The 69367-nt window shown below is 47.1% G+C and overlaps 7 protein-coding genes across 15 annotated transcripts in view; 3 read left to right on the forward strand and 4 right to left on the reverse strand.

Moving 5' to 3' along the window:
- Positions 1-452, reverse strand: part of LOC147244467 (palmitoyltransferase ZDHHC21-like) — a 2084-nt gene extending 1632 nt beyond the window's left edge. Inside the window, exons 1-2 of the mRNA XM_086187214.1 lie at positions 201-452; positions 21-119 (exon numbers count right to left, since the gene is read on the reverse strand). Of these exons, the coding sequence (XP_086043340.1) occupies positions 21-119; positions 201-348 (247 nt within the window). The 5' untranslated portion in view covers positions 349-452. The remainder of the gene's footprint in view (positions 1-20; positions 120-200) is intronic.
- A 6530-nt stretch (positions 453-6982) lies between these two features.
- LOC147244468 (palmitoyltransferase ZDHHC21-like) lies at positions 6983-9301 on the forward strand. The gene is made up of 7 exons (XM_086187117.1): positions 6983-7423; positions 7505-7603; positions 7904-8015; positions 8200-8338; positions 8474-8590; positions 8752-8795; positions 9113-9301. The coding sequence occupies exons 1-7, from the start codon at positions 7276-7278 to the stop codon at positions 9243-9245; spliced, it is 792 nt and encodes a 263-aa protein (XP_086043243.1). The 5' UTR covers positions 6983-7275; the 3' UTR covers positions 9246-9301.
- A 1900-nt stretch (positions 9302-11201) lies between these two features.
- LOC147244469 (uncharacterized) lies at positions 11202-16374 on the reverse strand. The gene is made up of 2 exons (XM_086188054.1): positions 15515-16374; positions 11202-15354 (listed from the first exon to the last, which is right to left on the reverse strand). Exons 1-2 carry the CDS (start codon positions 16073-16075, stop codon positions 15157-15159), a joined length of 759 nt encoding a protein of 252 aa, XP_086044180.1. The 5' UTR covers positions 16076-16374; the 3' UTR covers positions 11202-15156.
- A 917-nt stretch (positions 16375-17291) lies between these two features.
- wdr91 (WD repeat domain 91) lies at positions 17292-41172 on the reverse strand. Of its 2 annotated transcripts, none has more exons than XM_086188045.1 (18): positions 40942-41172; positions 39631-39774; positions 39330-39509; positions 39045-39252; positions 38769-38905; positions 37008-37117; positions 33446-33617; positions 31755-31940; positions 30667-30860; positions 30158-30212; positions 29960-30055; positions 28739-28833; positions 27895-28048; positions 22119-22227; positions 21859-21971; positions 21517-21624; positions 17731-17820; positions 17292-17626 (listed from the first exon to the last, which is right to left on the reverse strand). In XM_086188045.1, exons 2-18 carry the CDS (start codon positions 39751-39753, stop codon positions 17462-17464), a joined length of 2295 nt encoding a protein of 764 aa, XP_086044171.1. In that variant the 5' UTR covers positions 39754-39774; positions 40942-41172; the 3' UTR covers positions 17292-17461. The 2 variants fall into 2 exon arrangements, with proteins under 2 accessions (XP_086044171.1, XP_086044173.1); XM_086188047.1 differs by having other exon boundaries at positions 38823-38905; positions 40942-41171.
- Positions 41173-41493: 321 nt separating this feature from the next.
- c19h18orf54 (chromosome 19 C18orf54 homolog) lies at positions 41494-57645 on the reverse strand. Of its 6 annotated transcripts, XM_086188050.1 has the most exons (16): positions 57475-57644; positions 57147-57237; positions 56752-56887; positions 55397-55553; positions 52779-52946; positions 52412-52538; positions 52266-52329; positions 51990-52191; positions 51528-51592; positions 49438-49567; positions 48456-48548; positions 47908-47981; positions 47336-47515; positions 46340-46395; positions 45265-45386; positions 41494-45158 (listed from the first exon to the last, which is right to left on the reverse strand). In XM_086188050.1, exons 3-16 carry the CDS (start codon positions 56884-56886, stop codon positions 45025-45027), a joined length of 1707 nt encoding a protein of 568 aa, XP_086044176.1. In that variant the 5' UTR covers position 56887; positions 57147-57237; positions 57475-57644; the 3' UTR covers positions 41494-45024. The 6 variants fall into 6 exon arrangements, 5 of the variants coding, with proteins under 5 accessions (XP_086044176.1, XP_086044174.1, XP_086044175.1 ...); XM_086188048.1 differs by lacking the exon at positions 57147-57237 and having other exon boundaries at positions 57475-57645; XM_086188049.1 differs by lacking the exon at positions 57147-57237 and having other exon boundaries at positions 41495-45158; positions 49438-49543; positions 57475-57643.
- Positions 41834-42744, forward strand: LOC147244472 (sperm-associated antigen 16 protein-like). The gene has a single exon (XM_086188053.1). The coding sequence runs from the start codon at positions 41869-41871 to the stop codon at positions 42634-42636; it is 768 nt and encodes a 255-aa protein (XP_086044179.1). The 5' UTR covers positions 41834-41868; the 3' UTR covers positions 42637-42744.
- A 6968-nt stretch (positions 57646-64613) lies between the features above and the next one.
- The window catches only part of mbd2 (methyl-CpG binding domain protein 2), a 43749-nt gene continuing 38995 nt past the window's right edge, over positions 64614-69367 (forward strand). For all 3 annotated transcript variants that reach the window (XM_086187203.1, XM_086187202.1, XM_086187205.1), the window contains exon 1: positions 64614-65078. In XM_086187203.1, coding sequence (XP_086043329.1) covers positions 64966-65078 — 113 coding nt within the window. In that variant the 5' untranslated portion in view covers positions 64614-64965. The remainder of the gene's footprint in view (positions 65079-69367) is intronic.

A 69367-nucleotide genomic window follows, 5' to 3' on the forward strand; every position in this document is an offset into this window, starting at 1 on the left:
CATCTTGTCTGCGTCCTCACCAGAGGGAGGGATGTGAGGGTCCACAGGTGGATGGCCAGGATCTGCCGTGGATGCTCGTAGCAGGGCTGCCACACAGAGGGCCGATGCAATGAAATAAGCTGCAGAAGAACAAACAACGTGTCATTCTGAGGTTTCTGATGTGACGACAAAGTGGAACGCTAGGAGTCAGAGACACTCACCAACAAGGACCGCCCCTGGAAGGTGTGCTTCGTTATAGTGAGGAAGGAGCACCAGCTTGGGGATGACCATGGAGTTATACAGCCAGATTCCAACCAGCACACTGAAGCACAGCCAGCCGGCGGGGTCCTTGACAAAGTGGGGCTTCATGAGGGTGGACTGATGGCTCTAAGTGCTGCTCCAACACAGGCTTGGGGTTTCTCCTCTGGAGCACACACACAGGGCTGAGATGCGTTTTCTAGCCCAGCCTAGAAGGCTCTCATATACTCGCCAGAATTCAGTTTCTTTAATGTGTCGTGAGATCAAAGACAGAATTCTATGTGCAAATACACTGTGAAAGCCCCCTGATGACATCATCAGGAATCTGTCTTTGATCTCGTCCTCACGTGAGCCGGTTTTGTTGCAGCTCCTGGTTTTTGCGACTCGCTCGTGGACACGTTCAAAGATTTTGCAAATTTCCACAGCGACTGACCTTCAGTTCTTCGAGGACTGACGGATGGTGGTTCCTCTCCACTCAGCTGATGGTTCCTGCCATGACATGAATTCTACCAGTTGTTAAACGGAGCTGTCAGCTGTGTAGCAACCTGACTTCTGCTCAACTCAACTGATGCTCCCAACCCAGGAAGAAGGTAGGAAGTTCCACCAAGGAACCTGACAAGGCGAACCTGAGAGGGGGAACCATTTCAGGTGATGACATCATGAAGCTCCCTGAGAGAAGGACGAGGGTTTGCAGCGCTGGCAACAAAGCAAAGGGAGGCAACTTTGAGGAAGCTAGGATATAAAACATGTTTACTTATTTAACAATTCTTTTCTCTACGACATAATTCCATATATCTGGATTGATATATTTGATGTCTTCAGTATGAATCTACAATGTAGAAAGTAGTACAAATAAAGAAAAACACTGAAGAAGAAGGTGTCCAAACTTTTGTGGCTGCTATTCCTATATTCTGTTTTTAAAATATTATTTATTTAGTGGTTTTTGAGCCATACAAAAATAAAAAAAAACAGCATACCATTTTTTAAAGTGTCAGTACAATAAAAGTGAAAGAACTGAATGAAAAAAGAGAGAAATCAGAGAAAGAGGAAACAAAATTCATCACTTCTAGGCTGGACCACTGCAACTCTCTCCTGTCAGGATGTCCCAACAACTCTCTAAAGAGTCTCCAGCTGGTCCAGAACGCTGCAGCCAGGGTTCTGACAGGAGTTTAGAAGAGAGAACACATCTCTCCACTTTAGCTTCTCTCCTTCCTGTAGGATCTAGAATCCACTTCAAAATCCTTCTGCTAACTCATCAGGCTTTCAATGATGAAGCTCCATCCTATTTGAAAGAACTCATTAGTCCCTCCTGTCCCACCAGAGCACTCCGCTCCCAGAATGCAGGTCTGTTAGTGATTCCCAGTATCTCTAAAAACAGACTGGGAGGTGGAGCCTTCAGGTACCGGTTCCTCTACTGTGGAACCAGAGAGGCAGACACTTTAACAACGTTTAAGTCCAGGCTTAAGACCTTCCTCTATGACAGAGCCTTCAGTTAGGACTGGTTCAGGTAGCTCTGAACCATTGATAGCTATGCTGCTACAGGCTGAGACTGCTGGGGGACACATCAGGTTACATGGAGCCCTCCTCTCCTCTCCTCTCCCCCTCTCTCGTTGCACTTTGTAGTTTGGCCTTGGTGTCTGTCAGTCTCTCTGTGTTTCCACAGATCCACCAGAGCTCCAACCGCCGCCTGCATTGCCACCCCCCTTTTATTCCCTACTATTACACCGGCTTGCGCTCCCCTCCCCTGAACCAGTCTACCATCCAGTCCCCCATCAAGCTGGCTTGCTCTCCCTGCCTCCCCTCCCATGAACCAGTCTACCATCCAGTCCCCCATCAAGCTGGCTTGCTCTCCCTGCCTCCCCTCCCATGAACCAGTCTACCATCCAGTCCCCCATCAAGCTGGCTTGCTCTCCCTGCCTCCCCTCCCATGAACCAGTCTACCATCCAGTCCCCCATCAAGCTGGCTTGCTCTCCCTGCCTCCCCTCCCATGAACCAGTCTACCATCCAGTCCCCCATCAAGCTGGCTTGCTCTCCCTGCCTCCCCTTCCATGAACCAGTCCACCATCCAGTCCCCCATCAAGCTGGCTTGCTCTCCCTGCCTCCCCTCCGATGAACCAGTCTGCCATCCAGTCCCCCATCAAGCTGGCTTGCTCTCCCTGCCTCCCCTCCCATGAACCAGTCTACCATCCAGTCCCCCATCAAGCTGGCTTGCTCTCCCTGCCTCCCCTCCCATGAACCAGTCTACCATCCAGTCCCCCATCAAGCTGGCTTGCTCTCCCTGCCTCCCCTTCCAGAAGCTTCCTTCTTCAGCTGTTATTAACATTTCCATGTTTCCCACATTTTGTATCATAAACTGTTTTCTTGTCTGTAACAACATCTACTGCACGTCTGTCCGTCCTGGGTGAGGGATCCTTCTCTGTTGCTCACCCTGAGGTTTCTCAGGTTTTTTCCTCAGTTGCTGTGAGGGTCTAAGGGCAGAGGATGTTGTTAAGATGCCACATGAAGCCCTTTGAGACAAACCAGTGGTGAAAATGGGCTCTACAAATAAAATTGCCTTGCCTTGCCTTCTTCCTCTGTCTCTACTGTGCCCTCAGTGACATTGGGTCCGTTAGCACTGTGTTATTTTTCCCGGCCTCTGGTCCCTCTTGTCTTACCCGCTGCCGTGGTGCAAGGTCGCTGTTGGCCTTTCTGCCGACACCCTGTCTTCCCCTGGTGGATTCGCAGTCCCCTGTATGTGGTCACCTTCTCCCATCCGCATGCACCCTTTCGGAGGATCTTCTCCTCGATGACTGGAGTTCTGATGTTCTCATTATCCGTTTCCGTTTCCATTGTCATTGCCGTGTCATCCATCCTGTTAGGATCTACATCATTAATGCAGTATTTGCGCATTTCAGTTTGAAGGTCAAATGTTTCGTGGTGCACAGTGTTGTACAACTCCATAAACATTTTCTGCTCGTCGACACTCATTTTAACAAAGCCATCGACAGACGGGTCGGGGTATTTACCCATGTAGTATTCTGTGGCCCCGGTGTTAAACTGGTGTGGGAAGTACCCCTTTTCTAAGTCTTTAAATCCTAGAGCGTTGGGGGGGGGGGGGTTGCCAATCACATAGGAAGAAAAGAGAAAGAGTCGATCCATCTCTGATCATATGCTTTATCATACATGTGGATCACCCTACTGTCGCGCATTGTGATGGCTGGTGCAATTCCCCGCTTGACGATATGCTCTAATAGGATGTAGTTGTCAAAACCTGAAGCATTGTGGGCTATAAACATGAATCTGCGAAACTTGGGCTTTCTGTAATGATTAACAAATGCCGAGACGCACCGCAAAGTGTTGAACCAGAATTTGTTTCTGTCTATGTCCATTGCACATACAAAACATGCCTCATGCTTCCCCTCATGGTAACGAGTCTCAAAATCATACAGGATGTATTTTCTCTTGGGGTCTTTTATTACAATAGGCTGGATATAGCACACATGCTCAGAGCTACCGTTGATAATGTAACCAACCAGTAGATAAGTCAGAGTCTTGACAGCAATGTACCATCAAGTCCAGTTTATTCACACTGAACCGGAGTGCACTTTCTCAAAACAAAAACCCTTCAGTGTCTGAGAAGGATAAAAAAAAATTAAATAAATGGCAAAGTTCCATCTCCTCTCACTGTAATATCCTCTTATTTTCAGTCTTTCAAGAATCAAGCAAACAAAAGAAAATCTCCCATAAAAAAAATATGGGGTTGTTCTGGAATCTTTTGGAACAAAAACAACAACAATAAAAATCACTGCTGGCCAGCAAAACAATACACACAAAAAAAAAATGGTTCAGGAAAAACTGTCTTCTTGCATGTGCGTGACAACTATTTAGACGCGCTCGCGCTCTCTTGTCCTCTGGACCGACGAAGGGGGCACCAGGGCAGCCGAGGAATCTCCTCCTCCAAGCAGCGTGGTCCTCACAGGCTTATGAAAGAAGGAAACAAATTGTTCATGGGCAAGTGTTGTGCAAGCACTTATGGCGGCCTCCGCATGGCGCTGTGCCCGTGATATTTTAACATGCCACAAATCACCGTGGTGTCGCAAAAACAAAAACACCAGAAGGTCGTTTAAAGGACATTACGCACAAAATTGAACCAAACAATCACAAAAATACTCAAAAGAAATAATCTACAGTTCAACAACATGAAATACTAAGACAAAACAAAATACACAGAATAAACGGAATATAACAAAACATTTAGAATAAATAAAATACAGTACCACAATAAAATGTGTTACAATGAAATACCCAAACAACATTAAATGAAGTGAAACAATCAAATAATTTGAATACAAAAAAAATACATCAAAATAAAATACTTGGACAACATAAAATAAAATACAGCTGGGTTACAATAACACATTCATGACAGTGTCCACATTGTGATTGCAGGCATGTTTTTTTTTTACCAACTTTGTAAAATTTACCGCACCTACTGCAAAATTTTAGGTTGTGGCAGGGAATCAGGTTGTGTGTTTTTTCAGGCTCTTTCTGTGCTTTGTAACAAAACTCTGATTTACAGATGCGGCAACAGTCCTTGCATTTTTAAAATGGTTGACGCTCGTTCTTTGCAATATGTAAAGCACACATTTGCAGTTGTGCGTTAGAGGAGCATCATAAGTGCTGTAGCAGTAATTACAGACATAAGCAGCTCCGAAAAAGACTTTTACGTAGGTGATTAAGTAGTAATGATTATCGTGTAAATAAAACCAGATTGTGTTTGATTTTGGGGTGGTGTTAGTTTGGAAACATTGTAGGTGTTTACGATCCTCTGCATGGTGGTAAATCACTATTTTAGCATTTACTACAGGTTCAAATCTGGACACGTGTGAATAAAACCGGTTGTGAGGGGTTGAGACCTACTGACGCATGCAGACACTCAGCCTGCGCCAGTTTGTCTGGATCAGATTTTGAGGCATTGATGGCATGGGCAATGCATAGAGAAAAGCAAAGGCTGTTATCCTCTATACGGTTGTTGGGGTTAAAGAGGGAATTTGCCTTTTTAGAAAGAATCTCGTCATAGAACACGTTCTCCAATTTCAGACGCACAGCCCCGGAGTGGTTTTGTGCAACTGTAACAATAAGCTCCAATTCATCGTCAGTCATGGATGTGTCATTACTCTGTATAGCCTGAGCGACCGCTTCTATAAATATATCTTGGCTGTATTTGTTGTCGGATCGTAACACAGCTTGCACGTCGCTAGCCAGGGACGGCCCTCTCAAAACAACATTTAAAACACTGCCAGGTTGTGACATTTCTAACGCCTGGCCAATCACCCTGGATCGTTTATCTCTAACAATGGATGGCACATGGTTGCGGCTGTTGTCAACTACATTCCCGAAATCAACTTTTTGACGCGGGGCTGCACGGTGGTGCAGTGGTCAGCACTGTGGCCTCACAGCCAGAAGGTTCTGGGTTCGAGTCTTCGAGTCGGGTGGGGATCTTCCTGTGTGGGTCTCCATGTTCTCCCTGTTCCTGCTGGGTTCTCTCTGGTACTCCAGCTTCCTCCACAGTCCAAAGACATCAAGAGGGGACTAGGCTGATTGATTCTCTAAATTGACCGTAGGTATGAATGTGAGTGTGAATGGTTGTTCGTCTCTGTATGTTGGCCCTGCGATGGACTGGCGACCTGTCCAGGGTGAACCTTTACCACTTTGTCTGGCAACGCTTGTAGAGGGAATGTTTGGGGTGTTAATACTGCTACTAGCGATGAGTTCAGACCCCTGTGTAATGACAGCCTGTTCAGTATGTTGTGGTTGTTGTGATACCTACCATTTAAAAGTTCTTGATCTCTCGTAGCTTGTGATGGTTCAAAATCCTGAGTGAAAATCTCTTCAAGATTTTTCAAATCCTCATCTGTGGGCCGAGGTTGAAGTACAGTCTCCAGCGCTGTCAAACCCATTAGCGTAGCAGTAGATTCTGTAATCCTTTGCCCTCTATCCTCTAATTGATGTTGGATGTGGGAGCAGGGTGTCCTTCAAGCATATCATCCTCCAGCTGCAGATGAGACGATCCTGGTGTTGGATCTACAAAGAGAAAAAAAATGGTTTTGTTAAGGAAGCATGCACCATATTGGCTGCATATAAAATAATTTTAGAAGAACACACACACACACACACACACACCACACACACACACACACACACACACACACACACACACACGTTACCTAACAGCATAGCCTTTACCCAGGGCGTTTCTCATAGTCACACTACCGGTCAAAAGTTTGGACACCTTCTTCTTCAGTGTTTTTCTTTATTTGTACCACTTTCTACATTGTAGATTCATACTGAAGACATCAAATATATCAATCCAGATATATGGAATTATGTCGTAGAGAAAAGAATTGTTAAATAAGTAAACATGTTTTATATCCTAGCTTCCTCAAAGTCGCCTCCCTTTGCTTTGTTGCCAGCGCTGCAAACCCTCGACCTTCTCTCAAGGAGCTTCATGATGTCATCACCTGAAATGGTTCCCCCTCTCAGGTTCTCCTTGTCAGGTTCCTTGGTGGAACTTCCTACCTTCTTCCTGGGTTGGGAGCATCAGTTGAGTTGAGCAGAAGTCAGGTTGCTACACAGCTGACAGCTCCGTTTAACAACTGGTAGAATTCATGTCATGGCAGGAACCATCAGCTGAGTGGAGAGGAACCACCGTCCGTCAGTCCTCGAAGAACTGAAGGTCAGTCGCTGTGGAAATTTGCAAAATCTTTGAACGTGTCCACGAGCGAGTCGCAAAAACCAGGAGCTGCAACAAAACCGGCTCACGTGAGGACGAGATCAAAGTCAGATTCCTGATGATGTCATCAGGGGGCTTTCACAGTGTATTTGCACATAGAATTCTGTCTTTGATCTCACGACACATTAAAGAAACTGAATTCTGGCGAGTATATGAGAGCCTTCTAGGCTGGGCTAGAAAACGCATCTCAGCCCTGTGTGTGTGCTCCAGAGGAGAAACCCCAAGCCTGTGTTGGAGCAGCACTTAGAGCCATCAGTCCACCCTCATGAAGCCCCACTTTGTCAAGGACCCCGCCGGCTGGCTGTGCTTCAGTGTGCTGGTTGGAATCTGGCTGTTTAACTCCATGGTCATCCCCAAGCTGGTGCTCCTTCCTCACTATAACGAAGCACACCTTCCAGGGGCGGTCCTTGTTGGTGAGTGTCTCTGACTCCTAGCGTTCCACTTTGTCGTCACATCAGAAACCTCAGAATGACACGTTGTTTGTTCTTCTGCAGCTTATTTCATTGCATCGGCCCTCTGTGTGGCAGCCCTGCTACGAGCATCCACGGCAGATCCTGGCCATCCACCTGTGGACCCTCACATCCCTCCCTCTGGTGAGGACGCAGACAAGATGGCCTCTTAATTCCTCTCCTCCATGTGTTGTTACGTGCATAGATTTCATTGTTTTATTCCTAAGTCTTTCTTTTCAAGGTTCATATGCTTGTGGTTCAGTTCACCAAATGGCACCATTAGGTTTCTCTATTACTGCGTTATTGGAAATGTGGTAAAATGAAGCCTCCTGGACTGGTCAGCAGACCAAAGTCCTCCTTGAATGCTCCATGAGTGTGTGACCACGTCAGCTGGAGCCAGAACCACCACAACGCCGCTGATCGCTCTCTCTCTTTGTGCCACAGAGCAACAGCACTGGACGCTGTGCAGGAAATGTGAGGCAATGAGGCCTAAGAGGTCCCACCACTGCAGGCGTTGTGGCCATTGTGTACGAAGGATGGACCACCACTGTCCCTGGTGAGGACACACACACACACACACACACACACACACACACACACACACACACACACACACACACACACACAGGAAAACAGTGTTAAAAAACACAAACATATCAAAAGCTTCAAATTCAGCAGGTTGGGTCCTGTCAGCACAACAAAGGTGGATGATGTCATCTAAAGTGTTGATTGTCCTCCAGGATCAACAACTGTGTAGGAGAGGACAACCACTGGCTCTTCCTGCAGCTCTGCCTCTACGCTCTGGTCCTCAGTCTCCTCACGCTGCTGCTGGTCTTCTGCCACAGCTTCTATTTCCAGCCACTAGCCACACCAGACCAGGTACATGCAGCAGGAAAGACCTCAGGTCAACAGGTTCTGCTGACCAGATGTGTTCAGAAGCTACCGGTGAGGTTTGAGACGTGAAATGTGCACGTCAGGGTTGGTCTTCCTGACGTTTTGTGTTTTCCAAACCAGGAGACGTTCACAGGGCGGCATGAAGTGGGTCTGCTGAGAGCCTCGGGAGTCATGAGTGTCTTCATGTTGGCTGGCATCAGCGTCCTGTCCTGCATCCAGATGTCAGGCATCCTCTCTGTGAGTACTGCCTACTGACCTGTAGACTTCTTTTCCTGCTTCAGTTGAACGTTGCTGCTGCAGTTTGTGTTGTGCGTTTTCCTCCTAAAGAAACAACTTTGTGGTGGAGTTTATTTTGTAAGATGACGTCTCATCTTCCCCTGTCCTTTACCCCCCGGCAGGACACCACCATGATTGAGAGAGCGGCTCAACTCCCAAGTGACGGGTGAGTGTGTTGACCTCTTGAGACTTTTTGGACTGAAGAATTGGTTTAAAGCAGTTTACAACGCAGAGCGACAGGGTTCCACTGTGGAACGTTTCTTTTTGACCTCTTATTGGGAGATAAACTGGAGAAACACACCGTGGAATCCATTTAAACAGGAGTAACAGAGAGTGAGGCCTGTCACTTCTGTTTTTGATATGCTAAGCTAAGCTACCTAGCTGCTAGCTACAGATGACACAGCCTGATAACAAAGCATCTCATTGTCTACAATTCTCTTGTCACACGTTCTTAAGTGAGTATTTGAAATGTTTTCTTTCCAGCTCTGTCACGCAGAGGTCCTGGCAGTTTGCTCTCTCCGAAGTTTGTGGAACTCGCTGGAAAGTCTTGTGGCTCGTCCCTCTGAGACGGAGACAGACGCTCCAAGCCAGACACAACTACTTCCCCATCGTATAGGAGGCATTAAAATATGAAAATAAACATTTCCCAGTGTTTCATTTCATTATTTTCTTTATTTGAATACAAAATGTCATCAGGTGCTCTCATTTATTTTGCAGAAAACTCTTGTATACGACTCTACAATTTGATATTCTGGGATTTTCTGTTTTTGTGTTGCCTGATCATCAAATCTCATCAGTGTTTTTATCACTGCTCCTATGGACGGGAGATTGCTCATCAAGTCATCAACAAAGGCCCCAGGAGAGGAAGACCAAGAGTCTCCTCTGCTGCTGAGGAGGAGTTCACCTGAGTCCCCAGCCTCAGGAATCACAAGCTAGCAGCTCCTCAGACTAGAGCCCAGATAAAAGCCTCCCAGAGTTCTAGTAGCAGACACGTCTCTACGTCAGCCGCTCAGAGGAGACGGCGCCAATCAGGCCTTTGGAGTCAAACAGCTGCTAAGAAACCACTGCTAAGGAACAGCAGCAGGCAGGAGATTTGTTTGGACCAAGATTCTCAAGGAGTGGACATCAGACCAGAGGACATCTGGGCTTTGGTCTGATGAGTCCACATTGGAGATCTTTGGTTCCACCGCCGTGTCTTTGTGCGATGCTGAAAAGGTGAACGTATGGTCTCTACATGCATGGTTCCCACTGTGAAGCATGGAGGAGGGGGTGTGGTGTGTGTGTGTGTGTGGGGGGGGGGGGGGGGGGGCTTTGCTGGTGACACCGTTGGGGATTTATTCAAAGCTGAAGGCACACTGAACCAACATGGGTACCACAGAGTCCAGGAGAAATCTAAGAGCAGAAGTTTGAGCGTGAGCAGGAGCAGCTCTAGGGCAGGACATCTGTGCAAGCAGCAACATTTCTGAGTGCAGGTATACAGTTGGAGAGCAAACACCTGCATGAAGCAGAGGCCATTTGAGTGCAAGGGAAAGGTTTTCAGGGAAAATATTGCAAAATCAGAACCTGAAATCAAGCAATCATCTTCTGAAACTGTTCCACCAGGCACTGGGATGAAAACAGGAGCGTAGCTGCGACTCCTCTTGATTGTAAAAGTGACATTCAGAGTCACGCTGCCTTCTCTTCTCTGGATTCATGCTCACTCTGATTCTGTTGTCTCAACCCTTCACTCAAGAGAGCAAGAATCAATGGAGGCCTTGAAGAAGCTTTAGACGTAGACAGCGCCATCTGTTGGAATCAGGTTTAATAGTAGTAGTGACTCATTGTGGTGACTCTTGGGGAAATTCATTCAGCTGCATTTTATTGTTTGTTTTTTCATCCTTCAGGAGGTTCTGGGGCAGGCTGAGGTGTTTGATGCTCATGTGGGCGCCATTGCCAGGGTCTGGTCAAACGTTCCTCTGGTCCACAACACCAGAAACTGATGCTCTCGTTTTTCATAAATGTCACATTCTTGAAATAACTGCTCAGGTCATTTTCTGACTGTTTTTGTTTAAATGAACTCCTTATGATGTTTTGACTGCAGTTTTGTATGTTTTGTGAAAAAACTTGAAAAAATGATTTGGGCGATTATTTCAAGAAGTTGATGAAAAAAAGAGACTGCATATTATTATTATTATTATATTATATCACCATTATTATTATTATTGCTATAATAATAACAATTAATATTATAATTATTATTATTCCTGTTACTATGCACATATACCAAATCACATTCACGTACACACAGGCACACGCACATGTATGTATATATATCTATAGATATCTATATTTATATCTATCTATATAGATATCTATCTATATATCTATAGATAGATATCTATATAGATATAAATATAGATATATGGCCCGCCACAGTTTTTGATCTTCACACGTTCCCCTGGAGTCCAGGCACACTGTCTTCTTTCATGCACGTCAAACAGCGCCTTGTAGTCATGACAGTACGTCTCAGGGAAATCTTCTAGAAATCAAATTATCATTTGAAAAAGTTGAGACTTCCAACACAGTTTTTTGTCGTCAAACAGAAACTTTATTACCAATGAATGCAGAGCAAAAAAAGACCAGAAATGAGTGCTATGCCAGAGAGACGTGTGTCTTCATGACTGCGGGACGTCCAGTCCAGTCCACAGAGCGCTTTGAACATTGGCCGCTCAGGATGAGCAGCCGCCGACTGAAACCTGCAGAGCGTCCAACTGGAGAGAAGACAACATTCTCACGGCCATCAGTTTGTCACCATTCGCTATGTTGTGGTTGTAAAAGCTCACAAACAAACTGTTGTCTTCCAATCTGCATAAATACATGAGGGAACAAACAAAGTTTTATTGGAGACAATATTTGTCCAAAAAATGCATCAGCACATGAATGCAACACTTTTACAGAAAAGTACAAAATAATTGCAATGTATGAAAATGTTGTTTTTGTTTTGTTGTGGGGTTGAGACACCCAATTTAAAATGACACACAAGAAACACAGCTCCATCTTTTGGGACCTTTCCAAGTTAATGTTTCCAGAAGTTCTTGAACAAATCCAACAGAAGTCCCCCACAGACTGTTTTCTACAATTTCATTCAGGACAAAACTGAGCCTGGGCAAGGCTGCCATTCAGCAGTCTTCATCTTGCAGGCTCATGTCTGAGCCGAACATTGAGGTCAACTTTAAAAGAGAGGCGCTTTGCGTTCAGATCTTTTTCAGTTTTGAGAGGTGACCGAGGCCTGAGTTCTGTCCAGCATCATCCCTTAGATTTTCCAAGAATATTTTTTTATGCTGTAAAGAATTTGCAAAGAATTACAATGTCCATGTCAGCTCCAAGAAGATTTGATCAGATGGCAAGTTCAGCGGCCATGAACACAACAATGTCCAGTTTTAATAACCAAACACCAGGATGCATCAACATGAATACAGGCTGTGTCACATTGAAGCCTAAATCAGAAACCATAGACAAACTTTTCCTGATACAGCAAAACATGTCTAGACGCGGAGTTTGGATCGGAGCTGGAAGAATCTCGAAGTGCTTTCAGTTGGGTTTGTTCTGTGAGCCTCATGCATGAGATGTTCTCATGCATGGTCCTATCCTGACACACCACCATGTTTTTAGCCCTCAGTTTAGTCTTCCGGGTGAACGGCCCTGTTGACAGTTAGCGTGCACCAACATGCCAGAGGAAGGCAGAGTGGAAGGATGCTCCTCAGCAGTCGCGCTGTCTTCTGCTTCTGCACTCTGGCCAACAAAAACTCAACATTTCTTCAGTCCTCTCAGCGGGAAAGTCTTTCTGACACAGAATTACTGCTGTGAAAGCAGATTCACAGGTGCCTACACCATGAAATTCCAGATGTTCAAAAATTGTTCCAATATCTAAAATGTTGACAGAATTCCTCTCCACCCTCAGCGAACCCTTCAACAAACGCTCTCCTTCACTGCTCTGATCAGGATCGCTCCCCTGACCTTTGACTTGCATTTCAGGAGCTCTACTGACGGAGCTGCTCCGTCCACCAGCTCCTTTCACCGCCGCCAGTGATCCACAGGCACGGTAGCACGGGAAGCTAACGGATGAGTCTGAGTTTATTCGCTCAGTCTTTTTGATAAAATAAAAGATATAGTAGTTGTCCAAAAGAGGAAGGAAGTCCTCACCCTCATTTCAACAAGTAATCATAAACATGCTGAGTCATAAAAAGATCAAATAGACAAAAGGAGCAAACCACAGGGCCAAAAGAAACTAAAAATTAGGACAACAGATCAGATGTCAAGAACCTCAATGTCAAACATTTTCTTCAAGACAATTGTTTTTAAATGTGTCTTTGAACAGTGATGACAAAGATGACAACTGGTGAGATTCTTTGATTCCAGTGGACCTGAATATTCAACCGTTCAGGTGACACGCGACAAAACCACAGTTCCAGCCGCAGGCAGCAGGTGAGAGCTCCCTGTTCGACCCCTGCTAACTCCCTACGCTGCAGACGTCCAGCCCTGTTCAGAGCGCCGGCCCAAAGAGGATTTCGATGGTCAGAAAGAAACACAGAATCTGGCTCTGATTTTCAGAAATCAGATTTCACTGAGCCTTTGGCTGTCCAGACGGTCTGAAGTTCCGATCGGGGCTGCAGTCTGAACAAGACCAACATCCTCTGACTTCTTAAAGGTGGAGAGGTTTTCTGGCAAATGCCTTTAGGCTGAATTCTCCTATGGCAAAAAACACAGAAGATACGAAGACAAAAGCTCTCTGGGATTTCAAGTTTACTTCTGTCTTGTCATTAATCTTGTAATTACTACAAACAGATACTTTTTAAGTATTAATCAGCTCAGAATCTCCTTGTTTGCACTGATGAAGCGTTTAGCAGCCTCATGTCCACATTCACACTGCAGCCAAATGCGACCCAAATCTGATTTGCTATCCCAGATCTGGTTTTTCAGGCCATCGTTCTCATGAAATCAGACCAGGTGGACTTCTAAAATGGCTAAAGATCAGACTTTGGCAATCTGACATCAGTCTGGGCAGTTAAATCAGAATTTATGCCACTTTGATGTCACTCAACCATAAAATTTGTCAAAATTCAGCATACATGAGTCATTCTGTGAAAACAAGCTGGAAGACGGCTAGGAAGGCGAGGTTCGGTCGGGGCGCACCGAAGCGTTAAGACTCACTTTAGGCTTCCAGCCCACACTTCCTTCCAACGACATCTTCCAGCCTCGTGCAGTAAGAATTCGCCGTCCTCATCTTTTCGGGCTTTACTGTGGTTGCAGCTTGCATGTGCAGCAACGCCGGCGGGGACAGGACAGCGTGCCGCTCAGCGCCCTGCTACCGTTGCTCCTGTGGTCGGTTCATGAACGTCAACACTGACGTAGGCCACATTTCAAAATGAAACTTAAGGCAGCCAAACCAAAAAATAAAATTTGAGTAAAAATAAGAACTGAGCATTAGAGCTTGCAGTGTGAATGCAGTTAATGAGCCAGACGCAGCTCTCGTGACCTCTCCATGACCCAGCGGTCTCAGTGTGGAGCTCCTGAAGCGGCGCTGAGCTCAGACACTCAGGGGAGGACGCAGTAACCCCCTGTCGCCTGATTTCCACTTATCGTGCCCCTACAAGCTCTGACGAAAGGTTCCACCTGCTGCCGGAGCACAGGCTTCCCTTCTCCGCTGAGACCATCGTGGCAGATCAGGAGAAACTCAAACCAACGGAGGCAGAATTCTGCGTTATTCATTTCTTTTGTGCCATTTTGAAAGCACTTCTTGTAGTTTGGTATTTCATGTCTTCATCCATCATCTATTTGTCGGCTGCGTGAGTAGATCTCAGAGATGCCTGGGCCATGATTCTTCTAACTCCAAACCAAATTTGAGCTCTAAATCTTGGAGGACACCATTCGGCATGGATCCACTTTTTGAACAGCTTAACTTTTGGTGGATGTGTCGTTCGTAGAAAATACAAATTAGGATGAGAAGGTGAGGTCAGCTGCAGGGTTAGACATTCCTGGGCGCGTGCACGATGCTGACGGCTGCATGTCTTCATCTCCCTACCCTCAGACTCACCTCCTGACTCCACACCTGCAGCACCAGGCCCTCCCAGCGCTGCACTCAGTCCGGTTTGTTTTGACCCCCAAGACAATGAATTTGTCTCTTTTGTGTGGATTGGTGTTGTACTGGGGAGTTCTGAGTCTGAGTAGGGTTCATATTTCCAAGAAACACTACACCAGAAGGGGCACGTCCATCCAGCCATCATTCTGAAACTCTCCCAAAGCAGGTTCCACATCCATGTGTCAGGACGGCTCAGTGACGCCACACTAAACCTTAGTGCATCTTTGTGTTGCATGTCCCCGCAATCTGTTGCTATAGTAACAAGATATGCCTGTGAAAACCTCCCAACTCCAGTTCATATTGGTTTGTTTTCCGCTTTAAGTGCTGCAGGAGAAACAAAACACTGTACAAGAGTTCAGTTCCTTTTCAGACTGTTAAGACTTCCCATCCAACTCTTCACTACCTGAAACTATTCCTTCCCCTCCTCTTCCTCCTTCTCCACCTCCTCTTCCTTTCCTCCATCATCATCATCATCATCGTCATCGTCGTCATCGTCTTCATCATCATCATCATCATCATCACCACCTGCAGGCTCTTTTTTGCTGCCGTTTTCATCTCCTTGAGCCCCACCATCAGCTTCTTTAGACTCTCCTTCATCACCAATATCCTAAAACACAGTTAGACTAGCATGTAATCAAAGCCGGGATGAGCTGATGTTTGTCATATAAACGACTCACAAGCTTTGATGTTTGCCATTCTTTACACGTGAAATTACCACGAGATAAAAGTAAGGATGTGTGTGAGAGAGATTGGGTCCAGACGGGTACCTGCTTCAGGCGGCTTCTCCTCCGGCTCGGGATACGGGCCTTCATCCTCCTGGACAGAGCCAGCAGCTTGTTGTGTCTCTGCCTCCTCTTCGCCTTCTCCGCCTCGTCCCTCCGCTTCTCATCCGCATGCTCCGAGTCAGAGTCGTCCTGACGCTGAACCCTACACCGCTTCTTAGGCTGCACCATCCTCTTCGATTGACTTCTCTCCTTCTTATGTCCCCCCTGACCATCATCCTCTTCCTCCTCCTCCTCCTCCTCCTCCCCAGTGCTGGAGGTAGAGGAGCTGTCGTCGCCTCCCAGGAATGAGCGCTTCCTGCGAGCCACGGAGCGGCTGTCGTCGCTGGATGTCGCCTCACTCCGGTCGCGGTGCTCCTGGTCGCTGTCTTCCTCTGAGGAACTCTGGAAGTCGGACTGGGATCCGGACGAGGATGATGATGAGAAGGAGCCTTCGTCACTGTCGTCCAGGATGGAAGCGGGCAGGCCGATTTGCCGCTTCTTGGACGCGGCCGCTTTGGTTTTTCGCATTGAAGCGAACATTTTTCGCTTGTACAGGCTCTCCATGTCTGCACGCGGTACCGGACGCCACGGACATTAAACAGAAGCCCGTCTGGAGTCTCGCTGCGCGTAAACTAGCTGAAACAAGCTAGCACCTGTGCGTCACAACAACAAAAGCTTCTGTTGGCGTTAAAAGTCCACACAGCAGCCGAGGAAGCCTGCCTGCTGACGTCATACAACGCCTGTTAACGTTAAAGGGCGGTCTCTACATGCTCTAGCGGGCTTGGCGTCCTAAAAACGACACATTTGGAGGATTGTGTTGCCAATGTTGCTAGCTGTGTTATTGTTATTGCTCACATCTCTTCTTCGCTGGAGTGAAGTGCAGCAGCGTGTTAGGGCGCCCCCCTGCGTGACACACGCACACTGAAATCAAAAACCTCATCAAAAGTGCTGCTTTGGAAAAAATGTAAAGGCCCATAGTTTCTTGAATGAGCAAGGGCTGACTCTAGTCATTGATGAGTTGTAACATGGCCAGTGTTCACTGATGTATTGAATTCCATGTAAAGTGGGTCATTTCAAGACCCGGGACTGTCCTCCCACCCACTGGGTCGCCCATGCCAGCCATGATGGACGCATGGGGAAGATGCTTCCTCGTGCCTTCACTCACTGGACTGAGAAAGAGCGGCCACTCCTTCTGTTGTTGAAGCTTAACTACAAGTTCCTATTCTACACTGTTTAATTTCAGTGAGTTATAGTGAGCACAGCTGAGGCAATCACATGAATGAAAACTGTGTTCCATTAGTTTAAGTTATCAAAATAACCCATCCATCCATCCATCCATTTCAATACTGCATATCTGTTGAGGGTCGTGGGGGGGTGGGGCCTATCCCAGCTGTCATTGGGGGAGAGGCGTGGTTCACCCTGGACGGGTCACCAGTCCATCTCAGGGCCATCAGGAGCAGTTAGGGGTTCGGTGTCTTGCTCAAGGATCAAACCAGTGACCCTTCTGTTGCTAGACGGCCTCTGTACCTCTGAGCCCCGCCGCCCCCATTATCAATATAACGTGACGTATTATTAGACTGCCTAAGTGGTACACAGCAGGTTGTATTTTCAGTTCTTTTAAAATTTTAAGTGAGTGTGAGTGACCATTCTCATAATGTGTACTGTCTCATACAATACAATGTTAAAGAGTGAGACTGTCACCCACATGTTGTGACACACAAACACCCTGAGTTCAGCCTCAGTGGCCTACACAGCAACGACTGGAGCTCCAAGAAAGACAACTGTCTTCACTTTGATTCCCACTGGGATTTTAATGCTGATAAGAATTTACAACACGTTTGTATAACATCATTTCAATTTTTCTGGAGTAAAGTTCAGTAACTGAGTATTAATTTTTAACTGATTTCTCATGGTGTCTGAGCCCTTAGGTGTCTCTTCCAAGGTCACCCATCAGGACTTCTGCGCCAGGAGCGTGCTCAGTTTGATCTTCCCGTCCATTGAGGCTGTCAGGCAGGTACCACAGTCCACTGCTGAGCACCAATCAACAGTCACCACAGGTGCTTTGTGTCCGCCCAGCGACAGCACGCTCTCCAAACCTGGGTCCCCATTGGTCAGCTGGAGGAGTAGGGGGCAAGTTAGAGAATCAAAGTATCCAGTTAATAATTAAACTAAAATATTTGAGGTGAAGGGTTGCCGGATGAGTATGAAGATGGCCTTACTCTGTATATGAGTCCTCCAGAGCTGGAGCAGGTCAGGACGTGGTGTCCCTCGGAGTCGAAGGCGAAGAGTCGACCTCGTGGAACCTGAACCTGAACAAAAGTTCATTCAGAAAAGTGAACCCCAGTGCGTTAAATGCTGGGCAGTTTTAACTCATTTTGTTTACTGATTCAAAATCTATATTCTTAAACATTTTATTCAATTTATTTGTTCACTTTTTCTCTATCTTAATTTTTCTTTTTGCCATTGTGGTCATTTCCTTTGAGGATGTAGGTTGGGAAGTTACACTGTTGAACCAAAGCGCAGAAGATGCCCTCTGTAAAGCCTTTCTATTCCTGCACAGCCCACGACCTCACAGGAAGCAGCCAACGATGTATGGAGCAGGTCAGCCTGCAGACACTGCAGTACTTCTTATAAAACTTCTTCAGTGTACTAAAAAGGTTTCTAAGAAATAAAAGCAACTTCCAGTCCCAAGGACGTGCAGAGATTTGATCCTGAGCCGATGGTGACACAACAGAACGTATCACGTGAGGTCATAAGAAAGGACTGATGTGCATGACAGCAGCAGCTGGGGAACAAATTAAGGATTTTGTTTCACACCAGAAAACTCCACTTATTACCATTTTTGAAAAAAGCTTTAATTTGGACTTAAAAAGAGGAAATATAACTATTACATTTTCTTCTTTCTAATATTTGATGCATTTGGTGGGAAATCCACCTCATGCCACAGCCTCTCTGACTGATTATTCAGGGCCGTCCTCCTGGTCCTGACTCTGGATTCTGATCTGAATTCTCAGAGTTTCTATCAGTTTAGTTCTAAATCAGATCAAGTCCTGATTGGAGGAGACTTCAGTATTCATGAGGATGTTGATAACCACAGTCTGGTACTGCATTTCTCTCTCTTCTAGACTCAACTGGTGTCCATCAGTCCGTCCATGAACCCCCTCACTGACACAACCACACCTCCACCTCCTCCTAACATGTGGAACTGAAGCTGAACATCTGGTTGTGTTTCCACAGAACGCTTTTATCAGACCACCAATCAATCACTTTGGAATTTGGACTGATCAACTACACTCCACTCAGGAAAACTGTGGTTTCCAGATGTTTGTCTGATCAGGCCACACCTGGATTTAAGGAAGTGGTTCCAGTGGCGCTTAATTCAGTGTCATGTCCCACTGTAACAGAGGGCGCTGTTGTCCACCTTAGTCCCTCCCAAACTGATCCTTTTATCAACAGTGCAGCAGGCACCTTAGCAACAGCCTACGACTCAGCATGAACAGAGAAACACAAGAACAACCCAGGTTCCTCTTCAGTGCTGGAGCCAGACTGACAAAGAGCCACAGCTCTACTGAACCAAGCATTCCTGTTTCCCTGGGCAGCAAAGAGTTCATGGACTTCTTGAATGACAAAATTGTCCTTATTAGAGAGAAAATTCATCTCCTCCTGCCATCAGCTGACAACATGGCACCTAGAAACCAGAACCATAGAGGCAGCCGGAGAACCAGACACACAGTTGGATAGTTTTTCTCCCATCAGCCTTCATGAGCTCAGTTCAATAATGTCCTCCTCTAAACCTCCACCTGTCTCCTAGACCCCATCCCAACTAAGCTGCTCCAAGACTCTGTCCCCTTGTTAGCACCTCCCTCTTAGATCTGATCAATGTGGTGCTGGTAGTTCTCTTTGACCAGGATCCTTTCACTCCCACATTCAACAAATCTCCAGGACGCCTTCTTCCATCTACGTAACATCACTAAGATCAGACACATCCTGGCTCGTGAAGATGCAGAAAAACTAGTCCCTGCTTTTGTCTCTTCCAGGCTGGATTACTGCACCTCCCTCCTACCAGGCTGGACTAACAAGTCCCTAAAGACTCTCCAGCTGGTCCAGAACCCTGCTGCCGCGTGTTGACTAGAACTGGTAGAAGATACCAAGTCTCTCCTGGACTGCTTCTCTGCATGGCTCCCTGTCAGATTCAGAACAGAATTTAAAATTCTTCTTCTACCATCAAAGTCCTCAACAGTCAGGCTCCTTCATCCCTGACAGAGCTCCTAGTCCCCTATGATCCAGCTAGAACCCTTCACTCCCAGGATGCAGGGTTCCTGCTGGTTCCTAGAGTTCTAACAGTAGAATGGAGCCAGAGCCTTCAGCTATCAGGCTCCTTCATCCCTGACAGAGCTCCTAGTCCCCTATTATCCAGCTAGAACCCTTCACTCCCAGGATGCAGGGTTCCTGCTGGTTCCTAGAGTTCTAACAGTAGAATGGAGCCAGAGCCTTCAGCTATCAGGCTCCTTCATCCCTGACAGAGCTCCTAGTCCCCTATGATCCAGCTAGAACCCTTCACTCCCAGGATGCAGGGTTCCTGCTGGTTCCTAGAGTTCTAACAGTAGAATGGAGCCAGAGCCTTCAGCTATCAGGCTCCTTCATCCCTGACAGAGCTCCTAGTCCCCTATGATCCAGCTAGAACCCTTCACTCCCAGGATGCAGGGTTCCTGCTGGTTCCTAGAGTTCTAACAGTAGAATGGAGCCAGAGCCTTCAGCTATCAGGCTCCTTCATCCCTGACAGAGCTCCTAGTCCCCTATTATCCTGCTAGAACCCTTCACTCCCAGGATGCAGGGTTCCTGCTGGTTCCTAGAGTTCTAACAGTAGAATGGAGCCAGAGCCTTCAGCTATCAGGCTCCTTCATCCCTGACAGAGCTCCTAGTCCCCTATGATCCAGCTAGAACCCTTCACTCCCAGGATGCAGGGTTCCTGCTGGTTCCTAGAGTTCTAACAGTAGAATGGAGCCAGAGCCTTCAGCTATCAGGCTCCTTCATCCCTGACAGAGCTCCTAGTCCCCTATTATCCTGCTAGAACCCTTCACTCCCAGGATGCAGGGTTCCTGCTGGTTCCTAGAGTTCTAACAGTAGAATGGAGCCAGAGCCTTCAGCTATCAGGCTCCTTCATCCCTGCCAGAGCTCCTAGTCCCCAATGATCCAGCTAGAACCCTTCACTCCCAGGATGCAGGGTTCCTGCTGGTTCCTAGAGTTCTAACAGTAGAATGGAGCCAGAGCCTTCAGCTATCAGGCTCCTTCATCCCTGACAGAGCTCCTAGTCCCCTATGATCCAGCTAGAACCCTTCACTCCCAGGATGCAGGGTTCTGCTGGTTCCTAGAGTTCTAACAGTAGAATGGAGCCAGAGCCTTCAGCTATCAGGCCCCCCTCCTGTGGTGTTACTAACTGCTCTTCTTCTCCCCTCATCCCAGATCCTGGTGCTGCTGGAGGAGGCTCCAGACCTGAAGAGGCTCCAGCTGCCACCCGTAGCTCCACCTGCTCACGTCCCCGTCTGTCCATCAGTCTCTCCTCCTTTCTCTCTCTCTTTATCTCTGTCCCTCTCTTTCCTTCTGTCTCTCTGTCTTCCTCCATTCTCTGTCTTTGTCTCTGTCCATCAGTCTCCCCTCCTGTCTCTCTCTCTTTATCTCTGTCCCTCTCTTTCCTTCTGTCTCTCTGTCTTCCTCCATTCTTTGTCTCTGTCCATCAGTCTCTCCTCCTTTCTCTCTCTTTATCCCTGTCCCTCTCTGTCCTTCTGTCTCTCTGTCTTCCTCCATTCTCTGTCTTTGTCTCTGTCCTGCTCTCCTGCTCTCTCTCCACTGATCCTGGATCTGCTCCACCTTCCTGCTGGTAAAGGAAGGTTCTGGTGGCTGCTGTTGCAGGATGTGCTTGCTGATGGAGAATTGTTGGGTGGAGGTTCATTGAGGGAGGGAGGTGCTGGACCTGCTCTACTTGGAGAGAGTCAGGAGAGAACTACCTGTTTGTATCCACTGTAACCGGACAGGACAAAAGGTCCAGTGGCGTCCTGTGGTAAAACCTGCTCCGACTGCTTTACCCCACACCGATGGATGTTCCACTGTATGAACTGAAGACATACAAGAAATTCATGTTGATGCTTCAAAAGTACAACTTCATTCTACAACTTTTAATCAAATTATAAATCCAAGATTTGAAGGTCCAGCTTTATGTGACCATGATTTTTTTCCCCCCATAAACTGAAAACACACACACACACACACACACACACACACACACACACACACACACACACACACACACACACACACACACACACACACACACACACACACACACACACCTTGCCATCTTCTCCGATGCTGAAGACTGTGTTTTCATCATAGCTGAACTCCACACTGTAAACTTCCCCATCATGAGCTCTCCAGCTCATGGCGCTCTCATACTGCTGCATGTCTACCAAGACAATTCCAAGGAACAGTTACACAATTTCCAACACACAGAATTGATTCAGAAAGAGATTTGAGTGTTTGGCATTGATTAAATAAACCCTTTTGAAAGTTATGTAGTCTTTTAGGGATTTTTAAGTGATTCAACACTGACCAAATAATCGAATGACTCCATCTGCAGCACCAGTCACCAGTAGGTTCCCGTTGTGGTTGAAGGCAGTGCAGTTAATGGCTACTGGTTCAGGTTCTAAGGAAAATTGGAGCTGAGAGAGAAGCACAAACCTGATTATGCCACTGCCACAGAGAACTCCTTCCTTAGTTAATACTAATCATGTTCACAGCACAACAATATAATTGCATTGAGACAGTAATTAAATCAGTACATGCATTAATAGTGTATTGGAATGGACGGTTTATTACATCAGCATGAAAATGTGTAATGTTAGAATTGTTTATTTGTAAATGCTAAATATCACGATCCCAACAGAGGAGCTGGTTGGTATCCTAACCCTAACCCTAACCCTAACCCAACAGAGGAGCTGGTTGGTATCCTAACCCTAACCCTAACCCAACAGAGGAGCTGGTTGGTATCCTAACCCTAACCCTAACCCAAAAGAGGAGCTGGTTGGTATCCTAACCCTAACCCTAACCCAACAGAGGAGCTGGTTGGTATCCTAACCCCAACCCTAACCCAACAGAGGAGCTGGTTGGTATCCTAACCCTAACCCTAACCCTAACCCAACAGAGGAGCTGGTTGGTATCCTAACCCCAACCCTAACCCTAACCCAACAGAGGAGCTGGTTGGTATCCTAACCCTAATCCTAACCCAACAGAGGAGCTGGTTGGTATCCTAGCCCTAACCCTAACCCAACAGAGGAGCTGGTTGGTATCCTAACCCCAACCCTAACCCAACAGAGGAGCTGGTTGGTATCCTAACCCTAACCCTAACCCAACAGAGGAGCTGGTTGGTATCCTAACCCTAACCCAACAGAGGAGCTGGTTGGTATCCTAACCCTAACCCTAACCCAACAGAGGAGCTGGTTGGTATCCTAACCCTAACCCTAACCCAACAGAGGAGCTGGTTGGTATCCTAACCCTAACCCTAACCCTAACCCAACAGAGGAGCTGGTTGGTATCCTAACCCCAACCCTAACCCTAACCCAACAGAGGAGCTGGTTGGTATCCTAACCCTAACCCTAACCCAAAAGAGGAGCTGGTTGGTATCCTAACCCTAACCCTAACCCAACAGAGGAGCTGGTTGGTATCCTAACCCTAACCCTAACCCAAAAGAGGAGCTGGTTGGTATCCTAACCCTAACCCTAACCCAACAGAGGAGCTGGTTGGTATCCTAACCCTAACCCTAACCCTAACCCAACAGAGGAGCTGGTTGGTATCCTAACCCCAACCCTAACCCAACAGAGGAGCTGGTTGGTATCCTAACCCTAATCCTAACCCAACAGAGGAGCTGGTTGGTATCCTAACCCTAACCCTAACCCAACAGAGGAGCTGGTTGGTATCCTAACCCCAACCCTAACCCTACAGAGGAGCTGGTTGGTATCCTAACCCTAACCCAACAGAGGAGCTGGTTGGTATCCTAACCCTAACCCTAACCCTAACCCAACAGAGGAGCTGGTTGGTATCCTAACCCCAACCCTAACCCTAACCCAACAGAGGAGCTGGTTGGTATCCTAACCCTAATCCTAACCCAACAGAGGAGCTGGTTGGTATCCTAACCCTAACCCTAACCCAACAGAGGAGCTGGTTGGTATCCTAACCCCAACCCTAACCCAACAGAGGAGCTGGTTGGTATCCTAACCCTAACCCTAACCCAACAGAGGAGCTGGTTGGTATCCTAACCCCAACCCTAACCCAACAGAGGAGCTGGTTGGTATCCTAACCCTAATCCTAACCCAACAGAGGAGCTGGTTGGTATCCTAACCCTAATCCTAACCCAACAGAGGAGCTGGTTGGTATCCTAACCCTAACCCTAACCCAACAGAGGAGCTGGTTGGTATCCTAACCCCAACCCTAACCCTAACCACAGACGTGTCTGCTTATTCTCAAGGCTCTTTGGTTCAAACTGAAGCTGAAACTAAGGATATTGATGTCTTGTATCAACACTCTGTTTAGTATAGTTCTTCTGTTATTCAAGTTTGTAGACTAAGTTATATTTATCACAAACAGTTGACCGACCAGCCCATCTCCCCTGTTGGACAGAGAGATTTTGGATCAACATGTCAGACTGTTCTACTCACAACCCCTGTCAAACACCGAATGAGGGAATCTTTTAGGAAGAATGGTTGAAGTGATCTATCAGCAGACCTCAGAGACCGTACTGGAATATATGGGTGCAGGAGGTCAGAGAGGTAGGAGGGAGCCAGTCCATTCAATGCTTTTGAATTATAAAATGAATTGGGAGCCAATGGAGGGATGCCAGAACAGGTGAACTGTGCTCTCGCCTGCTTGGTCCAGTTAGAAGATAAGCAGCAGCATTCAGGACCAGTTGCAGCCGAGAGAGGGAAGCCTGGCGAACATCAACATAGAGGGCATTACAGTCTTCAGGTCAGGTTGGGACAAAGGCATGTAAAACCCTCTCAAAATACTAAAAGACAGGAAAGGCTTGACCTTTGATAAAATCCTCATCTGGATGCTGAATTTTACAACAGAATTGATCTGTTGATCCATTTTAAAAATCACTGTTGATTTTTACCCCCAAATTAGTTACAGTGCGTTTGATAGAAGGGACAAGAGAACCCAAGTTGAGAGGGGCATAAGGGGCACCGCTGATGCCCACACAAGGCTCTAGGTGAGAGATGAGGAGATGGTTCACTGTGTCAAAAGCAGCTGTAAGGTCTAAAAGAATAAGAATAGCGTAACCTCCAGAGGGAGCGTCCAGGAGGCGTCCTCACCAGATGCCCGAACCACCTCCACTGACTCCTCTACATGGAGGAGCAGCAGCTCTACTCTGAATCCCTCCTGAAGGACTGAGCTTCTCACCCTGTCTCTAAGGGAGAACCCAGGCTCCCTGAGGAGGAAACTCATTTCAGTCCGTTGTATTCAGGATCTTGTTCTTTCAGTCATTACCCAGAGCTCATGACCACAGGTGAGGGTTGGAACGTAGATTGACAGGTAAATGGAGAGCCTCGCCTTTTGGCTAAGCTCCCTCTTCACTTTAATGGACTGGTTTAGCACCCGCATCACTGATGATGCCACCCCAATCCGCCTGTCAATCTCCCGCTCGATCCTACCCTCACTCGTGAACAAACAAGACCCCGAAATACTACCCCCCCCCCCCCCCGGACCTGAATTGGGCAAACCACCCTTTTCCAGCTGAGGACCATGGCCTCAGACTTGGAGGTGCTGATTCTCATCCCAGCCGCTTCACATTTGGCTGCGAACTGTCCCAGCAAGAGCTGGAGGTCATGGCCTGATGGATCTAAGAGGACCACATCATCCACAAAAAGCAGAGACGACATCCTCCTGCCACCAAACTCGACCCTCTCCACCACCCAGCTGCACCTAGAAATTCTGTCCATAAAGGTTATGAACAGAACCGGTAACAAAGGGCAGTCTTGGCAGAGTCCAACCCTCACCGGGAACAAGTCTGACTTACTGCTGGCAACACGGACCAGACTCTCACTCCTCCGATAGAGAGACTGAATGTCCCTTTTTTAGGGCCATCCACCCCATACTCCCGGAAACCCCCCACAGGGTGCTCCTGGGAACCTGGTCATAAGCTTTCTCCAGATCCACAAAACACATGTGGACTGGTTGGGCAAACTCCCATGCCCCCTCCAGCACCCTAGCGAGGGTGAAGAGCTGATCCACGGTTCCACGGCCGGGACGAAAACCACACTGCTCCTCCTCAATCTGAGGTTCAACTATCACCCTGACCCTCCTCTCCAGTACCCTGGCGTAGACCTTTCCAGGGAGGCTGTCTCCAGCGTTTTTTGCTCTTTCGTGTTTTTTGCGTTACGTTTCTCCTGCCTTGTTTTGACCTTGTCTCCCTGTGCTTAGATTCCCTGCACCTACCAGCAAGCTGCCCCTCTGGACCCGCACCCCCACAAGGACCTTCCCCATCTCCTCGCCCCTGGTCTCCCTACTTCCCACTGCCTCCTTGCCCCTGCCTTGTTCAATAAACCTCTGTTTAATGTCAGCCTCTGCCTTTTGGATCTGATCTTTGGCGCCCCACAACATGGAAGGCATTGAGTAAAATGCTGTTTTCAATGGGAATTCATGTGTTGTTTTTAGAAAATGAATAAAATTGAAGTTGGAAACAATATATGAATATATGAAGGTGTGTTTGATTAGTGCTACATAGCAGAATAGCTCTGCATTGGTCTGGGCTGCCTGGGTCCAATAACTTGGAAGCTATTTAGTAAAAAGCTGTTGCCATAATAGGGTTCTTTAAGAAAAACAATGAAAACAGTTTGAAATAGTAGAACCAAATATCATTTCATATTGAGGTGTGTCTGAGTACTAGCACATAGCACCTTGCTAGGGGTGTGCGGGTCCCAATAAATGGTAATCTTAATGAAGTGCAAAATATTAATTTCTAGTGAGGTGTATGTTGTTAGGACCATTTAGCAGGAGAGATCTGCTTTGGTCTGGGGTGTCTGGGTTCCATGACTTGGAAGCTACTGAGCAAAAACTGTTTTCCAGAGAACAAAATTAATTGACGGAGTATCCGTTGAATATCCGAATATCCATCAAACTAACTTCACCATGGCTGTTGTACTTAGGAGGACGGCACATTGTCCATCAGCACCAAACAGGCTTTCAGCTTCAGTGGCTGGCCGCCGCATTTACCCTGGCGTCCGTGACGCTTGCTCTGGGAAGGTGGAGCTGGCGCACAATACAAGTGAGCAGGGTTTACCAAAGGGAGCGGGGGACAGAAAGTTTTCTGTCTACCATGATCAAACTTAACAATATTTTAGCATAAAATCTGAGATCCAGGAGTGTCACCAGTAGGGAGGTCACATTTTCAGACCCAAGTGACAGAAACTAACAAAGCTGGCAGCGGCAGACTCACACCGGTGCCATCACCCCCGCCCAAAGTGGACCATCATTCAGGTCTCGCTTCAAAACCATGCAGTCTCCTTGACCTTCTCGGACCCTGAATGAGAGTTGGCAGTTTGTGGTTTTTATTTCATGGTTTTATTGCCTTTTGTAACAGTGTTTTTATGTCCTGCCCATGTTTTATGTGATTTATGCTATATTTGACGTATTTAATGATGCACAGCGCTTTGTTCAACCCTGTTGTTTTTAAATGTGCTCTATCAACTGTATTGGTTTGGATTAGATTGGGTGGCCAAACACTCACTGAGGTGACCTTACCTTTAATTTGTCAGCTGTTTGGAAGTCTCATGTAGGTTCATACAGAACACACTGGCTGGCTTAGGTCAGAATCACCAGTGTTCCAGAGGTAAATGAAGTACTGCATGCCTGTACTTCAGTGAAAGTATATTTTCCTAGTCACAGAGCAACTTCAGTAACTCATCACGAACTTAGTGGTATAGTTGGAACTCTCAAATGTAGTTATGGACACAAAGCACAAGTAAAATTTGCTTGAAAGTTAGAAACCACAAGACCATCTGATACGGGGCTTTACACTGAAGTAACAGGTGAATAACACCACAATGTGCCCTGTGGCAGCCTTTGATAGTTGTTTGTGAAGCTGATGCCACTGAAGGAATATGTTGCAGTTTAGGCAAATACGGTGAAGTAGAAAGTACAGTTATTCCATTGTAATTGTAAAGGACTATAACTACACCTACTGTACTGCTAAGAAATAAATAACACATACTCCAACATGATTCTTAGGTACAGTAACTAAGTATTTCTACTCCATCTTTACAAAAATGGGATTAGGAGTCAAGTGTTTGCACTGCAACACAACCTCGGACTTATGGACTCAGTCGGTCGATTACCTGTTGTTTGACAGTCTTGGTGTCCCAGAGCAGCAGCCGTCCAGACACCGGGATGGGAAGTCGAGAAGCCGACTCAGCACTTGCAGATCGGCTGAGTGCCGCAGCTGAACAGACGAATGATGACCCGCTGGGACTGCAGGCTAAAGACAAGATACTGAGACAGCAGAGGGTCATACTTTAGTCACAACAATTAGATTCCATTGCAAAATGACAAGATGTAAAAAAACTGGTGTGCAGTTATGAAGTTTCCACCAAAATCTCAGTTATTGTTTTTTCCTTTGCAGATTTGTCATCAATAAGTATTTCTAGCTGGTAACAAGCAACTGCTATGAAATGTGATGCAGATACGAAAAGATAGGACCCAGGGGATGAACTGATCAGTTTTTATACATACACACACACACACACGTATACATATAGATACATGTATGTACATGGTAAATGGACTCAATTTTATATAGCGCTTTTCTACCTTAGCGGCACTCAAAGCTCTTTACAGTGTCGTCTCATTCACTCACACACTGATGGTGGAGCTGCCATGCAAGGCGCCAACCTACTCATCAGGAGCAATTATGGGTTCAGTATCTTGCTCAAGGACACTTGGACATGGTCACCGGGGTCGAGGATCGAACCAGCGACCCTTCGGTTTCTAGACGGCCACTCAACCCCTGAGCCACGTACGCCTACATGTATGTTCACATATACACACTTGTAGATGTTCATACATAATCTCTTTTTATTTACTTTTTTTTACATTAATTACCAGCTGATAACATCCAACTTGCAGGACTCCACATTTCTACATACAAGTACAGTTGCTTCATGTCACAGGAACGCGGTTTACCGTGGATGAGTTTCATCGATGTTCATTTCATACAGATTCTTCTTGGAGTCGGTATCATACAGACGGACTGTGCCCACGCCGCTGCCTAGTAACAACTGAGCACACACACAAACACACAGCCTTTATCAGTTATTGTAGGAGGCTGTTCTACAGACTGACCAACCCTCCATGTTCCCCCTCTTCTCCTGTTCAGGGTGGTGGGGGTGGAGCCTATCCCAGCAGCCTTCCCCCTGGACAGGTCACCAGTCCATGGCAGGGCCAACACATAGAGACAGACAACCATTGGCTCTCCCAGCCACGCCTACGGTCAATTTAGAGTCTGGATTAACCTGGTCCCTCTTGATGTCTTTGGACTGTGGAGGAAGCTGGAGTACCAGAGAGAACCCAGCAGGAACAGGGAGAACATGGAGACTCACCCAGAAAGACCCCGTGCTGCAGCCGGGGCTCCACCCACAACCTTCTTGCTGGGGGGCCACAGTGAGGACCACTGCTCCACTGGGCTGCCCTTACAGACTTACTGTATACAGTATTCAGTCAATGGTAACTGCAACCATTACTTAGTAGTGGTAAATGCTTATGCATGTTACTATTTCTGTGTATTGTGTTTTTTTGGACAGTTTAATTAATTCTTGATTAAATACACTGAACCCCAAAACTTTCTATCACATTTAAAAGACATACTTAAAAAATCAAGTACATTTCCAACAGGTCTTGGAGGAATCCTGCTCAATTGGTGCTTCCATGTGTAAAACCTGAAGGTGAGATATCATTAAAGTAACTCATAACATCTCAAATTGTGCCCAAAAGCAGCTGTAAAATGGACTTGGCATCTCAAATACTGCAAAATGATTTATTCAACTATCAGAATTTAAAATGTTATTGGACCGAACAAATCAAACTTTGTAGAGGAGCATTTAGATTAAGTTATTTCATCTTCATCCAAGTAAACAAAGTTAAACTGGAAGTTAGAAAGCTTCCCCTCTACAGCCTAGAGAGCAAAGTGCACTGGGGTTTTCTTCACACCCGGAAGCAAAACTGTGTTATTTTAGGTTTTTGTTTCATGTGCTTCATAATGCAAACAGTACCAACAGTGAGTCTGTGGTGGAGTCTCAAAGTTGTGCTCCTACAGGTAATATAACAGATTAGAACCAAGTAATGGGAAATAGGAATATTCATGCAAATATGTCTTGAATTAGCTGATGAGCAGCCTGTCAGTCCTACCAGTCGGTCAGGTTTGGTGGCCCACTCCAGAGACAGCAGAGGAGACTTGGACATGATGGTGGCTTTGGTCTGCATGATGGGGTTGAACGACCACACCTGCACATGGAGAGGAGGCAGAAAGCAGGACAGTTTTATACTGATTAAATCTTTTTCTTTTTAATGTTGGACAGTCACAAAAAAGAAATGATGCAGATTCACCTTAATGACTCCGTCTACATCCAAACTGGCAACCCTTCGCCCGGAGCAGTCAACCCTGGAAAACAGAGGAAGGGTGGACGGATGGGTCTTGATCTCAATCGACTAAGATCTTGATGTGGTTAGATAGCAAGCATGGCCATCCATCAGCTCCAAAGCAAGCAGGCCCATAGGGAGATATATATATATATCTATATATATATATATATCTATATATATATATATCTATATATATATATCTATATATATATATATATCTATATATATATATATATATATATATAGATATATATCTATATATATATATATATATCTATATCTATATCTATATATATATCTATATATATATATATATATATATATATATATATATATATATATATATATATATATATATATCTATATATATATATATGTCTGTGTATGTGTGTGTGTGTGTGTGTGAGTGTGAGTGACTTTTGCAGCTCTGACCCAGTTTGAGGACGTGAACTGGGAGTGTGTTGAACACAGACCTGCAGTGCATGATGGAGGAGTGGTGTTCTCCATACTCCTCTTGGCTGAGTTTGATGAACGGCTGTTCCACTGACAGACCTCTCTCTGCTCCTCCCCCTGAGCTCCTACTATTTGAGGAGGAGGAATCAGGAACTTCACCAGAGTTCTCTGTAGGAAGCTCTGCCTCCCCTGTCTCTCCCTTCTTCTCTGGTCCCTGAAGGCAACACAAATGAATTCAGTACAGAAGGTGCCATGGGCCAGTGCCTCCTTCAGGTGCATCTTTGGCAGCCCAGATCATGAGACTGCAGCATTTCAGGTTTTCTACAGGTACCTGACTCTTCCAGCTACTAGTGAGCGAATGTCCTCCACCTTAGATGTGATCTGAACAGCCTTGAGACGATGTTGATGCACTATTGTTCACTGTTATCACTGAACAGTATTTAGTTGCGCGTCCTGGCCCCTTACATCATAAAAGGCCCACACATGGTCAGCAGAACCCGCTCAGCTCTCGTGGTGGCGCTGCTGTTTTTCTACGAGGAGAGCCCTTGGTGTCTACTGCTCGAAACCTCTGCTGAGCACTTCATCATTTCAACTTTGACCCTTCATAGATCAACTATCTCGCTCAACATGTCATTTAGGGAATGATGGAAGAAAAGCTGAAACTGTGTGTCTCAAGGGCTCCCTGAACTCTAAAACACAGATTTAAAAGAATACCACAATTAAGGAAGAAAGACGGAATGAATGGCAACATGTCAGCAGTCAAATGAGGCTGCCAGGTTGGTGATCAGGCACATCGGTTCGGGGCTGGGTTCAATGCACTGGGAAGATCAGCTTGGACATGTTTGCATGTTGCTATGTAGTACATTCAAGTTTGGTTCTTCGATGATGTGTGTCTGCCCTGCCCTTTGCTCTGACGCTCAGCAGCATGAGGCAAACTTCTGATCATCTGAAGGTTGTTATTAGGGCAAGACATTAGCAATATCAATCTTCTCATCTGGCTCACATACAGAGAGCAAACAATTATTCCAGTAATAAATCAACAAAAGAGATGGGTCTTATTTTCCACAAATGTTCTAAGTGTGCGACCCCAGCTCTCATCCCTCAGTACCTGTGTTGGTGCTTTAGAGAAGAGCTCCTTCCTCTCTTTTTCATGCTCCTGGATCCTCTTGTGTCTGGGGTGGGCCTGCTGGTTGGATGGCTGCTGGGACTGGGAGCTTGGAGGTTCACCGGTCGGTGCCTGACAGGAGACTGGTTTTACCTCTTTAGTTTGGCCTGCATCTTTTAACTTTACAGTCTAAAAAACATAAATACATTTTAGATAGAAATGTGACATGAAATCTTTCTGACAGAAGACAATTAGAACTTTTTGGCAACTAAAATGAGACATCCATATATTTATCTGACTGGAGCTTCAAACAGCTGAGAGTTTGATGGCAAACAGGGAACAGCATTTGAAAAGAATTGAGGTCCCATCAGCTAACGCAACTACACACCGGATCATATCCCTGGGTTCGGGTTAGCTTAGCAGTGCTACTACTACTCATTTCCTGGGTTAGGGTTAGCTTAGCAGTGCTACTACTCATTTCCTGCGTTCGGGTTAGCTCAGCAGTGCTACTACTCATTTCCTGGGTTCGGGTTAGCTCAGCAGTGCTACTACTCATTCCCTGGGTTCAGGTTAGCTCAGCAGTGCTACTACTCATTCCCTGGGTTAGGGTTAGCTCAGCAGTGCTACTACTCATTCCCTGGGTTAGGGTTAGCTCAGCAGTGCTACTACTCATTCCCTGGGTTTGTGTTAGCTTAGCAGTGCTACTACTCATTCCCTGGGCCCGGGTTGGCTCAGCAGTGCTACTACTCATTCCCTGGGTTAGGGTTAGCTCAGCAGTGCTACTACTCATTCCCTGGGTTCAGGTTAGCTTAGCAGTGCTACTACTCATTCCCTGGGTTCAGGTTAGCTTAGCAGTGCTACTACTCATTCCCTGGGTTCGGGTTGGCTCAGCAGTGCTACTACTCATTCCTTGGGTTCATGTTAGCTTAGCAGTGCTACTACTCATTCCCTGGGTTCGTGTTAGCTTAGCAGTGCTACTACTCATTCCCTGGCGCTCCATAACATCCTTTTTTTTGTTACAGTTTGAATAGTACCTTTAATTACTTGCTACCACAGTAGAAGATGAAGTTGACTACTAGACTTTACATCATCACCTTCCCAAAGAAGGACACACAACAGACCTCACACCCCAACAGATAATGGCTGACGTTAACTTAAGACCAGCCTGAACATTTAAAAGACACATTTAAGTCCGTCCTACACTGTCCAGTTTCACATGGCTCCCAGCGTGAACATGTGGTGTAGAACATGAATAAAAAGTTAAAATAAGTAAAAGATAGCACACATCAGGGCTTTTTGTGAAACTCATTGTGGTCACGTTCTTACATTCAAACTAAATATGATCATTACAACAGAGGCTGTGAATCCTCTGGCTTCTCGTCAGCTCTTCATGTCTGCCAATGCCTCATAGAATGACTGGACCCTGCGGCTTCGATCCAGCGTGTGCCCTCCTTCAACCAGCCCTAGCACCTGGCCCGCAGACCAGACAGGAGGCTCATGTCAGTACTTTCCTCCATCTTTATCGATTTCATTGATCCATATGGCAACCGATGCTCTCCCCCTGCCTCTGTCTATTATTTTTGAGACAAACATGGCTGTGGTTACATTTCTGATTTTTCTGCGTGCTACCTAAAGGAACCCTTTTTTATCATGAGTTGGTTCAACCTAGATTCAAAACCCTGCTTTGTCCGAACCTGATTTGTTGCTGGATCCTTTCTGCCCACGGCTGCTTGGCTTGGAGACGACCCTGTGGGGACCTGAGGTGTCTTCCCTGGGGTGCGTCGACCTTGTGGTAGGAATGTAGAGAAGAAATTTCTGGAAGGAGTGGCAGTGGTGCTGACAGCACGTTGAATTGACACCAGGTCCCTAAAAGGATGGCGAGAGAGCAGGCACCTTTAACAACAGAGCACCAGAAGGAGCATAAAGCCAACGTGAAGGAAATGAGAACACAAATGTGACTGATCGTTGAAAATTAACTGGTGAAAAATTGAGGAAAAAAATAGCGTTAAGGACCAGGCAACGTCAACAAAGGTGTGATTTAAACTGCTGTCCCACAACCTCAAGGCTTCGTTCAGATCATCGATTGGCGATCGACATCTTGGATATTTGAGACAGCGTTCTAGATTCGTTTTTTCCAGGTTACGTTCAGGTGGGAGTCACGAACCCTAACACCTAAATTACAAGGATCCAACAGATATAAGTCTGTGTCACACTGAAATCCCTTTAGCATGGATTATCATTATTGATTTGAAAAAATATCTGAAGAAAAAAATGACAAAAAACTGACAACATTCAATGTACATTTAAACTCAATGTCCTTACCCAGAAAAAATTCAGATCAATTTTTATGCTCTTCACTAGGAAAGAAATATTCAAAAAATTTCAAATAAAAGATATTTAACTTTAAATTGTGTCAACGTTACAGTTTTTACTAATATACCAGTGACAACCTTTATAATAAAATTTAAAAAACAAGTTGTCAAGGTATATTTAAGCCTTACCTTTATCTCTCTATATTATTCTGTTTCAGGAGGGTTACATTTTGGGGGAGGAGAATGTCAAGGAGTTTCTAGCGATACAGTGTGGGAATGTTCAGTCCCTCGTGTAAATGCAAGGACTGGTGTGAAAGAGCCGCTCTTTTTAAGATGTTTGCAAGTTTTAAACAAGTTTGGGAGAAAGCCACACGGTGTAGATTGAATTTAGTGACATTTGGATCAACAAAATTTGTGGTCATAAATGAGCTTCCTAAGATTTTGATCCTCCAGCTTCTCTCTGTAAAGACTCGAGAGAGCGAGTCTGCTCGGAAGCTCAAGTTTGGATGGGAAGTTGGTTGGCGTTACTTGAAGAGCTTCCTCAGCTCCGACCGACTGGACCGAACCCTGGACGTTTGGCTTCTGTGGGGTCGATGTCATGTTTCTCAATTCTATCACAGAAATGTTTGAAGTCGAGTTTAGTTTTTCAGGTCTTTGGAACCAAACAGTCTGTAAACATGACTCACTGGAGGGAGTCAGTTATCACTATTGTGGATTTGGTTTTCGTTCCATTACTCTGAGTCCTTGCACTTAGCAACCTCACTGCTACGTCTGCTGCCACTGAAAGCACAACACCGGTCCTTTCACTTCAGTACGGCTTTCACGGATATGCAGATGACACCAAACTCTAAAAGGGGGACACTTCTGGTGGTCATTTTCTTTGTATGACATGTAAAGTAGTGACTGGAAGACAGGATAATTACATTTCCTTTGATCTGATTCGCTAAGAAACCTCCAGCAGGTTTCAGTTTCCTTGGTGCCAAAATACTCAGAAAGACCTCTGTCAATGGCAGCTAGAAAAATCTGCCTGTGTATCCATTTGTTCATCTTAACTGAACATTCACCCATAAATGTGGTTCCGTTTCAGCTGTGCTTTGTCACCAGGGATCCTTCAAAAAGGACCTGATAACTGTTTTTTTTGTCGTGACTCCAGATGTGATGCAGCTGCTCGTCTACTGACTGGTGCACCGGGGACTCTCACGTTTTCCTGTGCTAGCTGCTCATCAGGGTTCATGCCTTCTTTGAGTTTTGGATTCGTAGCATTGATGTTAACGTGTACTTAATTGTCAGGCCAATCCTCTTTCAGCCTGCAGGAACCCTAAGTGATCTTCTTAATTTTGAAATCAACCGTACTGACAAGAAACAACAATCCATCAGGTGAATTGTTTATTTGGCAACATCAACCTCATCACAGCACACAGTGGAATAACAGCAGAAGTCTATCATTAACATTAACTTAGTCTGAGTTAAAAGCTTTTTAGATATAATTTATATCAATAAACACAAACTAATCAATTTGTAGGTTCATCTGCTGTAAAATTCTGGGATGAAGACCAACTTGACCCATGAAAACAAAACAAATGAAAAACTTGATTTTCCTCCCTCCCTTTTCAACACGGGTGCCCTCCAGAAGGGTGAAACCCTGTCTCACGGTGTCTGCTAGGGCAGCAAGGTGGCAAGGGCTTGGGGACCTGATCCAACTTGATGTTTTCCATCAGCTGCCACACCTTTTCAGTTGTGAGAACAGCATCGATTGATGTCGCCTCTTACTAATAATCTGAGCAACAACTCAATGAACATGTCAAGCGATTAAACTCTGAGGAGTCCATTTGTATAGAATTGTGCATTTAGGGGCCATTTTGGTTCATATTGTTAAAAGGTAGGAGTGATGAGCACTGGATCTCATATCATGTTACTGTCACAAAAAATGTCCTTTCATATTGTGAGGCTTCTCAGCAACTGGTAATGGCAGAGACGCTCAGGTGGGCTAACAGCATTTCTATGAGCGCTAGCAAAGAAGCTGTAAAACCAACAGTTTTAGAAGATTCCTTTGAAGGTCGCTGCCTTTGTCTTTGCAGACAAAGGCAGCGACCTTCCACTTCAAACACGTGTCCTCACATGACGTGTCAGCGGATGACCAACCCAGAACACGCTAACAGTCGTATCCTAGTTCTGAGACTGCTTTTCAGTCTCAAACATCTGACTCCTCTGGTGATTTCACACTTCAGACTTGTGACTTTAAACTCGTATTCTGAGGGAGTTCTTTTGGTTTGTCTGAATGTTTCGGAAGCAACTGAACCGAAGTTCATTCTCCAAGGTTAACCAAGTTGCATACTCAACTTCATAGCACAAACTCATCAAACGGATTCAGTCGTAAGCTAACACTTTTAAAATTAAACAACAAAACAGCAGCACAACAGATGCAGTAAAGTAAGAGTCACCCAAAAGGCGAACTGATCAACAAGCTAGCATGCTAAAGCGCTAACACCAGAAACTTTTCACTTGTCTGCTCTCTCTTTGGCAGTAGAGGACAAAAAAAACGAAACCAAAGATCTAGGATGCAATAAATACTTCAGGACCTCAACTGTAAGACATTCAAAATGGCTGACATTTGTTTTCCATGAAGTGAATTACATTACATTTTACACCCAATAATGCAGTACCTGTCTTATATGGTAGATTATTGGCGTGTTGTTGGCTACCCTTTAGTGTGCTTCACAGGGGGGGGGGGGGTGGCCCTGGGGACCAACCCCCTTCACCCGGGGGTCAGTGGGATCAGCTGTATTAGAAACGTACGTCCAATAAAACCCTGACAGTAAAATGAAGATCAGCCTGTATCACTCGTTCACCCTGCCAAGATTTAACGAGTAGAGCCTTTAAAATGACCAAATGGCAGCCATCTTGGTAAAAGTCATCAGAATAGACAGTGATGGTAATGCCTCACAGCTCAGTGTCCCCCAGGCGGTCCATGTTCTGGACGTACGCGGGCAGCTTGTGATGGACCATCTCCTCGCCGTCCCTGTGGTCTCGACTCTCCGTCTGCTGAGCGAATAGCTGGACGGGAGACAGCGAGACAGTCGGGTCACAGACAGGACAAGAACACTTCTACACAAACATCATGGAACAGAAGTCTGACATGGGACACGAGACAAATGGCCCACATCAGGATATAAAATCAGGACCAGACAAATAGATGAACTCTTTCCCCACCACTGACAAGATCTTTCAGCGACCGGTGTCGATGCTGCGAAACGGTGCAGGGCGGCGCTGCACACCTGGAGACAGAATTCTGAACACCCATGCTTCAAACAAGCGAAGACGAAGCTCTGGGATCTGGGAGGTGCAGCACACAGAGCGGTTCAGTCCTCCAGGGGACCTGTGGCGCTGCTCTGGCTGACTTGGACAGGTGTTACTGGGGCGATGGCGAGGTGGAAGGTATTTCTCTTCACTGCTGTTTGTCTTTTATCGTTTCCAATCAAAGTAAACAGAATGGATTGAGGTCTAAACTCGTATATGAACTCAGTTTGATACTTGAAAACCACTCCTTTCAGAAAAAGCATTCTTCTCATCCTGTAATCTGAAGAGTTTCACCTGAAACAGACCTTCACTCCCCCGTGAGGCAGAGGCGAGGGCGCACTCACCAGGAAACATTGGCTACACAACGCAAATACAGGCTTTGTTCCTGTTCTGATAACATAAACTTTGTTCCCACAATCAGACTAAGAATAAAAAATATCAAGGTGTAAATCTTAAAAATGCCATTCTGTCCTCAATTAATTGTAGAACTTATACAAATTAAGCTTTTCAACTTGAATTTCTTGTGATTTTGGATTCTCCAGATTGTTCGAGTGCTGTATTTAAATCAGGTCATCTGTGCTCTTTTGAAGCAACTTGGCTTTTTCTAGAATTTCCAAACTGAGTCCACGTCACAAACACCGACCCTAACAGCCGCAGTCCCAGGCCCAAGCATTTGCTGACATTGCGGGAGAATCAAACCCACTCTGAACAAAGTGGGCGAAGTCGAGCTGAGCAGCTCAACGCGCGACAGGCCTCGCTCCACAGGGAGGCTGACCTGAACTCTCCCTCTGCCCTCAGCAACACTGCTTGTGTTCAGCCCCACCCCTCCAGCACTCCCTCATTCTGGAATGCAGACACCTGTGGGGGGTGAGGAGGTTGGAGCCTGGACCACAAACAATGATCTGCTTTGTCATCGATATTTAAAACATGACCTGTCTGACTGCACCAATATCAGTCACAAAAATAAAACAGGGTCACGATGATAAAACCTACAAAGTCCAGCATTTGAAAAACCCTCGTCATCCTCTGTCCACCGTTAGCCTCCCCTCCAGTCGTGACCACGGCATCTTCTTTTACAGGCTGACGGCTTTAACTCAAACACCTACGGCCCTCAGGCTGGACGTCAGACCCCAAACAGGCTGCAGGTTCTCTCCACAACATTGAATTCCTTGTTGAAGGATTGAACAAAGCCGCCATAGCGCCTGGTCAGGACGTCCTAAGGTTTTTTTTTCTCCTTCCCTACGCCGCTGCAGGGACTGTTCTCAGCTCTCATCAACTTTTTATGGGCTACTGCACGCAGCCGCCACACTCTCTGACTATGTTTGTGCTTCTGCTGGAGGGGCAGCGAGTGGGTCCAAAAGGAAGCGTTCTGTCAGTCGTTCAGGGGCACAGGTCAGTGTGAACTTGCCCCTGACTGTCGACACACCGGAGCTGCGCGCTTATTCACACGTCCCGTCCTCACCAGCTGGCGGAGCTGTTCATTCTCCTCTGTGAGGCTGGTCATCTTCTGGACCTCAGCATCAAAACTCAGCAGAACTGGCTGAGGTGAATCAAGTTAAGGAAAGTGAGACGTTTCAAACCAGCAATGGATGAAAGAGGAGCAGACACAGATGACAGTGTCTTCGCTGCTCGATAGCAGACTCTTCATGAACACGGTGGCCGTGACGCCGCAGCTGAAGGATATGCATGCACTGGAAGAGGACAGACAGGAAGTTGTGCAGTGAAACCAGGAAGGTGTCAGACCACTGGCGGGAGAAATATGGAGAGAAGGCAGGGTTCTGCTCGGGTGCAGGGATAAACGGCAGGATGAACCAATCCCGCCACTCCGTCTGCGTTTGCAGCTCCAGCGCCTGCTTCTGGAAGAACTCCTGAGTCTTCTCCAGGTTTCCTTTCTGGAGGGGTTAAAGAGGAGAGAACATTTTTCAAGACTTCTGAACTGCTCTGCTGTTTCACAAACATGGTTTGTTACCTGAATGGTGTTGATGACGTAGTATCTGTACAGGCTGGTTCGCAGCTTGTTGACCGTGGATCTGTAGACATCCTCCAGCCTGCAGAAGAGGCGCCTGTCCAGGTAAAGCCAGTACTCCTTCAGAGCGCACAGATCGAAGCTGTGGATGAACTGCAGCAGCTGGTCAATGATCTTATCCACCTGCAAACAGAGTGCATTTTAGCCAACATCCTCACCGTGACATTTAACTTGCATCCATGAAGCCATCTTCCCTGCTTCAGCGTGAAACAAAAAGCTCTCCCGCCGTCACCTCCGGGCTCACCCTGAAGCCTTTCTCCTTGTCTGCTTTGATTTCACTGTCCAGATGTTTCAGGGTGCTGGTGAAGCCTCGGTACGTCAGATACTCTCTCACGTGCTCGTCTGTCCTCTCCACTGAAGACCCCATGATGACCTCTGACCCTGCAAGCTGCAGCAGAATAGTGTACCAGACACGTGTCATTGATCTGTTTGGTAGCTGTTTTCTATCATCCAGTTCATCTGTTCTGACAACACTGACCACAGCACGTCCGACAGTGCAGGTAGGCGCTTGTGTATCTCGGACCGGTTGGGTCTCATCGCCCCTGTCGTAAAGCAGGGAGATGTCTTGTCCCCGACCCTCTTTGTAATTGCCGTTAACGATGGAGGCCGGGGGGTGGAGCGCCAGTTCGGCTGTGCTCCAGCGGGGTTACCAAAGGATCCTGACTTTAGATGCAGGATATCTGATCCCCCTGCCAGAGTCAGAGGACACCCTGCATATTTGTAACACCTCTGGCCCTCAAAATGGAGCCTTGTGATCAAACAGAGTAAAACCCACATTATGGACCTCCACAGAAAGTGGACAGGAAGCTCTTCATACGTGTTCTCACTCAGCGTGTTGCCTCTACAGGGGTAAGGCTCATAGCCACCCCTGGATACAGGAGGTGCTCTCTGGTTTTAGAGAGCCTGACCTGGCACTTTTTTCCTTAAGGGCTGCTCTGTGCTCTTATTTTGTAGCAGCAGAAGCTGGGTGCCCACTATGGCCCACTCAGGTCACTCCATCTGCCGCTGCAGTGTTTTGGTCCTACGTCACTTCTTGTCTCGATCGAAGCCAGAGGTCAGTGTCGAGGTCTGGCGTGTTGAAGTGAGACGTTCACAGCGACGCGATGTCTGGGATCGAAATCGAGCTGGAAAAGGTTTTCCTGTCCTCTACGTGGTGACCTGGGGGTCACTGACTGACCCGCTCAGTATTCGGCCTGTCGCTTTAGCTGTGGGGGGTGAAGTTCAGGTGAGCCCCTGCAGCCAGGCTTAAACAAGTACAGCACACAGCTGGAATCCAGCGGTTTTTGTGGAGCACTCTTGCTCGCAGGTAAGAAAAAAAGACCCTCTTCCCTGGACAGCGTCGAGGACACCACTGTCTCAGAGCAAGTGTAGGACTGCTGGTGGTGGACAGGAGGATCAGAGACACTCCGCAGAGGACAGACGAGCGCTGCCACCGTGAACGATCCAGGCTACGCTTCACATCCGCTACTTTACACGGTCGACGCCGCAGCTGCAGGTAGCATTCGGGCGTGCGGACTCGGGAAATGTCGCGGGTACATGGCCGCTATTCACGTACCTTTCTGGAAGGACAACCGTTCTTCAGCTACTTGAATTCTCGATGAAGTTCAGTTTCCGTGCAGAGAAGCAGCGGAGACCGGAATGAGCGTCAGGTGATGCAGGTGGACCCGGTGACCGGAGGACCGCCGGGACCCTCAGTCTCATCACCAGAGTTCAAAACAAGCAGAACCGTTACAACAACGAAGAGAAGACTTCCTGTTGTAGTTTCCGCCTGACAGTCATGTGACGGCGCCATGTGACGTGTTCAGCATGGGGCGCCCCCTGGTGGCCAATATCTCTTACTAAAAATGTGTTTACATGATTGGAATCGGGGTGAAAACTTAAGAAGGAACCAAACTGGGACAAAAAGCCGTCTGATGACGTAACACACAGGCGTGTACCTAACAGAAAGAGCGACATTCATATTTCAACATCAGCTGTCGTTTCAGCTCAAGTATAAACGTCACTGATGCAAACCGAGATTTCCGACCGTTCGAGGTGACGACTTGGTTTACTCGTCACCGTGAATGGAGGGGAAGCTCCCTGGTGCTCCAGGCTGTGCGAGGGCGAAGGGGTCAGTGGCGCTGAGGGTGCTGCTCAGGTGGAGGGGCTGTTCGTTCCCGGATGTTTCGGGTTCCATGGTTTCAGCAGGTATGTGGAGAGTAAATGACGGAACCAAATAGCATTCGATACCAGGTTGACTCGGCCTTATTTTCATCAAGGTAAAATGTTCTTATACAATAAACATCTGTCTCATAATGTTAATGAAAGTGAACAATCACAAACTTTGAACAGTTCTCAAATGAAAGATGCACACGGGAAAATGACCCAGACAGAGATGAGCACTCGGCCTCAGGTGTTCCACATCTAAAAATAAGTGTGACACGTTAAATATTTATAAGAAAATAAAGAGCAGCGTGACAGTTTGCTGGTTTATAGGGTTGCTATGGTAACAAACAACAGACTGTGTAGAGTTACTGCAGCCACAGCCGCACAGGAGCTGAAAGACAAAACAGAGACAATGTTCGCAAGGACTCAAGCAGGAGAGGAGGAGACTTTTGAGGAGGAATTAGGAGAGGCTCCCTCCTCCGCTTCCGCCCTGAGAAGTTACGGTCCACCAAGACAAGACACCATTCTCAACATCCCAGAAGCGGTGGATGACTTCCTGAGGAACTTCCTGCAAAGAGCTGGCCTGAGTCGGACCTTTGAGAGCTTTGAAGCCGAGTGGTACGGTTCTGCCCAACGGCTCCAGACGGACCTCCTGTCTACGATGTCACCAGAGGCAGCAGGTGCCTTGTTCATCCCAGATGCTGTCACACACAGAGAGCTCCTCCAGTATGAGCTGGCCAAAGTCGGCAGAGAGACCCGTTTCCTTGAACAGGAGGTGCTGGCGGCAGGGGAGAGCATGGTGAGGATGCAGCGGGAGAGGAATTTCCATCAGCTGCAGTACAAGCGACTTGTTGAGGACAAAAAACAGCTGGATATGGATGTAAAGCACTTGAGGAAACATCTGGAGGACTATGAGCCAGCACTGAGGCAGCTGGAAGACAAATACCAAGCAGCCGTGAGGCAGAAGACGCTTGTCAGTCTGGAGAGGAACCGAACTCAGAACAACCCAGCTGCAAGAATGAGTCCTGAAAAACCTCAAAAGAAGAAGAATCAAACGTCTCCAAACCTCCTGACAGCGTCAACAAGAACGGCTTCAAAGCAGTAGAACCAAGTCCAGTCCTGGGGTTTCAGACGGCATCGGGCTGACCCTCATGCAGCAAGGAGCGTATTCCATTTTACAGACAGATACTTGAGGATAAATTATGTAAATAAACTTACGTCAAAATGAGTGAGCCTTAGTTGGTTTTGTTTTAAAACTAGAAATATCTGCATGCCTGTCACAGTGACCTTTGACCTTATTCCCAGGTCACTGAGTTCCAGTGGATGTTCGTGGAATATTTGGAGGGGTTCAAGGTGCTCAAAGGGCAGACATCAGGCCTTCCCCCACAGGCCCTTCTCTTTGAGCGTCACTCCACATGAAGAGGGTGCTCCTTGGTGGTGGCTTCCAGAGCTCTGGGAGACGCCAGTCACTTTCTCCCAGAAGCAGGCAGAGCCGTCGCCATGGTTACATTAATTGTTTAGCAGGGTTATCTAGGTAGGTGACAGTGACCCCTGACAACAAAAGTCTTCACTTCCTCCTCCAAGTCCAGTATATTTGAGCCAAATTTGAAAAAGTTCCCTCAAGGTGCAAGAGACATTGTGTCCATGAAACCTGACGAGCTGAGACACAATCCCTCCATCCTGGAACTTCCACTGCCAAGAGGGTGCAACAATTAAAGGAGAATGAGATCTGGCGACATGTAGACAGGTGCACACTGCACTGAGACTGGAAAAAGACAGGTGCAACGGTGCAGTCAGCACGCTCAGAAACACCGACATCACCAGCAAATCCCGGTGTGGACGACCGGAGAATGACCCCACCAGTGGACAATCTTCAAAAAGGTTGCCACACACTGGCTGACACCAGCGTTTCCATGGGAAAACTGACACGATTTACACCGGAAATGTTGCACACAAGAATGCCACCGCAAGTCAGAGTGTCTCATCTCGTAGCAACTTCCCTGCCTGTCGGCCCCCCTCCAGCGCACCTGCCTCATCACGGAGCTCCTCGTGCCGGTAGAGAACGGTCTGGTACTTCAAGGTTCACTTCCTGCTCCATCCAACATGTAAACAGCCATATTTACAAGAAGAATGCTGATGTATATCACGTGTGTAGGATGACAAGATTCTAGCCTGACACGCCAACAACATTTTAGATGGACGTTATTCATTTTCACATCTTTGTTAAAGACACAGGAAACTGATGATCAGGATGTCAGGTATTAAACGTGATACCAAACTTATGCATGATAACTTTCTAACACATTCAGAGAAAAAGCATCTTGTAATATCTCTTTGGTCCTCTAGGGGTGATAGTGAGTCACTGTAGTGTGAGGAAGCCAGTGCTGTAGCAGAGACCTGCACCTCCACACATACAATCAGGGACTGTTGTACACAAGTTTTCTCCCAGCTGTTTTTTCATATGAAATCTTAATTTTTCCGTCACTATAGTTTCTGCTGTTTGTCTGAACTTCTTCTGCTGCTGTAACAGGGACAACTTTCCCACCGAGGGACAAATAAAGGTTATCTTATCTTGTCGGAAGGTTGTGGTCATAAGAGGATGTTGGACAACCAACACCCACTGGGATTTCCTCGTTTTTCACTATAGGAACTCAGGTGATGCTGCCCCCTATTGGTTTGGAGTGTAAAATATGAAGCCATGAACTACATTTCAGCTTAGAAGGTGAAAGCTGTTGTTAGCTGATAGTATGCTTATGTTAGCAAAACGATAGGTTCTCTGTTAACATACGTCGGCTTGTCTTGTTTTAAAGTTCAAATCAGTTCAGCTTTGACGGCGCTCAGCGTCTTCAGTGTAAACGTTTTCCTCTGCACTCATGGAGCTCTCACTGCAAAAGTTACACTTTTGGAACATATGAAACATGGCAATGTCACTTCAGACAAATCAAAATAAAGAAGGGGCGGGACTTCAAGTCGAGTCTGTCAACAAATCACAGCTCAAGTATTACTGGGATAAATATTTGCCATCAGGAGCATGGAGGGAGGTTGTTTCATGAGAGGCTTACTACATTTTAGAGGATGGAATCCTGGAGGGCTCCAAAAGTGAGATCAAGGGCTCTTTGAAAATCAGAGAACTATTCAGTACCTTATGGACATGCTCATGATCTCCAAAAGTCCTTTCACTGCAGAACAACCTCAAACAGACATCACATTTCCTGACTGCTTCATCGTCACAGCAACTTCTCAAAATGAGAAGAGGTCCTTTTTCTGTTGGGTGGGTTCTTCTCTGAGTCCGAGGGTCTGCAATGAAGCTGCAGGGCCTCATTCTCATCACTGACATTTGGATGTTGCTGGTTTGAAACCTGCCCCAGGCCCAGATTACATAGACAGATACTACATTTGTCTGCATGTGTCCATTGCAGGGATGTGTTTCTAACTATCAAAGCCATCCTCTGGGTGGAGGAATTCACAGCCGTCCCCACCTCTGCCACCCTTCCTAATGACGGTGTTTGGCCTCTGTGCTGGATCGCTGTTTTGGTTTATTGTGCCTTCTCATGTGAAACACAAATCTAGAACAGACTTGGACAGCCAGATTCATTCTGCAGATTTTGGCATAGACGTTTCCTGTAGCTGCAGGACACAAGAGCACAGCGAGCAGAGATCAGTGAGCGTGCTGATGGGAAATATCCCGCCGCGATGAACGGCCTTCAGACTCATCGGGGCGTCTGATGAATACTGGCAAGTCCTTCAGCAGATGAAGAAGAGTAGCGTCCCTCGTCTGGGTCCTTCTCCTCCTCTCTGAGGTTTTCTTGGGGATCTCCCACTAACAGCTTCAAACGGCTCAGGTGATGCAGAGCTCTGAGGACAGAAGGATTCATTTCAGTCTGGTTTGTAGTTTCATCTTCAAATGCTTTGTGGGATGGGAGAAAAGTTGAACCAGGGTAAACTTTTGGGTCACGTCACACAGCACTGGCCAATCACCACAGAAATCACATGGCGTTGTATTACTGACCAACTTGGGATTGGAGTTTCAAACCAAAGACCACCTGCTGGGTTCTGAGTGTGGCCCTCAACATGTGCTCTGTCATTGGGACGCAGCTTTTTCTGCAGCTGGGACTGAGAAATCCCACTTCGATGCCACGTGTGGGCCTGCTGAACTGGCGGATGAACTCGTGCTGCCGCAACTCAACCGTCGGCACTCTAGACTAGATCACCTGTTTGTTGTCAACGTTGTGTGTGCGGATTCATCATTGTTGCTTCTCAGATTAGCACCACCGCCACCAGGTGACGACGTGCCCACACTGAGAGTCCAGGCACACACAAGTTGAGATCACACAGTGCATCAAGACTGAATTCAATTGTCTTTATTTTATTTGACTTTTATTTAACCAAACGAATAAGATGTTATTTACAATGATGACGTCGCCAAGAGGTATGGTGGTACCAATCATCCAGTAGGGAAAAGTATTTAATTCTACCCAGTGGATTGGGTCATATCAGTGTTACTTTATATTCTACACAATTAAGTCATCTTTACAGGATTTGGCATAGCCCCCCCACCCCTAAGCCTGTTCACCCTTAAACCGTCTTAAAAGCTGGAGTCACTCCCACACTGTACTTCATTAACTGCTCGTTCCTGCTTCCAAAGTGGCATTTTATCATTTAAAGGAAACGATCAACATCATACTGAACACTTGATTGCTTTTGCTTAATTAGTCAACATAATTCTGAACCTAAATAGCCTAGAAACTGCTGGGAGAGCTGGTGAAGAGGAGAGAAAGGGAGAAATCTGAGCTGTGATTCAGGGTTACCTCTGCAGTGATGCTCCACCAGCAAAACTCGCCAGCGCCGCTTCAGCTTCAGGCTTCTACAACACACAGACACAGCACAAGGCAGCTCCTGAAAACTCAAAAGTGGAAATGATGAATGAAAGAAAAACTCTTATCAATTTGAGTTGTGCTTCACAATAACCATGGTCTCCGAGCCAATGGGACAAACTGCTTTTCAACTGATCTATTCCAGCCTGCTCACGTCCCCGTCTGTCCATCACTCTCCTCCTTTCTGTCTCTCTTTATCTCTGTCCCTCTCTCTCCTTCTGTCTCTCTGTCCTCCTCCATTCTCTGTCTTTGTCTCTGTCCATCAGTCTCTCCTCCTTTCTCTCTCTCTTTATCTCTGTCCCTCTCTCTCCTTCTGTCTCTCTGTCCTCCTCCATTCTCTGTCTTTGTCTCTGTCCTGCTCTCCTGCTCTCTCCGTCCCCACTGATCCTGGATCTGCTCCACCTTCCTGCTGGTAAAGGAAGGTTCTGGTGGCTGCTGTTGCAGGATGTGCTTGCTGATGGAGAATTGTTGGGTGGAGGTTCATTGAAGGAGGGAGGTGCTGGACCTGCTCTACTTGGACAGAGTCAGGACAGAACTTTGGTTGGGGTTTGGTGCCACACAAATAAACCTGACCTGACTTGACATACACACACACACACACACCTGTTATGTACTGGACTCCGAGCACTGACCTATACTCACCAATACCGCTGAACACCTCCTGTGTAGTCACTTGCTACTGCCGATTGCCTAAACTTGCTGATTTTTCTTGCTGTAACTTTTCTCTTCGCTGACTTTTCTCTGCCTCATGTCCCGCCTCATCTGTGCTCTCCGTCACGTGCTGGAGTGAGTTAATGTTACAGCACTGTGTGTGTCGGAATGACATCAGAATCAGTAACGCATGTTGCCTTGGTCTGGAGAACAGACACACTGTACAGAGATTCTTTGCCTCATGAGAGTTACAGTTGATGAACAGGACTGTGGTCATACCTGCTTCGCACTTTGGTCTGTATGCTGCTTGTCAGTGATGGCTGAAGCATTGGAGGGTGACTGTTGTCGTCGCTGAAGCTCTGCCTCCACAGCCTGCAGTCTGAACATCATCTGTTTCAGAGCCTCCACTGGACCAGGCTGCTTCCAGATGCTGTTGTCACGGGGACCACTACATTGAAGCTGAGTGAGACAGCTGATAGAGTGAGGAGCTGTGCTTCTGGCACTGGCAAACTTTTACACAGCAGTTGGACAAGACAGAGGCCTCCATAGAGTCACTGTACTATATTGGATATCTGAATTGTTAAAACATACAGCACACACACACACACACACACACACACACACACACAACATAGATGATGGCATAGCCAGGTCTAGCAGGATATAAATTCTTGGCAGGAGAAAAAAAAGCAAACCCCTCTTGTAAGCGGAGTACACGTAAGCTATGAAAGACAAAAGAGCCTGGAAAGCCTGAAAGATTCTGCACAAACGATGGCTGGCCATCACCGTGGTGGCAAACAGTGAGGGGAACCTCCAAAGCTGATGGAAGGTTTTGACAGTGTGAAACCCACCTCAGCTCTTCTCTCTGCCACACCCTCTGCTGCAGAGTCCTCAGTCTTCACTGGACTCACCGCACCGCCGCTCACTGATTTGAGGAGAGATGAAATGTTAGCATCGTGGATACAGGAGATAACTTGATGCCTACATGTGCGTCTCGCTGACCGGTGGAATGATCGGTGACATGCAGTGAGAAGACAGTTTCTGCAGAGCGCGTTTAAAGATAATGATCTCGCACGTTTACATCTGAGCTGAGCCTTTTTGGATCCTGACAGCACTTCCATCATCTTTGATAAACTACTGTGTGAGTTTTATTGACACTTCTTGGCACAAAGCAGTGTTAGCTGTGTGCATTTGGATCTGCGATTGTTTAATTTCAAACACAGCAAAATATGCACTTATTACTTTTCAGTATTAAATTGAGCCCAAAGTTTTGTCACATCTCCGAATCTGTTGGACAGTGAGGGGAGGTTGCTCCCCCACCTATTTTTTCCAAATTTCTCACACTGGTAAAATCTTCAAACTGCAGAAAATAAATGTTGTGTATTATTCCTGGTCTCACCTGCACCAGCCAGACTGCCGGCTCCTCCAGAACCCTGAGACAGAGAATTCAGCACCTGATCCGCCTTCTCGATCAGAGACTCAAGTCTGTTATCTGACAGGAGGGAACACACGTGCACGCAGCAGACACACATTTAGGCCTCCACAGTTTACAGCACAGGCACATCAAGTATCATCATCTAAATAATTTGTACAGAGTCTCTCCTTTCTCCCTCTTTATCTCTGTCCCTCTCTTTCCTTCTGTCTCTCTGTCTTCCTCATTCACCGTCTTTGTCTATGTCCATCAGTCTCTCTTCCTTTCTCTCTCTCTTTCTCTCTGTCCCTCTCTCTCCTTCTGTCTCTCTGTCTTCCTCCATTCTCTGTCTTTGTCTCTGTCCATCAGTCTCTCCTCCTGTCTCTCTCTTTATCCCTGTCCCTCTCTGTCCTTCTGTCTCTCTGTCTTCCTCCATTCTCTGTCTTTGTCTCTGTCCATCAGTCTCTCCTCCTTTCTCTCTCTCTTTCTCTCTGTCCCTCTCTCTCCTTCTGTCTCTCTGTCTTCCTCATTCACCGTCTTTGTCTCTGTCCATCAGTCTCTCCTCCTTTCTCTCTCTCTTTATCTCTGTCCCTCTCTCTCCTTCTGTCTCTCTGTCTTCCTCCATTCTCTGTCTTTGTCTCTGTCCATCAGTCTCTCCTCCTTTCTCTCTCTCTTTATCTCTGTCCCTCTCTCTCCTTCTGTCTCTCTGTCTTCCTCCATTCTCTGTCTTTGTCTCTGTCCTGCTCTCCTGCTCTCTCTCCGTCCCCACTGATCCTGGATCTGCTCCACCTTCCTGCTGGTAAAGGAAGGTTCTGGTGGCTGCTGTTGCAGGATGTGCTGCTGATGGAGAATTGTTGGGTGGAGGTTCATTGAAGGAGGGAGGTGCTGGACCTGCTCTACTTGGACAGTGTCAGGACAGAACTTTGGTTGGGGTTTGGTGCCAAACAAATAAAATTGGCTTGACTTTTACCTCTGAAAAGAGAATCCACAATGGAGCTTTCTCTCTCTGCAGCGAGTCGAGAAATCTGTTCAGCAAACTGAAGCCTCAGGTCCCTTAGAGTCTGCTGGCTGTCAGCCTGAAGATTCACACACACAAAAATCTGTAAAAATAACCTAATATGTGATAGGGCTGCCAAAGACAGCTTAGACACATTCAATTAACTATCAATTACTGTTGAGAGGATTATCCATTATTATCCATTGATTTCTGCACCTTAACATTCAAATAGCCTGCACCGATTCCACCTCCATGCTGTGCTGCATCAATGGTAACATACAAATATCCATCAACGTAAGACCGTTTCTTACTCAGAGTAGGCCTGGGCCATATATCGATTAATTCCAGGTTTTTGTTGTGGATGCTTTAAAAAATTAAATATTCGAGTTTTTTTACTCCTCTTGCTATGGCGCACCTTTTGTCCCGCAGGAGCTTCCATACTTCCCCCCTCACCCCTCCCCTCTGATTCCTGCGCACGCGTAGCAGCAACATGGCTAACGAGAGCGAGATGTTTGTTTCTAAGAAAAGAGTCGAAGAAGACGACTAGGGGCGGACGTTGGCGAGAAAAACGCCCGGCCCCGCGGTGTAGCGGCTAGCCTGGCCCTGATGCCGCCCCGTGTCTGTTCTCTCTCGCCGGCGCAGCGTCAGTGGTGTGGAGCTGGTTTGGGTTTGCGGCGGCAGACGTTGGACAGGTGGCTGCACGCTGCCAAGTTAGTCTGAGGCTCCTCGCGACCAAAGGCAGCAGCACAACGACAGAGGCATCGAGCATCTAACACAGGCATCCGCCCGACTGGGAGGATGAACGAGACCGCCACCACCCACGAACTCCCACTAAAGAACAGCTCCCTGTGGTGGAACCGTTCACCCGTAAATCGACAGGCCCAACTCAAAGTGTATCAACTGCGAAAAGCACAGCATGGATCAAATACTGCAGCTCAAGTTTTCACGTAAATGAAGTCAACAGAACGCTGCTTTCATGTTCCAGGATAGTTCCAGGACAGTTCCAGGTGAAGCCTCAGTGAAGGTTGCTGTCTTGGTTGAAGGTGGTGAGGTTTCACTGTCACCACATCGCACACCTCACCGAGGTGACGTGATGTCATCAGATCAGCAAATGCTGCTCAACCACGCTTCTACTCCCAAATTTCATAAAAATTCATGCACAAGTTTTTGAGTTATCCTGCCAACAGACAACCCTCTGTGTGGAGGCGGTACTACTACTTCTTGGTATTCATGTTTTCATTGTACTGCAGTTTGAGTTCTTCAGATGGTAGAACAAGTTAGCAGGGTTCCTTGGCAGGAGCGAAGAAACAGGTCTTATGCAATCTTCTTCTAATAATTTGTTCCTCCTTCACATCTCTTACAGTAAAACTGCAATACCTCCAAACTATAGTAGAAATACTGCACACAGTTGTATGCCTCTGCTTTGTGGGCGTGTCACTGCGCTTGACCTTTGACCTCAAAAACGTTTCAGCGTCATCCTTCAGTGCAAGCGGGTGTTTGTTCCATATTGGAAGAGTGTCTGACAGCGTCGCTGAGATATCGCATGAACATTGTTGGGCTGCACGGATGCACGAGCCTCAAGGCGCCTGCTGCTGCTGCACCGTCACGGAGGCCAAGCTACACCTGCTCTCCGTAGCCGACTCCACACATCTGGTTACACTTATGTTCACCTGCTCTCTCCTGTTTGACCACATTCTCCCACAACATCCATACAGGACCCTTCTGCACAAGGTCCCGCAACAGGGTGACTGACAGTGACATGACAGTTCCCACCAAGCAAGAGAAGCCAGAGCAGTTTGATCCCCCTCTAGCACCTTGCCCACAATTTGAGAAGTACTTTATGTGACCAGCACTTTTCTGTGAGCTGAGCACACATTTAAAGGACAGTTTCACAGGTGATAATGTTCATTTAATTCTCAGAAAGTCACACAATGTGGACACTGATGGAGACTGAAAAGCTGTTGAAAGCTCAAGAAAATCCAGCGAATGGTTTATCACAATCACTGTAGAAACTAGTCCTGTAGTAACTGGTCAACAAAAACCAAGTAGTCTGGACCTCTCACCTGGGAAGGTGCTTCGTCCTCCTTCTCCAGATCTGCTAGCCAGGATGGAGCTCTGGTTTTGGGTACTACATGGGAAGAACACATGAAAGCACAACAAATGATTGGCCCTAAAAAACGTTTCCCCAACACACACCTTATTTGGAAAATGAGGGTCCCATTAAGATTGTGGTTTCTGAATGCCAAGAGCTCTATACCTGCCAGACTATGGATTCTAGTATGGCCAATATGCAGATTTGTACCAAAGACAGTGATTAAATATGACTCAGTTAGTTTGACATGAAGAGTTGATGACCACGTGTATGTTGGCATACTAGCAAGTCTGTGGGCTCCAGTAAACAGGACCTGCTACAAGTCTGCACAGTCGTACACTGGGCTGAGTAAAGGAGGGACATGCTCTCTGTGCTCAGGGGCGAACTGAACTGTCAGTCAAGGCAGGATTGCGCTCTGTAGGCTGTGTCATACCGAGATTGTCCCACAGGTCTGACTCTGACAAGGCTGGCGGCTCACTGAGGTCACAGCGCTGGATCCAGGCTGGGTACTTCAGGTCTGGCATGCTGGAGATTCCAGAGCAGTCCATGTCTGCCTTGTTGCCAGTGAACTGGCGAGGAAGGGGGAGTGACGAGGACGGCTCCACCCACTCTGACCGCACTGCTTTGTGTGGTGGCTGACAGATAAAAGTTCCCAGAAATCAACAACTGTTAAATTTCTAAGAAAAAGAACGGCATGAATGATGGTTACCATAAAGTTGCTCTCAAAGGCGACATCTGGATTGGACATGACTGCCCCTGTTCCTCTTTGGCACCTGTTCATGAAAAGTAGACATGTAACATAATGTCAGTCTGTAAATGCTCCCAGGGAGACAGGAAGACGTCGCCAGCATGAACCTGGAGCGCCTGGGTTTCCTGCTTGAATGAGGGTGGAACATGGCAGGACTGCTGGCTCCATCCTCCGCTCTGTGTCTCGGTCTGAGGGAGGGCAAAGCCTGGGAAGCTCTAGAATGAGACAGGAGGCCTGGAGCAACACAAACACAACAAAGTGAGAGATGTAGACAGACACAGCTAGTCCCCTATCAGTGAGGTCCTGCATCCATCAGAGTGTTCAAGTAACGAGAAAAAGGTCCATCATCCCCAGGTGATGGGGGGGGGGTTGATACATCTGAGGGGTGTGTCTGATGGCACAGTGGGTGGTGGTTATGTGGGGAATTATTTAATGGCCTCAGATGAAGGCAAAGGGCATGATGCACTTAAGGACCTTGGAGAAAGGCCGACGTGTGGGTAACCGGCATTGAGCCATCAAGAGGGATGGACAGGAGCTCATCAGTCGTCATGGAGAGTCTATCTCTGTTGCCACGGTGATGCAGCGAACTGATGGGGAGGCTTAGGACATCAAGCTCTCTGTCAGTCAAACACTCCCTGAGAACTGCGGGCAGAAACAAAAAGAGATTATCTGACTAGACAGGCATACAAATCAAACATCACCCCATCCATGTTCTCCCTCTTCTCCTGTTCAGGGTGGTGGGGGTGGAGCCTATCCCAGCAGCCTTCCCCCTGGACAGGTCACCAGTCCATGGCAGGGCCAACACATAGAGACAGACAACCATTGGCTCTCCCAGCCACGCCTACGGTCAATTTAGAGTCTGGATTAACCTGGTCCCTCTTGATGTCTTTGGACTGTGGAGGAAGCTGGAGTACCACTCTTGAATCGGATCTCTACTCTAGATGGCATCACCCTAACTTCGAGTACAACTGCAAGGAACCTTGGGGTCATTTTTGACCAGGACCTTTCCTTCAGCTCCCACATAAAGCATGTGACTAGGACCGCCTTCTTCCATCTTCGAAGTATCGCTAAGATCAGGAATATCCTTTTCCAGAGTGATGCTGAAAAACTGGTGCATGCATTTATCACATGTAGGCTGGACTACTGCAACTCTCTCCTGTCAGGATGTCCTAAATACTCTCTAAAGAGTCTCCAGCTGGTCCAGAACGCTGCAGCGAGGGTTTTGACGGGAGTTAAGAAGAGAGAACACATCTCTCCCACTTTAGCTTCTCTCCACTGGCTTCCTGTAGGATCTAGAATCCACTTCAAAGTCCTTCTGCTAACTTATAAGGCTCTCAATGATAAAGCTCCATCCTATTTGAAAGAGCTCATTAGTCCCTACTGTCCCACCAGAGCACTCCGCTCCCAGAATGCAGGTCTTTTAGTGATTCCCAGTATCAATACAAACAGACTGGGAGGTAGAGCCTTTAGTTACCGGGCTCCTTTACTGTGGAACCAGCATCTCTCCATGGGTCAGAGAGGCAGACACTTTAACTACGTTTAAGTCCAGGCTTAAGACCTTCCTCTATGACAGAGCCTTCAGTTAGGACTGGTTCAGGTAGCTCTGAACCATTGATAGCTATGCTGCTACAGGCTTAGACTGCTGGGGGACACATCAGGTTACATGGAGCCCTTCCCTCCTCTCCTCTCCTCTCCTCTCCTCTCCCCCTCTCTCCTCCTCTCCTCCCTGCACATTTTACTTGTTGCACTTTGTAGCTTGGCCTTGGTGTCTCGCAGTCTCTCTGTGTTTCCACAGATCCACCGGAGCCCCAACCGCCGCCTGCATCCCCCCCCCCCCCTTATTCCCTACTGTTACACCGGCCTGCGCTCCCCTTCCATGAACAAGTCTGCCATCCAGTCCCCCATCAAGCTGGCTTGCTCTCCCTGCCTCCCCTCCCATGAACCAGTCTACCATCCAGTCCCCCATCAAGCTGGCTTGCTCTCCCTGCCTTCCCTCCCATGAACCAGTCTTCCATCCAGTCCCCCATCAAGCTGGCTTGCTCTCCCTGCCTCCCCTTCCATGAACCAGTCTACCATCCAGTCCCCCATCAAGCTGGCTTGCTCTCCCTGCCTCCCCTTCCATGAACCAGTCTACCATCCAGTCCCCCATCAAGCTGGCTTGCTCTCTCTGCCTCCCCTCCCATGAACCAGTCTACCATCCAGTCCCCCATCAAGCTGGCTTGCTCTCCCTGCCTCCCCTTCCATGAACCAGTCTACCATCCAGTCCCCCATCAAGCTGGCTCGCTCTCCCTGCCTCCCCTTCCATGAACCAGTCTACCATCCAGTCCCCCATCAAGCTGGCTTGCTCTCCCTGCCTCCCCTTCCATGAACCAGTCTACCATCCAGTCCCCCATCAAGCTGGCTTGCTCTCCCTGCCTCCCCTCCCATGAACCAGTCTACCATCCAGTCCCCCATCAAGCTGGCTTGCTCTCCCTGCCTCCCCTACCAGAAGCTTCCTTCTTCAGCTGTTATTAACATTTCCGTGTTTCCCACATTTTGTATTGTAAACTGTTTTCTTGTCTGTAACAACATCTACTGCACGTCTGTCCGTCCTGGGTGAGGGATCCCTCCTCTGTTGCTCACCCTGAGGTTTCTCAGATTTTTCCCTGTTAAAGGTTTTCTATGGAGTTTTTCCTCAGTCGATGTGAGGGTCTAAGGGCAGAGGATGTTGTTATGATGCCATGTGAAGCCCTTTGAGACAAACTGTTTGTGAAAACGGGCTATACAAATAAAATTGCCTTGCCTTGCCTTGCCTTACCAGAGAGAACCCAGCAGGAACAGGGAGAACATGGAGACTCACCCAGAAAGACCCCATGCTCCAGCCGGGGCTCCACCAAGAACCTTCTAGCTGGGGGCCACAGTGAGGACCACTGCTCCACTGGGCCACCCTAAAATCAAACATCTAATCCTGCTGTGTATTACAGGCCACTGAGTAACACAGTTACCAAGGCGTTAAACCCTGCAGGAAGTGAGGCAGACTCTTTGTCCCCTGGGACCTGATGAACCACATGTAGGACTTGGCCAGACCGAGTTAAACAGGTGTGATAACTTACCATCTTTGTTTCTAAGTGCGGCCACTTTTGGTCTGCTTGGCGTGGAGGACGGACCCTTTGGGAGAACCAGCCTTCCAGTCGATGCCTCGCAGGTCATACGACTCCTGTCAAAGTCTGCGATGTAGGCATCCAACGCTGCTGAGGCTGAGTCATAGTCCTTCAAAGCCAGTTATTATCAACCGAACATTTAAAACCCTTGGTTAGTTATTTACAGTAGCCTACAGACTCAAAGTCATCAACAACAAACCTTCTGTTGAATTTGATCACTGATGACCAGTGTTGTGCTAGTTACTGCAAAACAGTAATTAGTTATAGTTCCTAGTGACTGCAATTCAAAAGCAACTCAGTTCCTAACTCAGTTATTCAAACCAAAAAGTAAAGCATTACTATGAAAAGTAACTATTGAGCTACAAAGAAAGTTCAGAACTGTCAACATTGTAAGCTCTGTACTACTGGACATGCATTTTCATCACTGAACTGAACTCTGCTCAGCAATGTGGTCCACATTCATACAAACACTAAGATGTTTCAAAGTGATTGATTATTGATTGACTTTAGCCTGGCTAGCAGGAGCACTCCCTCGTTGAAAAGAACAACTCAGGTGCACGGGTGAGGTGACATCTGTGTCTGTGTCTGTGCTGGTCCCTGCTAGCTTTAGCAACATGATGCCTGGATGCTTCCATAGATGAGAGCTGCTGTTAGCGGCCCCAGAGAGGCTCTTAGTGCCGAGACACGAGTTGCATTCAACAGAACCATTTTTCTGTGAGCCTACTTCCACGTGGAGAAACTCGCCCCAGGTTCTGCCATGATGTCTTGCACGTTCTTGGTGGAAAAACAAACACGCCCCCACAGCGCAGCTCACTCTCCTCCTGTCTCACTCTCCTACTGTCTCACTCTCCTACTGTCTCTTGCACTTCCCCCAAGCCCCCCCCCCCGACACAGGAAGTAGACACAGTGGCTCTGCCGAGAGTAAAATAACATTAAATAAACTAATGAACGGGTCGTTTAGTAACTATAACTGAGTTATTGAATTTTAACAAGAATGTGTTTGATTATTAGTTACTGCCAAAGTTACTTTTTTGGCAGTAACTAATAACGCAGTAACGCGTTAGTCCCAACACTGCTGATGACACATCCTTAGAGAACCAGCGAAACTCAAATTTAGCTGCCTTTTTACACACCACCACCACCACCACAGGTGTTCCAGTAACAGAAGCAGCTATGCTGACACTTGGAAATTAAACTTCAACATCTCCCATCACTGTCTACCAATGCAATGCTCATTTTCTCATTCAAATCCTCAGAACCTGAAGTGGAAATGTTGAGTGGAAAATGAAGCCCAGGTAGATATCAACCTTATCTCTGTATCTGAAGGTGGTGCTGCGTTCGGGGGACAGCAGGCTGCTCCTCAGGTGGCCCGAGCTCGCCAGCAGGGTGGTCACTGTCGACTCTGGTGACAGGTAGTCGGACACAGGGCCCGTGGACGCCATGCTAACAACAACAATGGGGATGGAAACCATGGAACCACATCATCTGTAAACACTGAATGAACAACAATAAAGAGAACACAAGCTATATTTGGAAGCCCTTTTCCTTTCGGGCATTTGGCATGAACTCACTTCTGACGTTGTCTTACATTTTGGAGGTTTAATTCACTCGACGGAGTTTAAAGTCGGAGAGATTAAATTAAATAGTGATTTTGTGTTTCAAGTCCTCGTCATCAGAAAGTTGCCCTGCTCTTCTTCCATACCTGCCCGACGCAATTCTCTCCTTCCGTGGGCTGACAGCGACTGGACATCCGCTGCGTCGCTGGCGCTTGTGTTTCAAGTGGCGTCTTTTCTCTGAGGGAAACGCATTTGTTTGGACGAGGTGGGCTGCTGATTTAGCTCAAACCTAGCTAACAGTAGAGCCAACAACAACCAAAGCACCGAACAAAACCAGCGGATGGTTAATTGAAGTTTACCGCATCGTTAACAAACTTTTCCCGTTTAACTTTGCAACAACAGCAGGCTAAAGACAGAGGCCTGTTCTGAATCAAGCCTGCGGATTCCTGTCAAACGACAAGAAAATAAAGATACCTTTTACTCGAAAACCTCTCGATGTCAGAAAGAAGCATTCAACATTCTCCGTCACAAAACGCTACATTCAAGGCTCCCGGGTGATACTAGTCGTCTTCTTCTTCTTCTTCTTCTTCGTCTTCTTCTTCGGTGGTGTCTTAACTTGTAACATGACTGCCATCTTGCGGTATTCGTCTGTCATTTCCACATTCAGAGATCCAGTCCTGACTTTAACTATTCGCTAGGACCCCCCCCCCCCCCATCTCGACGTCCCTCAGTTCTTTCTGTTATCCACAAACTAAAACCCAGCTGACTGTTGTTCTTCACTTCCTCTTCATAGTGTATAGAGTTTATAAATAGTATGGTATATATGGTGTGTATCCTCCATACCAGCTGGCGTCCACATTGTTGCACTCCTGCCACCCTGCAGTGAGAGTTCACCCTGTCCAGATCCCCAGTTCTGAAACTGAAATCCTTCCCTTCGAACGATGGGATCACTCAGGACAGCCACATGTCCTCTGCCCTGTTCGCGTGTTGCAGAAGGTCACCCTGTTGCCTTCCCCTCATCCCTCACCTCTGCGTTCGCTTCATCACGCCCCTCCTTTCTTTCTGAGAGCAGCTGAAGAATTGCCCATTCAGGGTAAATACAGTTGTCAGAAATGAACGACGACAACTCAAACAAACGTGACAACTCTTCGGTGGCAACTGAGAGAGAAAAAAACGTACGCATGTTGTGTGTTCCATCAAGTCAAGACGACTTCATCAGTCCCCAGAAGGGCAGTCACAACACACACTGAAAATGTGTGCAAGCAGCTGTGTGCGACACCCTCTCTGTCAGATGAAACAAAAGACAGTTGCACATTGTAATCTTGGAAACATGTTCTTACAAGGGTTGATCCAGCAGAAGGGGGGCAGGACCAAGGAGGTCGCAGCTGAGGTCAATCTACTCCCCGAAGGCAAAGGTAAGGATTCACACCTTCAGATGAGCTCTGGAAGACTCAGAATTCTCTGTGTCTTCCTCACAAAGGACCTGAGTGTCTCTGCTGAGCTCGACAATCTGCTCCAATCATCTGGGAGCAGATGGTCAGGGTATTTTTGAGGCTGCTTCTGTCTTCAAGTGACAGGCTGAACCAGCAGATAGACAAAAAGTCAATAAACTTTCAAGAAAAGATGAAGAAAAAAGACTCGACTCGCTGATCGTCTTCCTGAGGACACGAGTGTGTCCAACAGGGTCCGTCTCTGACGTCGTCTCCATCATGTTTGAAGTCAGTTAGCATTTCCTGAGTTTCAGATATATTTCGCTCTACGATGTTGCCATTGCCTCAGAGGTCGTGTGGCTGCCTAGCAACAGAAGGGTCGCTGGTTCGATCCCCACTTCCCCCGGTGACAAAGTGTCCTTGACCAAGATACTGAACCCCTAATTGCTCCTTATGGCCCTGCAACAAACTGGTGACCCATCCAGGGTGAACCCACCTCTAACCAGTGTCAGCTGGGACAGCCCCCCCCCCCCCCCACAACCCTTAACAGATAAGCGGTATAGTAAATGTTTGGATGGTTGCCATCGCGCCATTCTAGAGAGCCATGGCCCTGTTGGGACCCTGAAGGAGAGACAACAGCATGGGGTCACCTAGTCCAGGAAGCTGTCATCACAAGTGCCTTTGCATGTGTGACCTGTGCGACAGAGGAGAGGTGACAGTGCGCACCCTTCAGGTTCGCCCTCGCAAGTGACAAGTCAGGTATTCTAGGGTTTTGAGCAAGTTTTTGCCACGTAAGTCATTTGAGAGTCTTATTTTCATGTCCAAAACACTGGAAGAAAAAGAAAACTGTCAAAAAAGTAGGCACTTTGGAATGAAGATTTGTTAACTTCACAATAAGTTTTTGTCTTCCTTGTGATGTTTCTGTGTCAGACCGCGATGAGGTCATGTTCATCCGCATCGCAGGCACGCTACTGAGGTGGGATGCAGCTGCTCCTGCTCACGCTGGCAGCAAACGGACTCAAGTTATCTCCAGTTCTTAGCAGGCAATCCACCAAACACCAGCGACAAAACTCTGGGTTTTTGTCTGAGAGAACCAGACACAAACATCTGCTCCATTAGCAGCTAAATAGCAGGGAATCTGGAGCGTCGTAGATGACATCAGCGGCGGCGAAGGAAAAGATGACCCTGGCAGTATTCACCCTAAATAACATTGGAAGCCATTGTGATGAAGCAGTAAATCCTGGACAAGCCCAGATTCTCCCTCAGGATGAAGACAAGCCTCCTCTTCACCTCCACAGAGCAACCAGAGCCACCGCCTTCCTCTGACTGATGCTAGGATACGTTCACATGCATCTCACTCTAAGTGCAGCGCCCACTGCATGTTGTTGATGGAAGGGATGTGGCCAAAAATGAATAAAATAAAAGAACGTACTTCTACAAAGTGCTCTAGGCTGTTAGGCCACTTGGACAAACATTTGCAGGCAGAATGACGTCTAACTTGTGCTGTCTTCTCTTATCAACTTCGACGTGTGCAGATGCTGCAAGCTGTGTTTCAACAGAAATACTTCCTGACTGCACTGCATAGGAAAAATCCCTGAAGAATGCAGTTATCCAAACAATGCAGAAGTTACAAACAAAGAATGTTGCAGTCAAAACAGGTGAGGGTCATGTCGCCCTCAACTGCTACGCCAAATTTGGTGCCAATCAGTCAATAGGTGGTGCTGTGGCGCAGAATTGCACAAAATGAAAAAGGTACAAACATCTCTGAGACTTTGTGTCTATTTTGGACAAAAATGTGCACAAATGCAGCAGACACACAGTGGAGGAAACCACCAGATGACTTGTTGAAGTTCTAAATGAAAAAGTTCTCTTGGGTCGGTGTTCGTCCATCTTTATCTGGAGTGTGGAGTTTTCCAAGGACTGCAATTAGCTGCACCAACGAGGATTGTTTTCTAACCCTAACACTTCAAAACACATACAAATGTCTCCACCCACCAGTTGAATGAATCGACGGCCTCTGTGATGCAGGCCCCTTTAATCTGACCCATGATGTCAGCGGTGACTTGAATCACAGATGTTGGAGGAAAGAAGGAGTCCTCACTTGTGCTTCAAAATCCAGGTGACGGAGACGGTGTTGATAAAGTCTCTCATCAGAGCAGCGACACCAACCACAGCAAGTGTCACAGCCATCCATTCATCCATCATCCATCCATCCATCCATCATCCATCCATCCATCCATCCATCCATCCATCCATCCAGCATCTATTCACCCATCCATCCATCCATCCATCCATCCAGCATCTATTCACCCATCCATCCATCCATCATCCATCCATCCAGCATCCATTCATCCATCCATCATCCATCCATCCATCATCCATCCATCCATCCATCATCCATCCATCATCCATCCATCCAGCATCCATTCATCCATCCATCCATCCATCCATCCAGCATCCATCCATCCATCCATCATCCATCCATCCATCCATCCATCCATCCAGCATCTATTCACCCATCCATCCATCCATCATCCATCCATCCATCCATCATCCATTCATCCAGCATCCATTCATCCATCCATCCATCCATCCATCCATCCATCCATCCAGCATCCATTCATCCAGCATCCATCCATCCATCCATCCATCCATCCATCCATCCATCCATCCAGCGTCCATTCATCCAGCCAGCATCCATCCATCCATCCATCATCCATTCATCCAGCATCCATTCATCCATCCATCCATCCATCCATCCATCCATCCATCCAGCATCCATTCATCCAGCATCCATCCATCCATCCATCCATCCATCCATCCATCCATCCATCCAGCGTCCATTCATCCATCCATCCATCCATCCATCCATCCAGCATCCATTCATCCAGCATCCATCCATCCATCCATCCATCCATCCATCCATCATCCATTCACCCATCCATTCACCCATCATCCATCCAGCATCCATTCACCCATCCATCCATCCAGCATCCATTCATCCATCCATCCATCCATCCAGCATCCATTCACCCATCCATCCATCCAGCATCCATTCATCCATCCATCCATCCAGCATCCATTCATCCATCATCCATCCAGCATCCATTCATCCATCATCCATCCATCCATCCATCCATCCATCCAGCATCCATTCACCCATCCATCCATCCAGCATCCATTCACCCATCCATCCATCCATCCAGCATCCATTCATCCATACATCCATCCATCCAGCATCCATTCACCCATCCATCCATCCATCCATCCATCCATCCAGCATCCATTCATCCAGCATCCATCCATCCATCCATCCATCCATCCATCCATCCATCCATCATCCATTCACCCATCCATCCATCCATCATCCATTCATCCAGCGTCCATTCATCCATCCATCCATCCATCCATCCAGCATCCATTCATCCAGCATCCATCCATCCATCCATCATCCATTCACCCATCCATTCACCCATCATCCATCCAGCATCCATTCACCCATCCATCCATCCAGCATCCATTCATCCATCCATCCATCCATCCATCCAGCATCCATTCACCCATCCATCCATCCAGCATCCATTCATCCATCCAGCATCCATTCATCCATCATCCATCCAGCATCCATTCATCCATCATCCATCCATCCATCCATCCATCCATCCAGCATCCATTCACCCATCCATCCATCCAGCATCCATTCACCCATCCATCCATCCATCCAGCATCCATACATCCATCCATCCATCCAGCATCCATTCATCCATCCAGCATCCATTCACCCATCCATCCATCCATCCAGCATCCATCCATCCATCATCCATCATCCATCCATCATCCATCCATCCATCCATCATCCATCCATCCATCCATCATCCATTCATCCAGCGTCCATTCATCCATCCATCCATCCATCCATCCATCCATCCAGCATCCATTCATCCAGCATCCATCCATCCATCCATCGATCCATCCATCCATCCATCCATCTATCCATCCATCCATCCATCCAGCGTCCATTCATCCATCCATCCATCCATCCATCCAGCATCCATTCATCCAGCATCCATCCATCCATCCATCCATCCATCCATCCATCCATCCATCATCCATTCACCCATCCATTCACCCATCATCCATCCAGCATCCATTCACCCATCCATCCATCCAGCATCCATTCATCCATCCATCCATCCATCCAGCATCCATTCACCCATCCATCCATCCAGCATCCATTCATCCATCCATCCATCCAGCATCCATTCATCCATCATCCATCCAGCATCCATTCATCCATCATCCATCCATCCATCCATCCATCCATCCATCCAGCATCCATTCACCCATCCATCCATCCAGCATCCATTCACCCATCCATCCATCCATCCAGCATCCATTCATCCATACATCCATCCATCCAGCATCCATTCACCCATCCATCCATCCATCCATCCATCCAGCATCCATTCATCCAGCATCCATCCATCCATCCATCCATCCATCCATCCATCCATCATCCATTCACCCATCCATCCATCCATCCATCATCCATTCACCCATCCATCCATCCATCATCCATTCATCCAGCGTCCATTCATCCATCCATCCATCCATCCATCCAGCATCCATTCATCCAGCATCCATCCATCCATCCATCATCCATTCACCCATCCATTCACCCATCATCCATCCAGCATCCATTCACCCATCCATCCATCCAGCATCCATTCATCCATCCATCCATCCATCCAGCATCCATTCATCCATCCATCCAGCATCCATTCACCCATCCATCCATCCAGCATCCATTCATCCATCCATCCATCCAGCATCCATTCATCCATCATCCATCCAGCATCCATTCATCCATCATCCATCCATCCATCCATCCATCCAGCATCCATTCACCCATCCATCCATCCAGCATCCATTCACCCATCCATCCATCCATCCAGCATCCATACATCCATCCATCCAGCATCCATTCACCCATCCATCCATCCATCCATCCAGCATCCATTCATCCATCCATCCATCCAGCATCCATTCATCCATCCATCCATCCATCCAGCATCCATTCACCCATCCATCCATCCATCCAGCATCCATCCATCCATCATCCATCATCCATCCATCATCCATCCATCCATCCATCCATCCAGCATCCATTCATCCATCATCCATCCATTCATCCATCATCCATCCATCATCCATCCACCCATCCATCCATCATTCATCCATCCAGCCATCATCCAGCCATCATCCATCCACCCATCCATCATCCATCCACCCATCCATCCATTTTCTATACCGCTTATTTGTTAAGGGTCGTGGGGGGTGGAGCCTATCTCAGCTGTCACTGGGGGAGAGGCGGGGTTCACCCTGGACGGGTCCAAGTCCATCACAGAGTCATAAGTGCAGGATTGTAGAGGAAGAAAGCAAGATGAATTTTCTCGTTAATTTTTTCAAAAATTCTTAAAAAAATCAATTGCAGTTCCATCTTTGAAAACATTTTATTGTCTCAGAAGGCGTTACGTGGATGAACTGACCATCTATTAAAAGCGCTTTGAGGTAAAATCAGATTTGTTGTGATTTCGAGCTCGATCAAGACAAATTGATAAAAATGGATCAAATCTAATAGAGGGAGTAAAAGATTATATTTAAGAGGTGCATTACTCCTGAGGGACATTCTCGTGCCCTCAAAAGAAAGGGCACAAAACAAAAACGCAACAATAGCAAAAAGAGAAACGAGGGCAGAACCGCTCAAAATAAAGTGGACTCAAATTAATTGGTTTAGCTTGATAAAAGAGAATCGGGCAGCCGGACGTGTCGGAGCAGAAGCTCGGGAGATGGTGAACACACTGCATCACATTCATCCTTCCTATTGATCTGGTTCTTTGTAACATTCAAGTGTTCTTCCCTGTTTTTCTGTATCCAAAACTAAACAAAAAACGTGAAGTCGCAGGGTCGCTTCAACATGTCGCTCTCGGCTTCCGTACCTGCGGATGAACGAATCGGCTTCTTTTAGAGAGTGAGCCGTCTTTTACAATAGAGGATCTCTGAATCTATGCGCATGTGTGTTTACGCGTGTGCACCCGCGAGTGTGTGTGTGTGTGTGTGTGTGTGTGTGTGTGTGTGTGTGTGTGTGTGTGTGTGTGTGTGTGTGTGTGTGTGTGTGTGATAACGCAAACGTCACAGCCTGCCGTCAGTTCAGTTTAGATCCGATCAGCCATTGGCTCTCTCCGGAGGCGAAGTGAACTCCATAGTTGCCCGGAGGTCTGTTTGTCTGGGACATCCCCACTCAGTCTCCACCGTCTGGGACACGTTTCACTTTAATGTAACCCGGAATAGCCGCCGGACGCAGCCGGGGTGGAGGTAGGGTGAGCCACCGCTAACGTAACATCTGTGACGTCGGTCCTCCCGGGGTGCTGCTCCGCCGGACTAACCACGCTGTTCGACCGGACAGACCGTATCGGCTTTTATTGTGAGATCCACTGATCAGAACGGAACCTTTTCGAGAGTCGATAAGTGCGTGATGATGGAGAGGAAGAGGACTGACTGCCCCGCTCTGCCGCCCGGCTGGAAGAAGGAAGAAGTGATCAGGAAGTCCGGACTAAGCGCTGGAAAGAGCGACGTCTACTACTACAGGTACTCCGTCATCCTCATCGATCACACAGTGAGATCGATCACCTCAGCTGGTGCGGGTGCCGAATCTGATCGCGATCCCAAGTTTGTCAGTGCTGCTGAGGGAGACTGATGTCAAAGTGACGGCTGGACATAAGCATCACGTGACGCTGGGGTGTCAGTCCTGTCATCAATGCCATAGTCGATTAATGCTGACCTGCTGACCCCCCCCCCCCCCCCCCCCCACACACACACACACACACACACACACACTCACTATAGGAATGTCAGGTTTGGGGTGCAGCTGCACCTCATTCAACCATTCACCCTCACCAAAGGTCATTCATTCACTCACGCCTGGAAGGTGCACTCAACTGTGTATTCTGAGGTGTGGCTCAGGTACGTCAGTCCTAGTCCTAGTCCCAGTCCCAGTCCCAGTCCCAGTCCTAGTCCCAGTCCTAGTCCTTGTCCCAGTCCCATTCCCAGTCCTAGTTTCATGTCTTTAGTACCATCATCATTTAGGGTTATAGAGCGCCTGTCAAGAAACCCAACAATGCTCTAAAAACCAAACAGTGAATATTACTCAACTGTCCCTGTACTGTAGTACAGACTGTAGTTACTGTACCACGATAACTACTTGATATTGTGGTTTGCATTGTTGTGTCTTGTCACCTATTTTTCCTTGAGAGAAATGAGTTCATGATTCGAGAGGAAATGTGGATCGTCTGCACACATCTGTTGCTGTGTCACAGGACTGAAAACACAGCAAACACTAAAAATGAGTTGAGCTTCTCTGAAGCAGACCACAGTTCCCTCAGTGTCTGGATGGAGCTGCAGGAAATGATGTCACTGACGGTGTGCGGCGAGGCCGTGACTCCACAGAGCTGACGTCTGTTTTCAAAAGTGGGACCAACAAGTCAAGAGTCCCTAACGTTGGCTCTCTGTCACTTCCTCAACCTTTTACCGTGAAATAGTTCAGCAGCTCAGAGCTGAGGCTGGCCTGTACTTTCGTTTTGGTGGGAGCATGACTCACCAGTTCCAGTAATGAAACCAGTCAGCAGGTTTACTTACGGGAAGAGCAGTAAAACGGCAGAAGCTACACTTCTGTTGTGTTCAATCCCTTCAAAGACAGATGGCCCTTAGATTATTTTTTCATGTTAAAACATGGAGTTGCAAGAATATAAGATTCTGTCAGACACAAGTGAGCACACACACACACACACACACACACACACACACACACACACACACACACACACACAGATGTAGCCTCATATGTTGGCTTTGTTGTTGCTGACCTACATGTCAGTCACAGATGAGCGGCTGCATCTACACTTGTATTTCTATCTTAGTGAGGACCTGTTGCACTTTTAGACCTGATTGATTGATTGATTGATTGATTGATTGATTGATTGATTGACTGATGGATAATCTTTATGTCAAAATATTTTTTAAAATGGAATACAATTTTAAAGGTAAAAGAAAGAAAGAAATAAAAAAACAAACTAACAGCATTGACAGAAATTAGCAAAATTTCAATTAGAAAATATTTTAGCTCATTAAGAACAATGTGAGTCCAAATGGAGTAAGAAGAAGCTGAGCTTATCTTTCCTTCCCCAACGTCCTGTTACTTCAACAGAAGATCAATGAACAAACACAGTTCTAAAGTAGGTCAATTTCTGTTCAACCCCCAAAACAACAATAAACGCGCAATAAGACCTTCAGCATCAGCAGCCATTGCCGCCGCTCCTGTCCCGCCGCACCACACCTCCTCAAACATGGGCTCTATACAGCTTTGACATTGCACAAAATCACCTCTCAATTTGACATGCACTCACTTTTAATACTTGTCGGCGCAGGACCTTGATTTGAGGACGCTGGAAGACGGTGAGGTTCAGTCTGACCATCGTCAGAGGCTTAAGGCTTGGCTTTGAGATTAGGATCATAGTAAATTCAGGTTTAGGGATTCTAGGAAATGGACGACATCACTTAGCGATGCCATTAGTGCTGAAGGAGTGTGTGTGTATGTGTGTGTGTGTGTGTAAGTTACTGCAGAAGATTGAATGAGGACTTGTTTGACAGAAGATGCTGGTGCCGTGGGACGTTGTCGCTAACTGCTAAATCCATCAGTTTGAAACGAACATCCTTTTCATGTCAAAGTTTGCAAGGTGGAGCAGTGACGCCCTCACAGCCAAGAAATAATCTAGCAATTCATTCCCAAACAGGAACTACAGATAAAAATGAATAAATACACTTGTCATATGTGGGGTAGCAACTGATACCCACAAGATTCGTTCATTTTATTGGCTCCCACTTGGGTGATGCGACTGGGTGGGCCTTTATTTGACGGGTGACCAGCTGAGAGAGGGAGCCGGGGTTTCATGAGATTTCATCACGGTTCTCATCAGTATTTTGTGGTTCCTTGCGGGGAATCTTGTTCGAGGCTTCAGAACAAATTCTTTTGTGGTGATAACATTTGGACTGGCAGACATGAACGAGACCAAGTCAACTCTTTCTAGTTCAACAAGCTCCTCTTCATTTCCTCCGTTTCACGGAGCAAAGCAACTTCACTGGAGCTTTCAAGCAAACCTTCACTCACAACTGGCCTCAGCCGACAGTCCAGCTCGCTGCACGAGGACATGAACTGTGACCTTTGGAACTACATTTCAAAAAATCTACTCACTCTGGGAGTTGGGATTATATTCTCAGTTTGTCTCTTCCATACCAGACTTAGAAGCTTTGTGATTTTCCATCCATCCATCCATCGTCATCTTCCGCTTATTCCTTACTAGTAAAGGTCGCGGGGGGGCTGGAGCCTATCCCAGCATCAACGGGCGAGAGGCAGGGTTCACCCTGGACAGGTCACCAGTCCATCGCAGGGCCAACATACACTCACATTCATACCTACGGTCAATTTAGAGTATCAATCAGCCTCGTCCCCAAATTGATGTCTTTGGACGGTGGGAGGAAGCCGGAGTACCAGAGAGAACCCAGCAGGAACAGGGAGAACATGGAGACTCCACACAGAAAGATCCTGTGCCCGAGCCGGGACTCGAACCCGGAACCTTCTTGCTGTGAGGCCACAGTGCTGACCACTGCACCACCGTGCAGCTCCGCTTTGTGATTTTAAGTTGTTTAAATAAATTCATTGTGCTCTTTATGTTTTGGCAGAGTTTGTTGATGTAGGATGCCTGTCAACAGCAGCACAAACAGGGTCTCAGATTAACACCCGTCAAACGCCAAATGCGTGCAGGATCTCCATTTTGCCACACTGGCCACAAGTCTCCTGTTCCAAAGTACTTATGATGGGAAGGATTTTGAATGATCGCTCAGAGGAAACGACTCATGTTTGTGCCCAGCGTATACAGAACAGACGTGTGCAATCGTGCTTGTTACACATATGTTATCAAAGAAACTCCAGGAGCTCTCAAGATGTGAGACTGTCCTGAGCTCTCCTGGTTAACTTCTCTTTTGAGGCGTCCAAACAGAAGTAGGTGCACTTGCACTGTAAACCCCTCAACTTGTTCCTAACGTCATCCCCTTTGTATTGCACTGAAACAAAGGTGTACAGTGTATACTAAATGTCTTCATGCTGTGGAGCAATACCTTCTGTTTCCATAAATACATGTGGTCTGACTAATACCTGGAGTACACCCAAGCAGACTCAAGCCAATTTTACTATCCAGCAAGTAGGCCAGCCCACAGTGACAACATGTTCTGGTTCCTGTGAAGCCATCATGATTTTAGAGCAGGGGTGTCCAAACTGGTCCAGTAAAGGGCCGGTGTGGCTGCAGGTTTTCATTCCAACTGAACAAAAGCAACACCTGAATCTACTTAAATCAACCAAGCTGTGTCCACACAGCTCATTGGTTGGATCAGGTGTTGCTTTTGTTCAGTTGGAATGAAAACCTGCAGCCACACGGCCCTTTACTGGATCGGTTTGACACCCCTGTTTTAGAGGTTGTCGTGTTTCTCAAACTGAATGAAACCAAGAGTTTCAATGTGGCCCAAAGACGGATTCCCACAAGAAACTTAAGAGCAAAACTAAACAACAGAAACATCTTTATGATGGATTCTGATCAGTCACCACATTTGTACATGGCACTGCCAGTAGATGCAAGGCATGTGTTCCTTTGTGCACAGCCACGTGTGCTTGTGTGCTATTTTGAACACATTTTATTCCATTGGACCAATCAGATTGCTTGATTGGAATTACCTTTGCAGTTGAACAAATCATGATTCAGTGTTTTTCTACTGCCACTTCTCAAATGAGTGAATTGGTCAGGCTGGTCTGTTTCCTCACTTGGTGTAAA

This window comes from Aulostomus chinensis, chromosome 19 (assembly GCF_037954235.1).
Source record: "Aulostomus chinensis isolate RoL2024-O1b breed Wild chromosome 19, RoL_Achi_v1.0, whole genome shotgun sequence".
NCBI classification, from domain to species: domain Eukaryota; kingdom Metazoa; phylum Chordata; class Actinopteri; order Syngnathiformes; family Aulostomidae; genus Aulostomus; species Aulostomus chinensis.

What these genes read in the sequence shown, in the direction of transcription:
- LOC147244468 (XM_086187117.1), top strand. Translation starts at nt 7,276, where the DNA reads ATGAAGCCCCACTTTGTCAAGGACCCCGCCGGCTGGCTGTGCTTCAGT. An exon ending in ATGGACCACCACTGTCCCTG is followed by an intron (nt 8,016 to 8,199) that starts GTGAGGACACAC and finishes ATTGTCCTCCAG; the next exon opens with GATCAACAACTGTGTAGGAG. An exon ending in GCTCAACTCCCAAGTGACGG is followed by an intron (nt 8,796 to 9,112) that starts GTGAGTGTGTTG and finishes TTTTCTTTCCAG; the next exon opens with CTCTGTCACGCAGAGGTCCT.
- wdr91 (XM_086188045.1), bottom strand. Translation starts at nt 39,753, where the DNA reads ATGGGGTCTTCAGTGGAGAGGACAGACGAGCACGTGAGAGAGTATCTG. An exon ending in CGCCTGGGGGACACTGAGCT is followed by an intron (nt 33,618 to 37,007) that starts GTGAGGCATTAC and finishes CCATCCTTTTAG; the next exon opens with GGACCTGGTGTCAATTCAAC. An exon ending in TCTCTAAAGCACCAACACAG is followed by an intron (nt 30,861 to 31,754) that starts GTACTGAGGGAT and finishes TGTTGCCTTCAG; the next exon opens with GGACCAGAGAAGAAGGGAGA.
- c19h18orf54 (XM_086188048.1), bottom strand. Translation starts at nt 57,512, where the DNA reads ATGCTTCTTTCTGACATCGAGAGGTTTTCGAGTAAAAG. An exon ending in CCTTCAGATACAGAGATAAG is followed by an intron (nt 55,554 to 56,751) that starts GTTGATATCTAC and finishes CTGGCTTTGAAG; the next exon opens with GACTATGACTCAGCCTCAGC. An exon ending in AGACCTGTGGGACAATCTCG is followed by an intron (nt 51,593 to 51,989) that starts GTATGACACAGC and finishes CTTCCCATGTAG; the next exon opens with TACCCAAAACCAGAGCTCCA.
- LOC147244469 (XM_086188054.1), bottom strand. Translation starts at nt 16,075, where the DNA reads ATGGAGAGCCTGTACAAGCGAAAAATGTTCGCTTCAATGCGAAAAACC. An exon ending in GGAGAAGCCGCCTGAAGCAG is followed by an intron (nt 15,355 to 15,514) that starts GTACCCGTCTGG and finishes ACTGTGTTTTAG; the next exon opens with GATATTGGTGATGAAGGAGA.
- LOC147244472 (XM_086188053.1), top strand. Translation starts at nt 41,869, where the DNA reads ATGGTAACAAACAACAGACTGTGTAGAGTTACTGCAGCCACAGCCGCA.